Here is a 71,092-nt window from a genome sequence, read left to right on the forward strand (position 1 = left end):
ATATCATGATGTTCTGTTTGATAAATTCTGTTGCTTTTTCAATAATATTGTTGATTTCAGGTGTGGCTTTATTTGCTCATTTCTTAATCTGTCGCTTTGCTTTGTTCACATCTTTTTCAACTCTTTTCCAGTCCAACCTGAACAGAACCACTATGGCTGGTGATCTGCAGATGAAAGCCACTAACTGTAGCAGTTGCTGCAAGTTTTCTAACTTTCTGGAACAAAAATCCAGCACACCAGCCAGTTACTTCAACTATTACAATCTGGGTAGCTATAGAATATTTTTTTTACCATAGGTCTGAAACTGTGGCCAAGCACTCAATTCCACCAGTGGTGTCTTCCTGCATGCTCAGTTAAATAAAACACTTATCATCACACTTTCATAGTCTTGGAGATGCAGCAGCCAGCTCTAACACAAAACTTTTTTTTTTTTGCAGGTCAGTATTCTTTTTTTAAATTATCTTTATTTAAACACCGTGATTACAAACATGATTGCAGTTGTATGATTACAGTCATGTAAAGAACACCCCCCTTCACCAGTGCAAGATTCCCACCAATTTCCCAGATCTCCCTCCTCTCCACCCCACCCACACCTGTACTCGAGACAGGTTTTCTACTTCCCTCAATCATTCACATTGTTATGCTAGTTCTCAGTGTAGTTATTTCTCTAACTGCACTCATCACTCTATGTGGTGAACTTCATGTCATGAGCTGCACCTACCAGCCTTCATCTCTCTTGTCTCTGAGATACTGCTAAAAATGTCTTTCATTTTTCTTAAAACCCATAGATGAGTGAAACTATTCTGTGTCTTTCTCTCTCCCTCTGACTTATTTCACTCAGCATAATAGATTCCATGTACATCCATGTATAGGAAAATTTCATAACTTCATCTCTCCTGACGGCTGCAATGAATATAGGTGTGAGGAAGGGATTTTTGTATTGTATTTTTGCATTCCTCGGGTATATTCCTAGGAGTGGTATAGCTGGATCGTATGGGAGCTCAATTTCCAGTTTCTAGAGGAATCTCCATATCATTTTCCATAAAGGTTGGACTAGACAGCATTCCCACCGGCAGTGAAAAAAGAGTTCCTTTCTCTTCACATCCCCACCAGCACTGTTTGTTTTCCTTCTTTGTGATGTGTGCCAATCTCAGTGGCGTGAGGTGATACCTCATAGTAGTTTTGATTTGCATCTCCCTGACGATTAGTGATGTTGAGCATCTTTTCAAGTGCCTTTTGGCCATTTGCATTTCTTCTTTTACAAAGTGTCTGTTCATTTCTTCTCCCCATTTTTTGATGGGGTTAGATGTTTTTTTCTTGTATAGTTCTGTCAATACCTTGTATATTTTGGATATTAGTCCTTTATCTGATAGATATTGGGTGAATAATTTCTCCCACTCAGTGGGTGGCTTTTGTATTCTGGGCATTATCTCCTTTGAGGTGCAGAAGCTTCTCAGCTTAATATAGTCCCATCTGCTTATCTCTGCTTCCACTTGTTTGGAGAGTGCTGTTTCCTCCTTAAAGATGCCTTTAGTCTCAATGTCATGAAGTGTTTTACCTACATGTTGTTTTAGTTATAGTTTCAGATCTGATATCAAGGTCTTTAATCCATTTGGATTTTACCTTCGTACATGGTGTTAACTGGGGGTCTGAGTTCACTTTTTTTGCAAGTGGCTAAACAATTGTGCCAACACCACTTGTTGAAGAGGCTTTCCTTGCTCCATTTATCAAAAACTAGGTGATTATATGTCTGGGGAACATTCTCTGAGTACTCAAGCCTACTTCACTGATCTGAGGTTCTGTCTTTATTCCAAAACCATGCTGTTTTGATAACTATTGCTTTGTAATACAGCTTAAAATTGAGGAAAGCATGGGCCTGGAGAGATAGCACAGTGGTGTTTGCCTTGCAACCTAAGGTGGTTGGTTTGAATCCCGGTGTCCCATATGGTCTCCTGTGCCTGCCAGGAGCTATTTCTGAGCAGACAGCCAGGAGTAACCCCTGAGCACCACTGGGTGTGGCCCAAAAACCAAAAAAAAAAAAAAAAATGGGGAAAGCAATGCCTCCCATATTCCTTTTCCCAAGGATTGCTTTAACTATTTGAGAGTGTTTATTGTTCCAAATGAATTTTAGAAGTGTTTGATCCACTTCTTTGAAGAATGTCATGGGTATCTTTAGAGGAATCACGTTAAATCTGTACAATGCTTTTGGAAGTATTGCCATTTTAATGATGTTGATCCTGCGAATCCATGAGCAGGGTATGTGTTTCTATTTCTGCGTGTCCTCTCTTATTTCTTGGAGCAGTGTTTTATAGTTTCCTTTGTATAGATCCTTCACATCTTTAGTCAGGTTGACTCCAAGATAACACAAAACTTTTTAAACAACACAGAAGTGGATGCTCTACACAAGCTGTGGGGAAAATACTACACTATTTCTTTACAAATGCTCCAGGAATGTCCAAGTCCTGGGTACAATAGCTCCCACCTCCCCAGGTTTCTGGTCAAGCACTGAAATTTGGGTGCCTCAGTCTGTACACCCCTCAGCCGGTGTCCAGAACCAAGAACTGGTCCTAACAGAAGGAAGAGAGCAGGAGCCAGCTTGCTCTGAGCACTCACTCTGTGCACTCACACCCACTGGCTGCCAGTGCACTGCATGGGCTACACTCACTCCCAGCCTCCCTGGACATCACTCATCGCTCACTAGCAATCACAAAATCACACATTCCCACACACGTCACACCTCTCTGATATGTACAATCACTCACACACACTCACACAGAAACTTACATCCACACCTTCTCACACAGACATGTGAAGTAAAATAATAATCCTCATAGTCCCCCTTCATACATGGGTGGCTGCATCTTCAGTACCTCACATGTTACAGATGAAGAAAGCAAAGCATCTCTCTGACCCTACGAATGGCCCCGAGCTCTGTGGCCCAGTGCCCCCCCCCAGGTGATTAAACATGACAAAAGACTTGAGGTGCCACAGCCTTGTCTCACCTGAAAGTCCTTGTGCAAGCAAGGGTGGGCCAGGGAGCCTGAGTACATGAGCCCCCACCCCTCTCCCCATCAGCCAAGCTCTCAAAGCCATTTCCCAGTCACAGAGGTTGCTGCTAATGCAAAGTCCTTGGTCACCATGGAGACCAAGCCAGGAGCCTGGCTGTGACACTCAGGGACATCGGGTCCAGAGGGCGCCACAGGAACACCACGTTCTGCCGGGAAGCAGCTGGAGGCTGATGGAGCAGCGAAATTCTGGAAAGTCTGGAGATGTGGATTGTTGCTGAGAGGAGAGTTTCAGGGCACCAGCCCCAGCTGCTCTAGGGTCTCCCCATAGGTCAGGGTGAGGAGGTCGGTGCTGAGGCCAAGGTTGTCTGGGTCTATAGAATGTCTAGGGGAGTCCATCATGGTCTCTAGCTGCAGGGCCCTGCGGAGTCCCTGAGTTTCAGCCTCCTCCCCTCTCCCCGGGAGGATAGAGGATCAGACCAGGGGGCAGTGAAAACTCAGGTGGGTCTTTTCTGAACAAAGCAGGCACAGCTAAGGTTCAGCACTGCAGAACTGGGAGTCTCAAAGAGGAGAACAAGCCCGTGGGTGCTCTCTGATGCTCCCCAATGGGGGCAGCAAGGAGGAAGGCCATTAGGAAAAACTAGCCTAGACAGGCAGAGCCTTCTGAGAGTTTTCCAGATACCTTACTAACAGCTAAGCAGGCAGCAGTGGACAGGCTCCTGCCATGATGTCTTCTGCCCTATGGACCATGATGCTGACTTCCTGCAGCTAATATCCGCTCCCGGTTTCGTTCCAAGAGTTCTAACATATTCTTCATATCGTGGTCAGCCTCAAGCACCTGAGAATCAAATCCATGGGTCAGAGGGCTGTACTTGACCTTGTACCCTTCACAGAAACCTTCAAAGATTGGGGGGGTGGGCAAGGGCGAGGCAGAGAAATCCAGGTCCCAGGCAGAGAGAAAGATTGTCACAGTTAATGGCCCCCAGTTGAGTCTAAGCAGATGGAACCATCTGGATTCTACCTTATTGGAGAAGTTAGGGGCTGCCCCTGCAGTGAATGACCCCCTATTTCTGTCCTGTCATCTTTTGCTAGCCAATGACTTTGCTTTTTATATTTTATTGTTTGTGTGCCACACTTAGTGATACTCTGGGTAACTTCTGACTCTGCATTCAGAAACCACTCCTGGCAGAGCACAGAAGACCATATGAGATGCCAGGGATTGAACCCGGGTTGTTATGTGCAAAGCAAGCACCTGACACACTGTTGTCAGAATCCTCCTTTTGATGATTTAACAAGGGTGACTCCAATGGTGCTCAGGGGGGCTTCTGATACCAGGGTTTGAACTCAGGACTCTATAGGAAAGATCCACCACCTGAGTTCTCTCCCAGGCCCTGGCTTGACCTCCTGCAGGATCCACTGTAGCAGCATCTCACTTTCCAGCAACTTTGCTGCCCAGAAGCAGCCCAGGGCAGAGACTAGACAGTCCAAAGGCATGTGGAAGCCCATTCGGACATGTATACACTTCCAGGTCTCTGGTTGCCTCTCTCTGTGCCAAAGTCATTAGTGGGGGGTGGCAGTGGGGAAGCTGGAGAAGTCAGGTAGCACAGAAAGAGGAGGCACAGTAGAGTTCACAAGAGTGGGTGGAGAGGACAGCTGTGGAGCAACTGAGCATAGAGTTCATCCTACATACTTTGGCCCCTACAAACAGCCCCAATAACTAGAGACAACCGTGGTGGTGAACTCACCTATGCAGCGAGACCTGTGCTGAACAGCAACACCCATGGCAGTTCCAGGCAGAAACAGGGTCTTGGCCACCCACCAGCCCCAGGAGCCAAAACTCTCCCTGAACTTCCTACCAGAGCCCTCACTGCCTCCATCAGAACTTCCTGTGGTGTCCACATTTCCTCTCCAGCCCAGAAATGGGAACTGGGAGACAAAAGTTCCTCCCAGGCTCTTGTATCCCCCTTCTAAGTCCAGAGTGTGGAAGAACTTGCCTTTCAGAACCTCTTCCCTTGCCACTCCTCCCCCTAGAAACTTCTCTCCTGCCCTAACAAGGGCACTTACCAGAACAGGGGCCGGCACTGGAAATGGGCCTCCCTTCACCAGCCACTCCTCATAGAGGTGGTGAATAGCATCCAGGTATTCCTTTGGGAAAAACACACACACACACACACAGACACACATGCACTATCAGAGCAAGTCTCTTCCTCTGGGGGCTACAGGGGTGTCAGCAACCAGAGATAGTGGCTCAGGCAAGTCTCAACAGGTGCACCCAGGGACCAGTACCCTCCCACACTTATCTTCCTATGCACCCACCCTGCTCTCTCTCATGCTAACCTTTTGCCAGGAGCAGAGCCACCAATTCCCTATAATGGGCCCATGGCTATTCCAGGGAGGCATTCCAGCCCTGGTGCCATTGACTGTCCCTCTGTCCTGCCCACCATAGCCCTCAGTGCCTTCAACCATCAGATGTGACCCAGAGGAGGGCGTAAAGATCAGCAGGCCCAGGAAAAGGGGACCCAAACCTAGTGATACCTGTATGAGGGTCAAAATGGGGGCACAGCCCAAGAGCCCCTACATCCTCTGCTGGGACAGAATCCCAGGGTCACTCACCAGTGGAATGATCTTCTCCTCCTCTCTGCATCTCATCTTTAACCTCTGGTAACAGGTCTCAGGAGTGGTCTGGAGATAAACTGCAGGGTAAAGAAAATAGTGGAACTCACTTGCAGAGTATTATCATAGCATGAGAATAATACCCAAAAATAATAGAGACAAAGGCCAAGATGGACTGGTCCATGGTAGGAAGATTGCCACAAGTGGGGTGGTGGTGGTAAGAGAGTGTTAGTGAAGTTAGGACAGAGAAGGATCCACGATAACAACAGTAACTGGGTGCTGAAAGGAGGTAACATGATATGTATCATACATATCATACTTCAGGACAGCACTGCAAACCACAGTGCCTTAAAAGGAAAAGAAGATAAAAGAGAGAAAGAGAAAGAGAGATTTCTCCCATAGATGCAGGCTTAGGGGAGTGGCAAGAGAGAAACTGGGGACATTGGTGGCAGGAATGAACAATGGTGAAATGATGGGTTTGAACTACTGCAATGACTAAACTTCAATCACTTTGTAATAGTATATCTCATGGTGATTCAATCTTTATAAAAAGTAGATCTAAGCAAATAAAAAAGATTTTCTTTTTTTTTTTTTTTTTTTGGTTTTTGGGCCACACCCGGTAACGCTCAGGGGTTACTCCTGGCTATGTGCTCAGAAGTTGCTCCTGGCTTGGGGGACCATATGGGACACCGGGGGATCGAACCGCGGTCCGTCCAAGGCTAGCGCAGGCAAGGCAGGCACCTTACCTTTAGCGCCACCGCCCGGCCCCAAAAAAGATTTTCTTTGATTTGAACAAAACAATACCAGTAGGGCTAGAGTGCTGGCCCAATGACTGAGCATGTGCTTTGTAGGTAGAAGGCTTACCTAACACCACCTGGTCCTCCCTCAAGCAACACTCAAAGGGAGGGAGCCAAGACCAGTCCCCCACACGGGGTGTGGCCCCATAAAAAAAAAAAAAAAGAAGGGGAGAAGGTGCTGTATTGGTGCTATCTTGAGGTTTCATCCTCGGCATGGCCAAAAAGTTAAAAAGAACAGTTCTATTTGCTCTGCTCAGGGCCCGAAAGCGACTCAGGAGAGGTGAAGGCAGTCATGAGGGATTGGTAAGTAGGAGAAATTCCTGCAGCAGTTCTGAGCCCAGACAGGGACAGCGAAAGCCTTGTTCAACCTGTGCAGCCTGCAGGGCCTCCAACCCTGACCCCATCTGTCTTTTTCTGTCTATATCACCTGTCCTGGGGGCTCTGTGACACTAAAGGGGGCCTGGAACCCAGCTGAGACCAGAGAACTGGGTGAGCTCCCTCCTCCTCTCTGGGCACAGAGAATCAGGGGACAGTAGCTGAAGACACCCCAGATTTCTATCTTCCTCAGGGAGGAGGATCAGCACTGCCAGGTGCCCTGCACCCCTTTGCAGGAGGGGAAGCTAAGCTGGCCCAGAGGAAGGCAGGAGAGGAACCTTACCAATAAGATCCATAGCCACGTCCATGTGTACCGTGATCCAGTCAAACCATTCTGACAGAACCACATAGTCCACTTCAGGCATCTTCCCACTGCAATGAGAGTTGAAAGGGATGACTTAGCCTGAAGAGCTCCTCGTTATCAACAAAAACCACCCAGAAATGGCTTCATTCAAAGGGTACTTCTGGGGGCAGAAAGATGGGTCAAAGGGCTGGAGCATGCACTTGGCATATGGAGACCTCAAATTTGATCTCCACATGGCTCCCCAAGCACTGAGCCAGGTTAGATAAATCCCTGCCCCCAGTACTGCTTGGAGACCCCATACAAAAAGAGTATTTCCAGTGCCAGAGAGTCAGCCTATGTGGTAGAACATATGCCCAGTATGTGCAAGACCCTAGCTTCAATCCCCAGCATTACATGTCTCCCCAGTAAAACTGGTGGCTCCAGAGACCCTGAAATCCACCAAGATAGAACCCTTAAACATCAGGTCTGCATAGACAGGTCAAGCATCACTGGGATTGGTCCACCCTTTGGGGGTGACCCCTGCTGAAAGGACATTATGCCACCATGTCCAGCATAATGTGATGCTGAAGGCATGGTGGATGCTGGCCAAATAGTCTTGACCTCCACACCTGGGGATGGAGCTCAAGGCAAAGGTAGTGAGTGTCCCTGCGTGACCTGGGCAGTGGGGTGGGTAGGTGAACGTGTGCAGATTTGCGCATTAAGCAGAGAAAGGGGCCTTGAAGCCTGTCTCAAGAACCAGTACAGCAAACCAATTGCACCTCTTGCCATTAATTCAGTAGAACTGATCATGATGCTCACGACAGCCCTATTAAAAATAATGAAGAGCTAAATCTCAGAACATCTATATCACAGAAACCCACGCAGCAACTGAAAGATGAAGCTGTAAAATAATACTAATGACGTGGAAGATGCGCATAACCTAATGTTCTGAGCAGACAGCAGAATACAGCGCTGAGCATATTTACAGCTCAGGCATAGTCTCAGGAGTACTCACCCATTCATTTCTGAAAAAGAGACTGGGAAAAAAAAAAAACACCACAATGTCAATAGTGCTTTGTCTGAGTCATAAGACTACAGGGGACTTTTTAAAAATTCATACCTCTCTGCCTTTTCCAAAACTTAACAACATATTAGTCATTAATCCAGAATTGGGAAGCATTATACCTTTTCAAGTGCTAATAAAGAAGAGAAGGCAGGAGGGAAAGAGGGTGAAGGAAGGAGGGAGGGGAGAGAGAAAGATTGAGAATGAAAGAGAGAGAGAGAGAGAGAGCAGAGAGAACAGAGAATTACCTCTGACAGTTCTAAGTAAACAGGAGGGGATAGGAATGAGGAGAAGGAACAGTGACACCACCCCCACCCCAGGCTCCTGAGGGAATTCAGTCTTTGAACATCCTCTGTTCATATTAGATCCCTCCTGAGATTCCATTTCAGATCCCACCTCAGATTCCTCCTCACATATTCTCTCTGATATTTCCCCAGAACTCCCCAGAGTCTTCCTTAGACCCCTCATCAAGCCTCCTGTCAGACCCTTCCTCAAGCTCCCCTCAGACACACCCTGAGGCTTCCTTTAATTCAAAGGATGGCTTCAACTGCTGACTAAATGGGAAGATGGCTTGGCCTGGAGCTGGTCCCCTGCTGGCCCATGGTACTGATTCTCATGATGGGAATGTCCTTGAGGGGAGAAAAGAGGTTGATGACACAGGAGCTCTGGGAAATGGGGCATACATAGCCCTATCCAACAGCCCCAACACAGAAACCTCCTCCCTTCCTCACTAATCTAGTGAGAAGCAGGGATGTGTTGGGGCCTAGCACCCACCAAACTTGGAAGGCAGCTACCAGCATTTGAGTGTCTCCAGGCATCATTCCCCAGCACAGGGTGGAACAGATTAACCTGAGAGGCTCCCCAGAGAAGGGAGATTGGTTTGAGAGGATGGACATGCCATCATGCTACAGATGTGACTCAAGTACCAGGCTGGTGAGGGATGAGGTCAGGTGGGTACCCAAATCCCATCACTCCCCTTCTTCCCACTGTCACCTTAAGAGGGCCCCATCACTACTTCAGGTCCTTCCCTGGGCCTTTATTTAAGGATCATCTAACCAGGCCAAACTTCAGGGCAAGCAGCCCAAAGTCAGGACAACTATCTCCTCTGGCCACAATGAGTTGGGAGATATCCCCTGACCAATGGGGATCCCACCTACACTGGTGAGATGTCCTGGGGCTTAGAGGAAAGCCACCAGCTAGACACTAACTTTCTTATCAGCAAGTGAGAAGCCCAGTGCAAGTCCAGCATTTTGTCACCATGAGGAAATCATTTTTTGTAGGGTGGAGGGGAGGCTCTCAAGTGCTCAGGGAGCCTGGGTGGGTCAATGCTTGAGCTGGTGCACTGATCTTCCTTGAGAGAAACACTCATCAGTGCTGGGGGATGGTGGGGGAAGGTCAAGCAATGCCAGGACTATGGCCATCTTTCTGCCCAAAGAAACCATCCTGAGAGACTGAATAAGACAGAGCAGCAAAATGAAGAGAAAGTGAGCAAAAGCTCTCTCTGGAAATCCATGCTTGAGCAGCCCAAGCTGTGCTGAGCCAGATGTCAGGCGGCTACAGTGTCTGCCATTCAATAAACCAAACCGCCCTCCCACGCGCCCTCTGGGAATATGGATCTGCAGAAACAAGTGGTCGATCAGCCCCTCACCTCCAGCCAGACACAAGGAGGGGCTGGTTCCTGTGTGGTGGCTGGAGTCTAGAGAGGGAGGGAGAGCTGCCCAACAGTGCAGGATGGAGGAATGTCAGCTTGCTCTCCGGAGGTCAGTCGCTGTATTGTCAAGCCTCAAAGGACAGTGAGAAGCCCCATGCTGTCTGCCTGGTTCGCCTAGAAGCAGGCTTGCCTGAGCTTCTGCTGCTGGACTCTCCATTCTGCAGCCCTGAGTCTTGTCCGCTTCCTCAAAATGATTGCCACCAGAGCTGGGAAGATGGTTCGAGGCTCAGGAAAGACCCCCACTCACCCACCCACCTGCTCTCTCTCCACTGCATCACTTACCAACCCCAATCCCAGTCTGTCCATGGAGGGAGGGGGAGTTTGCTTTGCCCACTGTCTTTGTGGCCTTGGCCCAAGAACAGCTGATGACTCAGACATGGGGCTCGACCAAGTGGAGGTGGTACCCCAGCCGGGGGCCAGTTGGGGTACAGTGCTAATCACTATCTCTGGCCTGGCTCGGTGAGTCAGCACCGGCCCCCAGCTACCTTCCCTATGTCCCCTATCTGCTGCTCTTAGAAAATACCCAGAGGTGGTAAAGCTGCAAAAGCTTCGCGCATCCCATGACCAGCCCACGGTGTCCAAGCCACACAATTGCTGCATGGCTTCTGGCAACCTCCGGCTTTCTCTTCCTGCCGTGCTCACACCTCACAGGCTATGGACTCTTCAGCCATTGGCACATCTCCTCAAACCCCTGGTGCCATAATGGCTCTAACATTCTGCCCACCCCAAACCCACCAGATGGGGTGAGATAGGTCTCTCCCTAGGGGTTGTTTCTTACTTTACTTGTTTTAGGCTCCTGAGGTGAAGAGATTAGAGAACTCAGAATTCTGACGTGGGCTTGGCTGAGCTGGCTAGAGCCTGAAACTGCAGAAGCGAAGCTGTGCTTTGGTTATACCCCCTTGTGCCTGGCCTTCCCCCAAGATTTCAAGCCTTCTTCAAAAGTGAAGAGGACCCATGCTAGGGTTCCAGAGCATCAGGACTTGGGGGATACCCGAGCTCCAGGCAGGAGCTGACACCCCACATTTCATCCTATGGGAGGCTCCCAGGACCCAGTTGGACCCCAACAGTGGGGACAAAACCTTGAAGAGTGCAATCAACTCATTTCTGGGCTATCTGGCTCAAAAGACAGTGAGTGGGATCAGGGCCCAGAAACCTCTAGAAAATGTCCCCCTGCACTGTGCTAGCCAGCCCTGAAAAGAGACTGTGTTAGAGCAGGAATAGAGGTGCAAGAAGGCCCCTTTGTCCTTCCTTCCACCAGATATTTCTTGCTTGGACTGAGCACTTTTCTATGGATGTTTAAAGAAAAATCTATGTAAGCTAGGGCTACCCCTCTCCAACCTGAGAATGAACCCAGAGATCTTAAAGCAACAATGACACAGCAACACCCCCAAACCAAAACCTCAAGTCACAAATAGGCCCTGCAGAAAGGTCAGGTGATCCCTCAAGAAAGCACTTCCTTGGGTGCTGCCTAGCCCAAAGCAGGCCCAGCCGAGTCCCTGTCTCTGATGCCAGAGCTCTATGGACTCCTGGTATCTCCTGGTGAAAGGCTGCAAGGGCTTCTGGGGAAACGCCAATCAGTGGGCAGCCTACAGGTATGTGTGCATGTGTGTTGTGTACAAGCATGTACATGGACTTACAGAAGTGTGTATACTCATGACTCACAAGAGGAGGGTGGGTGTTTGTGTGAGAGAGAGAGAAATAAATGAGAAAAGCCTGTGTGTTTATGTAAATTCATGACAAGAAATCAACGAGAAAAGCCTGTGTGTGTATGTAAATTCATGACTCATAGGTGTGTGTGTGTGTGTGTGTGTGTGTGTGTGTGTGTGTTTTCACAGAAGCCTTTTTAGGTGTAAGTGTGTGTGTGTATGTGTGTGTGTTTTCACAGAAGCCTTTTTAGGTGTAGGTGTGTGTGTGTGTGTGTTTTCACAGAAGCCTTTTTAGGTGTAAGTGTGTGTGTACGTGTGTGTGTTTTCACAGAAGCCTTTTTAGGTGTAGGTGTGTGTGTGTGTGTGTGTGTGTGTGTGTGTGTGTGTGTGTGTGTGTGTGTGTGTGTGTTTTCACAGAAGCCTTTTTAGAGGCTTCCTCCAAGGCTGGGCAAGAGCCTGGAGTAAGTCTTGGGCTGGAGCTGAGACCCCAGTGGGAGTCCCGCTGCCCAGCAGCTAAGGAGAATCGTCACTCCACAGCAAATGAGTGCTGGGCCCAATCTAGACATGATCTCTGCACTCAGGTGCCAAGGGCCAGCTGCAGAATACACTACAACTGATCTGCGAAATAAACACACATTGAGTTGAACCACATGAAACTGGCAATTTTTTAACCATCTAAATTGGTCAGATAGTAACTGTTTAATCTGATTCAACCCTACTAGAAACTCTCTCGGGCCAGGAGTGTAGCTCTGGGGTACAGCCAAGTGCTTGTACATGTGAGGCCCTTGATACATACTGTGACACAAAAAGAATTCAAGAGAAGGGGCCGGAGAGATAGCATGGAGGTAAGGCGTTTGCCTTTCATGCAGGAGGTCATCTGTTCGAATCCCGGAGTCCCATGTGGTCCCCCGTGCCTGCCAGGAGCAATTTCTGAGCCTGGAGCCAGGAATAACCCTTGAGCACTGCCGGGTGTGACCCAAAAACCACAAAAAAAAAAAAAGAAAAGAATTCAAGAGAAATGGAACCTGACTCCTCTAGACGGAGAAATTTAGGAGAGGGAATGGCATTCAGGAAGGCAGTTGCAGACCACAGGGACCCTCAGAGAGAGCATGGAAGGCCACCACAATAAGCACCAGGTTTGTGAGATCAGAGCAGAGAGATCTGCGGGGCCTCAGAGGGGATGGACAGGCACAGTGGGGTGAGGACGACCAGACACACAGCAACCATGAAGGAGGTAGGCTGTAGTTCATTTCCCAGAGACCCAAAATACTCAGCAGCAGAGAGGCAGCCTGAAGGACTGTGTTTCTGAGACCTCTTCAGCAGTGTTGGGAATGTGGGGACAGGACAAAGTTCCAAGTGCAGACTACAACGGAACTGTGCCTGCCCCATGCTAGGCCCATGGGCTCGACCTAGAGCTTCATGCTTGCCTGTTCCCACACCCAACTATGTGCCCACCTTTTGGTACGGGTGGGTTTGGGGACAAGTGGTGGCTGTGGGATGTCAGTGAGTATGAGGGAGATGATCAAAGGTATGCGGAGGTGCTGGCACTTCTGTCTTCCCCATGAGCAGAGAGACCCAGGCCGGCTGGTCCCAAAACGCAGTAGGGAGAGAGCTAAGTCACTCAGTCAAACAGGCTGGGAGTTACCCTAGTCCAGCCAGAGCCCCAGTCATTATCAACAAGCCAGTCAAGGGAAGCAGAATGGCTGGATGGCAAGATAATGAACAATCTGGGCAGAAAGTCACCTCGGATTGGTGAAAACCTGCCATGGCAGTAACTGACGGAACCCACTAGGGCTAAAGCCATCTGTCCTGCATAACGCTGGCCCCAGGTTTGATCCCCAGCATTCCATTTGGTCACCTGAACCCTCCCAAGAAGGATCTCAGTAAAGAATCAGGAGTATGCCCTAAGCACCATTAGATGTGGCCCCAAAACAGAAAAAGAAATATTTAGGGCCTAGAGTACAGGATTGAGGCACTTTCCTTGCATCCTGCTGACCCCATATAGAATCCCCAACCCCACATATGGTCCTTCGAACACTGCAAAGAGTCTCTTCAGAGCACAGAGCAAGAATTAGTCCCTGAGCCTAAAAGCAAAACAAAACAAACCTCCAAAGCAAAAATTACAAATGGTTTAATAAATTTGCAGTACCTTCTATATAGGTTTTCAACAAAAACGTATTTTGCGCTGTGAATTGACCGCTCCATCAGCCGCACAGGTGACATCTAAAGGAAAAGAAAACTGCTTCACTAACTCAGTGGGTATCCTGGCTTTGGTCTATGCTGGATGTCAGCATGGAGAGGCCATGGGGGAAAGAGGCTGTGGCAGACAGCAGAGAACTGGGCCTAGGCCCCTGCTCCAAGAAAGCTGGATGGGTCCATCTCTTCTCTGCCAGAACAGGAGTGGCTCGGCAGGCATGTGAGTATGGAGAATGCTAGAAACAGGACCCAGCACAATCCGGCAAAGCACTGTTCCCTGCAAAGCATGGTGACAACTCTGGAGCTAAATAGGTGCTTAAATGCCCCTGCAGCTAGGGTCAAATTCCTAGAGGGGCCAGTGTGGTGTTACTCTTCCATTGGTACCCGAATACCTGACTTTCTGGAACTCACAGAAATGATGTTCACAGGCTCTTCAAAGCAGGTATGTTCTTCAAGCGGCCCTGAACACTGAGAAGAACTCAGGCAGAGGTGGTCTGTCTGTCTGTCTGTCTCTGTCTCTGTCTCTCTCTCCTCCCCCCCCCCCCCATAGGGCAAAGTGTTTACCTTACACATGGTCAACTGGGTTCAATCCCTAGCATCCTTTCTGGCCTACCAGGAGTAATTTCTGAGTGCAGAGTCAGGAGTGACTCCTGAGCACTGCAGGGTGTATTCAACATTCCCCCCCAAAAAAAAAGAATTCCTGACTCCCTGTTTATTTACTGTTTCCTGTCTCTCTTCCTCTGCCTATATGGTAAGGCTTTCCTTCTTTCAACAGAACAGACACAACCCAATACATCCAGATGTACAACTGGTCCTCTAAAGACATTTGTTTGGTTACAACAAAATGCTGAGAGAAAAAGAAGCTAGCTGGCATGCAATTAAATAACAGTATCAGGGACCTGGTTCCTGGACTTAAGCAAGGACATGTTAAGCTACAGGAGGGCACCATCCTGCTCCCTCTGATCTGCACTGTTTAGGCAGGCACTGGGGATACAGAAATCCATTTGATTCTGCATTCCCATTTTTAAGAGAAGTGTGGCAAAACTTTAGCTGCAGTGCCCAGTCCAGCAGAGCTGCTTTGTTAGTGGTACTGCTGTAGGTGTCTGTGACTCCTTAAATGAGAGACTCCCAAGGGGATCTTGGGGCTATGCTTGCAATTTGGATCACAGGGGCCAGACAGAATTTGCTCAGCCAGCCTTTCTTCTTAAGCCTCACAGACCTTAGTCATCTGCCAGAAAATACAAGGACTGAGCAGCCATGTTCTTGGATCTGTCCTAACACCTGATTGGCCCTGGACAGAACACGTGACCCAAATCAATCAATCAGAGTCTTTATCTCAAGAATCAGCCCTCAATGCTCAGTCCCGGATGATGGATGCGCAGTTCTCTTTCACTGGAATAAACCAAGCATGCGTTGCAATCACGTGGAAAGCTTGATATAAACAGATTATTAGGCCTTATCGCCACCTCAAGTTCTTGACTCAGCAGGTCAGGTGAGAACCAGAAAATGTATATTTCTTTTTTATTCTGTGATTTTTTTTTAAATAAAAACATCTTAATTGAATAACCATGAGATACAGTTATAAAGTTCTTCAAGATTTGGGTTTCAGTCATACAGTGTTCCAACAACCACATTTCTAACAAGGTCCCTGATCTTGGGGGCACATTTTGGGAAGAAACGAGTTAAAAGAGGAACAGCCCTCACAAAGTCACATCCTAACTTATTGGCTAGCAGAGGCTGGTGAATAAGATCCTCAGAGACAGAAATATGGACCTTGGCCTGGAGCTGCAGGGCCCTTGACCCCCCCAAGAGCACTCCCTCCCTGGTACCATCCACCCCTCCCTTAAAGGAAATGTGAAGGCTGGCACGGGGTACTTGACAGATACCTGAGGCTGAATGTGCTGCTCCAGCATGGTGAGCTGCACGTAGGTCTGCAGCGTGAGGCCCCAGCGACAGGCATCCTGGTACATTAGACCCTGCAGAAGCACAAAGCAGGCCATTCACCCACTGTCTGGGACCCCACACCCCAATGGCTTCATCTATTGGCTATCTCGTGAAACCTCTAAGGGGCTGGGCTGGGGGGTCAGGGCTGGGGGTGGAGGTTACAGATCAGCCCAACGTGACTGCAGGCCTCACTGCGCAATTCCCAGGAACACTAGCGGTGGCAAAGCACGTGCCCCAGGGCACAGCCAGACACTGGGTCAATGTTCTCTGTGCGCCCCCTGCAGTCTGTTCTCGGCCTTGCAGTCAAAGAGAGCAGTTAAACCTAAGCCAGCTCTTGTCAGAGCCCCCAAGGCTTCCCATTCAGCTGTTTGCCTGGGCATCACCAGGGCCTTCATTTGAAAAGCCAAATTTCCAGGAGCTACCCTGCTGACTCCTCTCTTGGTAGGTCTCTGCTCAAATGCTACCTACAAGAGACTTTCTCTGAGTGGATTCAGCCCCAAGATATAGAAAACATGAGGCTCCTTAGTCCCCTGCTCTTCATCTTTGCTCCTCTGCTGCCTATCAGGTAGCTAAAGAAACCCAGGGGAAAAGGGATGAAGGGAAAAAGTCACAGATATCCTAAATTCGAAGGAAGCAAGTCTCAGCAAGTTTAGCAGACACACTCCAAAATACAGGCACCAAAGCAACAAAATCCAGTTCAAAGGACTTAGGTCTTTAAAAAAATAATGCCTTTGTAAGGAGGAAGTGACTTGAGGGCCACATCTGGCTGTGCCCAGGGATTACTCCTGGCTCTGTTTTCAGGGATCACTTTTGACAGGACTTGGAGGACCAGATGTGGTGTTGTGGATTAAATTTGGACAGATGGCATGCCAGGCAAGCATACCTTATCTGCTGGACTATATATATCCAGCTTTAAAAGGTACTTTGTTGAGAGGTAGAGAGGGTGGAGGCATGCAGAGCTGTTCTTAGGGTTCACTAATTCCTAATTCTGTGCTCAGGAATCATTCCTAGCTATGCTCGGGGGACCATAGGGATGCCCCAGATCAAATGGCTGCAAGCAAGGCAAGTGCTTTATGTGCCACATTATCTCTCTAGCTCTAAAAGGTACATTTTTACACTTTCAATGAAGCCAAATTACCAATCCTGCTCTTCTGTTCAGAGTGGAAGCCAGAAAAAAAAAAAAACTAATTCTGGAGCCAGAGAAATAAGATAATATAGTGGTTTAAGCACTTGCTCTGCTTGTGGCCTAACCAGATTTGATCTCTGTCACCCCAGAGAGTCCTGTCAAGAGTGATCCCTAAACCCTGAACACCACTAGGTATAGCCCAAACCATCCCCCAAAGTCTAATTCTATAATGCTGTACACATGTTATAAATTGATGTTAGCTCAATAAAACTGTTTTTTTAAAATAGAGACCAGGAGCCAGAAAGATAATAGTAAGTTGACTCAGGTTTAAGCCTCATCATCCCATATTATTCTCCAAGTATCACCAGCAGTAATTTCTGAGTACAGAGCCAGGAATAAGCCCTAAATAGCACCAGTTGTAGCCCCAAAACAAACCAAAAAATTGGGGGAGGCCAAAGTGATAAATAGTAGCTACAGGAGGTTCAAACACATGTTTTGGGTCTGGAGAGATAGTACAGTGGATAGGGCACTTGTTTGCCTTGCAAACAGCCAACCAGGTTTCAATCCCTGGCATCCCATATGTTCAGGGCACTGTCAGGAAAGATTCCTGAGCACAGAGTTGGGAGTAATCCATGAGCATTGCTGGTTGTGGTCCCAAAACCAATAGCAAGCAATAAAAAAAAAAAAAAAAATCCCCACATGCTCTGCATGCAACTAAGTCTCAGTTTGATACCTAGTTCCATGCTGCCCCAAACTTGTCCAGGTATAGCCCCAGAAGGCCCTGAGCACTTTGGGGATGTCTCCATGTAATTCCCCAGCACAGCAAGGTCCAGAGAGCACCATATCCTCAGTCCCAAACTAAACTGCCTGTGTGATGTGCTAAAAAATGACATGAGTGGTCCAGATTACCTGGAAATTCAGCCCCACCACATCCCAACCCCTGCAAAAGAAGTCAATTTTTTTGCAAGTAAATATCTAATCCTAGTCCTAGAGACAAAACTATCACTAGAAATCCTCTTCATGCCAAGGATGTTTAGAGTCTAGAAACTGAGGTGAAAGGTCACTTCCCCAGTCTCGAATGCCTCCAATCCTAGCTGCTGGCTAGCTAACAGCCCAGTCCAGGATTTGCCCTGGCACATGGGAATGGGTACTTCTGGGGCTCTTTTTGGACCAGAGGGAATGCTTGGCCTCCTACCCTAGTCCACAGATACAGAAGTGAAATTGTGCGTGTGTGTGTGTGTGTGTGTGTGTGTGTGTGTGTGTGTATTTTGGAGCCAAACCTGGGTGTGTGCTCAAGACTTACTTACAGATTGCTCCTGACAGGTTCAGAAGACCATAGGGGATCAAACCCAGCTGGATCATGTGCAAGGCAAGTATACTCTGGCCAACGAGTGAAATTCTTGTCACATCTCTAGGATCCTTTACTCAAAGACTTTAAGAGTGTTTTCCTGATAGAGCATATTGAGGTCCATTTGTGTTTATCAGGGGCCAGAGAGATAGGGCCCTGAGTCCACCAAAAATGATCCCTGAGCACAGAGCCAGGAGTAAATCCTGACCACCAACATATGTGGCCTTATAATAACAATTTGTGGGGGCCAGAGAAATAGCATGGAGGTAAGGCGTTTGCCTTGCAAGCAAAAGAACTGTGGTTGGAATCATGGCATCCCATATGGTCCCCTGAGCCTGCCAGGAGCGATTTCTGAGCATAGAGCCAGGAGTAAGCCCTGAGCACTGCTGGGTGTGACTCAAAAACAAACAAAAACTACATAAATAACAATTTGTGTTAATTGAACCATATTCATGTGTGAACTACTGGTGGTGTGTACCAAGGTCAATGTGGATAGCTTTCTGATCACCAAGAGAGATATTTCATTGTCTTCTACCTCTCCCAAGTACACAAACACACTTTTAAACTGAAGTTGGTGAACAGGAGCTTGGAGTTAATCACTACCGGGTGTCCAGAACGGTGCCACACACATGCCAGGCAAGTGAGAGAAGCTGGTGGAAGCAACAGTGTGTGCCTAGGATGAAGTGAACAGTGGGTAGCAGAGACTAAACTCCAACCATGGACAGAGCGCAGACAGCCACACAAGGCCACAATAACAGTGCTTCGGGAAACCAGGGGCAGCCAAATTCTGAGTCCAAAGAACAAACTTTGATGGCATTTACCAGCTGTGACCTTAGGCAACTTATTTTGGCTGCATTTTCATCCTCTGGAAAATGAAACTAAACTATCTCCTCATGATCACAACCAATTCCTTTTTATCAAGTTCCCCCTTACAGAATCCAGAGTTCACCCCTTTCTCCAGCAGTCAGACCAAACCCCTTAACACAAAATGAAATTAAGAGGCATATAGGCAGCTCCTGGATTCTGGCAAGTGTAAAAGCACCTCACAGAAGCTAGTTACTTAGAGGAAGGTCTTGTGGGCTTGGCCTGAAGCCTGGGTCGAAGTGGCTCTCTCCCAGGAGATGCTCAGTGGGTGAGATGAGCAACAGAAAAAATACGGTCAGCCTTGTGGCAGTCAGCACATCCCAGGGGTCTCCAAGAACCTCAGCTTCAGGAAAACAATAAGGAACTGGATCAATGGTACAGCCGGGAGGACATTTGCCCTGCATGCAACCAACCTGGGTTCAATTCCCAGCATCCCATATGGTCCCCTTAGCCCAGCAGAAGTCATTCCTGAGCACAGAGTCAGGAGTAAGCTCTAAGCATCACTGGGTGTGGCCCAAAAGTGAAAACAAAAACAAAACACAAGTGTGATATCATTTTCCCTCAGTCACTCCTCCTGCAACTGGGCCCAGGATGAGGCAAACACCCAGAGACAGTTTGGGCATCGACACTGCTGTTCCCAGGTGCTTCCTGTTGTCACAGAAAACCATCTACTCACCAGAGGATTATGACCTCGGACGTTCCTCCACTTGGAGACAGGTTCCACTAACACCTGCAAGGAGAAAAATATCAACAAGAGCCTCAGTGCTAGAACCACCTGCAGAAGAAGTGATTCTTCTCTTTCACAGGTCCACCCTGTCTCTCTCCTATCCCCTAAATAGGACAGCTGTATCTCTCTGAAGATTCTTTCCCATGATCTAAAAAGACCTGAAACCTGGATGGAAACCAGAACTGACTGATTCCTCTCATCCTGAAACATACTGGAACACTCTACCCTCAACATTCTGACAACTACCCAGGAGTAAAGTGAAGAAATGCCACCAAAATCTCCAGGAAGAAAGGCAGCCTGGTCAAGATTTGCTGTGCAGGTATAGCTGTAGGTCAAAGGATACAGGGACAGAGAAAACACCAGGCCAGACTCCCACAAGCTTGCTTGAGGGGCAGGAGATTGCACAGAGGTAAAGATGCTGCCTTGCATGAGGACAACCAGGTTCCAATCTGGCACTGCAAGTCATGAGCACCACCGGGAGTGATTCCTGAGTATAAAAGCCAGGAGTAAGCCCTGAGTGCCACTGGGTTTGGCTGGAAAAACAATAAGGATGAAACAAAATTTTTTTTTTTTTTTGGTTTTTTTTTTTTTTTTTTTTTTGGTTTTTGGGCCACACCCGGTGACGCTCAGGGGTTACTCCTGGCTATGCGCTCAGAAGTCGCTCCTGGCTTGGGGGACCATATGGGACGCCGGGGGATCGAACCGCGGTCCGTCTCCTAGGCTAGCGCAGGTAAGGCAGGCACCTTACCTCGAGCGCCACCGCCCGGCCCAGAAACAAAATTTTATACTGATTTACTTTCCCAAGTCGCCTAAGTTAAACCACTAACTCAGTTGTTTTACTCTGCAGGGGTTTGAGATGGTGTCAGAAGTAGGGATTAATGGAGGATCTGGACCACCCCAAGAGTGCTCAAGGGATCAAGTGGTGCCAGGAATTAAGGAATGAGGGCTGGCCGTGTTCAGCACAAATGCTTTAAGCTCTGTGCTATCTCTCCATACCCAGGGGCAAGAAGTTCACCATCTGGGCTGGAGCCAATAATATTATGGGTAAGGTGCTTGCCTGTACACTTCGGATATGGGTTTGATCCCCAGCACCCCATAATCCCTTGAACTGTGCCAGGAATCATCCATCCTTGAGCTTAGGGCAGGAGTAAGCCCTGAAACACCGCTGAGAGTGTCCCACCAAAAAGAAAAAAGAAAAAGGAGGAAGGAAGGAAGGAAGGAAGGAAGGAAGGAAGGAAGGAAGGAAGGAAGGAAGGAAGGAAGGAAGGAAGGAAGGAAGGAAGGAAGGAAGGAAGGAAGGAAGGAAGGAGAGAAAGAAAGAAAGAAAGAAAGAAAGAAAGAAAGAAAGAAAGAAAGAAAGAAAGAAAGAAAGAAAGAAAGAAAGAAAGAAAGAAAGAAAGAAGAAAGAAGAAAGAAAGAAAGAAAGAAAGAAAGAAAGAGAAGAAAGAAAGAAAGAAAGAAAGAAAGAAAGAAAGAAAGAAAGAAAGAAAGAAAGAAAGAAAGAAAGAAAGAAAGAAAGAAAGAAAAGAAAGATAGAAAGAAAGAAAGAAAGAAAGAAAGAAAGAAAGAAAGAAAGAAAGAAAGAAAGAAAGAAAGAAAGAAAGAAAGAAAGAAAGAAAGAAAAGAAAGAAAGAAAGAAAAAGAAAGCAGCTTTTCTTGTACTCGGAGCCCCGTGACTGTGAAAATGCTGGAAAAGGAAAATGCTAGAACAGGTGGGCGGACAGAGCTGATGCAGTCTCGATGAGGACACAGCGCCCCCTAGCCGCGGCTTCCGGGACTGACTCTCCTTTTATTCAAATTCCTGCAGCTTCTCCGTGCTCCACCTCAGCCCTCCAGGCCCTGAATGGTGTTGGCACCAGCCTTGAGCGCCATCTCGCGGCCTTTGTGGGGATGTATCATTCTTCCCCTCAGATTCTGAAGAATCTTCTAGAATGATGGCCGCTTTCATCAACATCCTGCATGTGACCAACATCACCATCACGTGACTTGAGACACATGTGGGCACGGCCAGCCCTCCATCTCTTGTCTAAACCAAAACAACTTAAACTCTGACTAATCACAAAAAATGAAACACGGGTGGCACTTGCAGACACCCCACAGATGCACTTTGAATTGATTTTTGGTGTTTGCACATTCAGAAGCCTTTTTACTGGCCAATTTGTTTTACAGGGGCTAGAGGGGCAGTACAGCTGAGGGCGTTTACTTGCCTTGCTGGGGACCAGTATTTGGGTTCCACACCCAGCACTTCATATGCTTTCCAAATACCCCAGGAGTGATTCCTAGGCACAGAGCCAGGAATAAGCCCTGAGTCCCACTGCATGTGGCCCGCAAAAACAATACAGAAATTTATTTTGCAACCCCCACATTTAATTATGCAACCCTAAGGGGTCACAACCCAGTTTAAGAAGCAAGGGTTTAAAAAAATAAAAAATAAAATAAAAAAGAAGCAAGGGTCTAAATCAGGGGTCTCAAACTCAATTTACCTGGGGGCCACAGGAGGCAAAGTTGGGGTGAGGCAGGGCCACATAAGGGATTTCACAAAAAAAAGTCCTCAAACGTCATTATTAACAGTTTTAATTATTTCTTCTGAACATGAATAGAACATTGAGTGAAGATCATGAACAGTTCTTCTGAACATGGCATCTTTTGCCTATTCCTTGCTGCCAGAGACTTGACAGCGCTTCTTCTCACAAATCTGAACCACATTTGGCTTTAGAGAGGAAGCAGTTGAGACCCTCAGTATGGCTTGAAGATGATCATCATTACGTCTATACCTGTACTTTGACTTATTGAAGTTCAATGTGGAGAATAGCTTTTCACACAAATATGTGCTCCCAAAAAGGCACATGGTGCGCTTGAACATTCGGGAAAGCTCAGGGAAGCTGAGGGGCAATTCTCTTAAAAAATGCCCATGCGGGGCCGGGCGGTGGCGCTGGAGGTAAGGTGCCTGCCTTACCTGCGCTAGCCTAGGAGACGGACCGCGGTTCGATCCCCCGGCGTCCCATATGGTCCCCCAAGCCAGGAGCGACTTCTGAGCGCATAGCCAGGAGAGTAACCCCTGAGCGTTACCGGGTGTGGCCCAAAAAAAAAAAAAATGCCCATGCATGTCTGCTTTTCCACTAATCTCCCTGAACTTGGCTTTGAGATCAGAGTTGCATTGCAGGTCAATGAGGTCCATTTGAAGCACAGGAGGGGCATCTTGCACATCAAAGGAAAAGGGGTCCACAAAAATTTGGAAAGTGGCTCTGTGCTTTTTGAAGTCTACAAATCTGTGATCAAATTCCTTCTCTAGCTTAAAAATAACATCAACATATTTCTCACCACTGAACAGTATGCCTGCATCCACAAGTTCCTTTCATGCTGGTAAATGGCAAAGGTTTGTCTGAGAGAGCTGGGATTTCCATAACATAAGTTTTGTGGAGAATGCTCTCACGTTTCATAGGCAGCACTGATAAGTTGCCCCGGGCCTTGGAACATCTTGTTTAGTACATTCACCTTATGTGTGATGTCAACAAGAAAAGCTAAGTCTATGAGCCATTTGTGATCACTCAACTCAGAAACAGCATTCCCATCCTTCTCTATGAAGGCTTTCACTTCTTCTCTCAACTCAAAAAATCTTTTCAGGACATTTCCCCTGCTGAGCCAACGTACCTCGGTGAAATAGAGCACATCTCCATATTCTGACTCCATTTTCTCTAAAAAAGCACAGAACCTCCTGTGCTTTAAGCCCCTGGATCTGATTTGGTTGATGCATTTCACAACAACAGACAGTCACACGGCAGGCATTTACTGCAAAGGGCCTGCTGATGGATAATGCAGTGAAAAGCAATGGCCTTCTCTACACCCTCCTCTTCAAGTTTTTTTTTGAACAAGTGCCACCAGTCCATTTTTCCTCCCTCATCGATGGCGCTCCATCGGTTATTATTCCAACAAACCTCTTCCATGGCAAACCTGCATTCTCAATGGCATCACACAGATGCCGAAATATCTCATTAGCGGTGGTCTGGCCATTAAAATTGTGAGCAGCTCCTCTGTCAATTCAAAATTAAAATCAACATCACAGACATAAATTGTGAGCTGTGCAGTGTCTGTTATATCTGTGCCCTCATCAAGAGCAACTGAGTATGCATCAAAACATTTGGCTTTCTCACACAGTTGATGATAAATGTTACTTGACATGTCAGAAATGCGCTCTGCCACAGTGTTGGCAGAAAGGCTGATTTTGCTAAACTGACCTTTCTTTTCCAGACAGATAATACTTGCAGCCTGTAGCATGCATTTTTTAACAAACTCTCCTTCTGTGAATGGTTTCCCTGCCTTAGCAATCATCTCACTAACCATGTAACTAGCTTCGACTGATGCAACATTCTCTTTGGTTGCTTTCTTGAAGAAATCTTGTTGCCTCATTAGACATGCTTTAAGACTGGCAACCTGCTTGGCTCTCTCATTTCCTTGATATTTTGCACATTCCTCAGCATGTTTAGTTGAATAACGGCATTTCAAGTTGTATTCCTTGTGCACTGCAACTTTGCCCCTGTGTTCAACAAAGAAATACTGCATCTCCCACTTTTCCTGAAATTGTCTGTGCTCGTCATCAATCTTTCTCTTCACTGCAGGCTTTGATGAAGTCATGATGAAGATATGACAAAAATCTAATTCTGTAATAAACTTCTCTCCCTTCTCTCCCTTAAGGCCTCCGATAATGCAAGGGACAGCAGACAGGAGCAGCGGAAATGACCTCTGCGCTAGGCACAAAGTATTCGCGATTATTCGCTTACCGAATATTCGCAATAAAAAATCGAATTAGTAAGAAAAATATCGCAAAAAATCGCATTAAACATTTGCATACCCCGAACAGAACTGCTAGGGGTATGCGAATGTTTAATGCGATTTTTTTCTTACTAATACGATTTTTTATTGCGATTATTCGGTAAGCAAATAATCACGAATACTGCGATATTTGAAGGCTGGCCGCGGGCCACAAAATATTGTACAGAGGGCCGCAAACGGCCCACAGGCCGCGAGTTTGAGACCCCTGGTCTAAATCCTAGTTTTCAAAGTGGGAGAGCCTGCCCTCTGGTGGCCACTGAAACAACTGCCAGTGCAGTTGGGAGTGGGAGAGGGGAGGCATTTTGTTTGCTTGAAGAAAGGTACATTTCAGTACACCACACATACACACACCTGAGTACTTTAGTTTCTGAAAAGTTTCTGAAAAGCAGGAAAACAAGTAAGTTTGAGATTTCTGGCTAGCCCCTTAAAACCAGGACAGTCCCAGACTACAAGGGAGGTTAGCTCTATGCAGAGATGGAAGCACCAGCCCTGCTCAGGGTTACTTACTCATGGTCTGTGCTTGGGGATGGTGCACAGGGGCCCATGCAGGGCTGAGACATGAACCAGTTGGCAAGAAAAGCACTATTCAAGCCCTGTGCTCACTCTCTCTTGAGACAACACACAGCCATCTAGGACAGCTTACAAGTAGGTGCCAGAGCTCTGCAGCCCAAGGACAGCCTCCTTCCTCCCTCCATCTGTGCTGCCTCTCACCATCATCCTTCTGTCCTTCTCACTCACTCACTTCCCATCAAAGGGGAGGAGAGAACTCCTCTATCATGCAGCAATTAGGAGAGAACAGAAGTTCTCAGAGGCCAACCTCAAGGATAAGCTTCAGGAGAGCTGACTCAGCCCCCTCCCCCCCACACACCAACTCTTCTCTACAAGGCAGAGGAACACATATAGAACAAGACCTCTAACATGATTGCTTTCATTGTTACTTACTTATTTTTGGTCTCATGACCAAAAATTTAATGCCATGTGGATTTCAGGGGCTACTCCTGATAGTATCAAGGGATGGTGCAGGATGGAAATCAAACCTACTTCATGCAAAGCATGAGCAACGGCTTTTTGAGCTACTTCTCCAGCCCCTAATGTTGTTCACTTTAAGTTTGGAAGCCATACTGGGTAGTGCTCAGGGCTGACTTTAAGTTTGGAAGCCATACTGACTCTGTGCTCAGGGATCACTCCTGGTGAGGCTGAGGGGACCATATGTGGTTCTGGGTATTGAACCAGGGTCAGCAGCATGCAAGGCCAACTCCCTACCTGCTGTACTATCACTCCCGTCTTCTATGTTACTTAATTTTTGCCATGCTGTTAGACTATACCTTGATTTATCCAAACAAAGATCATCTCTGGTTTCTTTGTATCTGTTTGCTTACAACTTGATTTCACCCTGTCACTCTCAAAATAAGTGAAAGCAGAGATAAACAGAAAGGACTATCTTAAACTGAGAAGCTTCTGCACCTCAAAGAAAACAGTGACAAGGATACAAAGGACACCCACAAAATGGGAGAAACTATTCACCCAATACCCATCAGACAAGAGGCTAATATGTAAGATATACAAGGTACTGACAAAAGTTAAGAAAAAAAATCTAACCCGATCAAAAATGGGGAGAAGTGAACAGACACTTTCTCAAAGAAGAAATACAAATGGCCAAAAGGCACATAAAAAAATAAATGTTCCACATCACTAATCATCAGGGAGATGCAAATCAAAAGAATGAGGTACCATCTACCGCCAAGAGATTCTCACACACCGCAAAGAACAGAAACAATCAGTGCTGGCGGGGATGTGGAGAGAAAGGAACTCTCATTCACTGCTTGTGGGAATGCCATCTAGTCCAGCTATTATGAAAAATAGTATGGATATTCCTCAAAAAACTGGAAATCAAGCTCCCATATGATCTGATCCAGCTATTTCACTCCTAGGGATATACCTTAGGAACACAAAACACAATACAAAAATGCCTTCCTCACACCTATATTCATTGCATTGTTATTTACAATACCCAGAATCTGGAAACAACCAAGAAGCCCTTCAACAGATGAATGGCTAAAGAAAAATGTGGTACATATACACAATGGAATATTATGCAGCCATCAGGAGAGATGAAGTCATGAACTTTTCCTATTCATGGAATGACATGGAAACAATTATGCTGAGTGAAATAAGTCAGAGGGAGAGAGATAGACACAGAATAGTCTCACTCATCTATGGGATTTAAGAAAAATAAAAGACATTAAAAAAAAGACATTGTTGTAATAATACCCAGAGACAATAGAGATGAGGGCTGGAAGTGAAGCTTACCACAAAGAGTGGTGAGTGCAGTTAGAGAAATAACTACAGACAACTTTCATGACAATGTTAATGAGTGAGAGAAGTAGAATGCCTGTCTCAAATACAGGCAAGGGTTGGGGGAATCAGGGGGGGCATTGGTGGTGGGAATGTTGCACGGGTTAAGGGGGATGCTCTTTTTATGACAGAAACTCAACTACAAACATGTTTCTAATCATGGTGCTTAAATATGTTATTAAAAAATAAACTTGGTTTCACCCAAAACAAAGATAACCTGAGCTATCTGTCCTTACTCTGTCTTTACTGCCCCACCTGAGGATGGTCTCTGTACTCAATAAAAAACATAGTTCTGGCAGGCAGCTGGCATTCCATACAAGATAGAAGATTGCCAGACTAAATGTGTTTCACCCTCAGCCTGGTCTCGATTATTTCGTGCAGAGACCCTGATGCATACTCATTCACCAGGGATTAGAAATACAACGCATGGGGTGATTTTACACCATACCGTACATATACTAAATAGAAACGAAAATGGGAAAGAGAAAAAAAGAAAATGGTCATAAAAGTATAAAGTGACAGAATCTGTGGAAACAAAAAAGACACGCTGGCAGGAAGGGCTAGAGCCATAACACAATGAGTAGGACTTTTGCCTGCTACTAACCCTGGTTCAATCCCCAGCATCCCATATGGTCTCTTGAGCCTCCTAGGGGTGATTTCTGAGTGCAGAGCCAGAAATAAGCCCTGAGTATAGTTGAGTATGGCCCCAAAACCAAAAAATATTTTTTAAAAAAGTATCGACAGAAAGGGTTATTCCATTCAAGTTGGGAAGGAGGATCAGAACCTTGGTGCAGAGATAATTCTTGATCATGCACATGGTTATTTTTAGGGAGCAAACTATAAATAGACAAGAAATAATACTTGGTGATGCAGAATAACACTCCCTGCTTGGGCAAGACTCAAGTCACACTCAATAGCTTCCTTCTTTCACATGGAGATTTTTTTTAATTGTTTCAATGCTGTATTAACAGATGAAAACAAACCCAGCAAACCAGAGAATCAGCAGTGCTCAGGGATTACTCCTGGCTCTGCACTCAGAAATCACTCCTGGTAGGCTCAGGGAATCATATGGGATACTGGAAATCAAACCTAGGTCAGTCCTGGGTCAGCTGTGTGCAAGATAAATGCCCCATCGTTGTGCTATCTCTCCAGCCCCTCACATGGAGACTTTTAATGACCAGATCATGAGCTCTGGAGCCGCTCTACCTTGAAAGTCAAATGTGACTAATTCAAACTGAGGTGGACTAAAGTTTAAATGACCTATCAGAGGCAAAGGTTTCATCTGAGAAACAATACAAAATTGCTTATGATGATTTTTATATGGATGTGAGAATACTGGAACTATATTATGCTAAATGCCCTTTGGAAGCCAGAATGATAGTACAGCCAGCAAGGTGCTTGCTTTGCATGTAGTTCAGTGGGGTTCATCCTCAGCACCCCATATGGGATCCCCACATCCCATATGGTCTCTGAAACATGTCAGGAGTGATCCTTGAGTGCAGAAACAAAAGAAAGCCCTGAGCACTGCTGTGTGTTACTTCAAAACCAATAAGTAAATAAAGATAAATTTAAATGCCCTTTGCTTTTCTTTTGAGGCTACTAGACATTGTACCTTTTCTCTTCTTTTTTTTTTTGTCCCCCAATTCACAATACAGACCAGGCAAAGGGCCTGGGTTGAGGTGTATATGGGGTACCTCCTCTTTCTATACAGTCAGTATAAAGAACACAGCCTGTGGTAAGAATTGGGAGGCTTTATCTTTTCTTTTCATTTTATTTTATATATATATGATATATATTTTATATACATATAATCCTTCACCAGTGCAATATTCCCATGACCAATATCTCAAGTATCCTTCCTCCCCTAGAGTACACCGGCCTGTACTCTAGACAGGCTTTCTACTTCCCTCATTCAGCCACATTTTGTTATGATAGTTCTCAGTGTAATTATTTCTGTGACTGCACTAAACTATCCCTGTGGTGAGCCTCGTTTCAGGAGCTGGACCCTCCAGTCCTCCTCTATTTTGTCTCTGAGAATCATTACACAAATGTTTTTCATTTTTCTCAAAACTCATAGATGAGTGACACCATTCTGTGTTTATCTCTTTCCCTCTGACTTATTTCACTCAGCATAATAGATTCCATATACATCCATGTATAGGAAAATTTAATGACTTCATCTCTTCTGGTGGCTGCATAATATTCCATTGTGTATATGTACCATAGTTTCTTTAGCCATTCATCTATTGAGGGTCATCTAGGCTGTTTCCAGAGTCTGGCTATTGTAAACAACGCTGCAATGAATATAGGAGTGAGAAAGGGATTTTTGTATTGTATTTTTGTATTCCTAGGATATATCCCTAGGAATGGTATAGCTGGATCGTATGAGAGCTCAACTTCCAGCTTTTGGAAAAATCTCCATATGCTTTCCACAAAGGTTGGACCAGACAGCATCCCCACCAGCAGTGAAGAGTTCCTTTCTCTCCACATCCCCACCAGCACTGCTTGTTCTTATTCTTTCTGATGTGTGCCAATCTCTGTGGCGTGAGATGCCACATAGTTGTTTTGATTTGCATCTCCCTGATGATTACATTGTACCTTTTCTAAGGGGCTTGTAATACTGGTTCATATTATAGAATATTTCTATCAGACATGCCAGTCTACATACTCATAAATGACTCCATCCAGTTTCTGTGGATTCCCGTGTGCCCAGAGCAAGGACAAACCTCAATGCCTGCGGCGTTGGAGAAGAATTCCAGGCATGTCGTCTTCCCACTTGCAATATTGCCCTCGATACAGATCTGGCAAAAGACAAAAGCAGTTTAGAACCAAGTGCCTAGGGGACCATAAGAGAACAATTTCCAGGGCTGGAGATATAGCATGGAGGTAGGGTGTTTGCCTTGCATGCAGAAGGACGGTGGTTCGAATCCCAGCATCCCATATGGTCCCCTGAGCCTGCCAGGAGTGATATCTGAGTGTAGAGCCAGGAGTAACCCCTGAGCGCTGCTGGGTGTGACACCCCCCCCCCCAAAAAAAAGAGAACAATTTCCAAGGAAGAACTCAGGTGAAGTGACAGCGCAAGAGTTCAGGGTGAAATCTAAAATCCCTTCAAAGGACCTTCAGTCAAGGTCCCACTATTCATAATATTATAATGACACAATCCTCTCCCTTAAACATCCATCAGCCCTGCCCTCCATGACAGATCTCCCATATATCAGCCCCTTGGGACCCCAGATGGTCCCAAACTTATTTGGTCCTTTTCAGAACAAATTCACTCAGTGGTCCCTAGAAATAGACCTTCTTTAAATGCCCAGATCATATCAGCTCTGACAGCCCCCCAGGAGCATTCTAATATCCCTGTGGAGTGGGGTTGGGGAATGGTTTCACCCACTTTGGAAAACATTGCCCTCCACCGGATCTAGCTCGCCCTACTCTCCCCTCAACTCTCTTCAGTCTCTCTCTCCAGATTGGCTTTAGGTAAATACGTTCTGTCTAAAGGCTGAGACGCTGGGAAACAGGTGTGTGACATGAAGTGGTGTCACAGCTCTGAGTAGGGCAGCAAGGGAGGACTCAGTTAAGTACCTTGGTGCCAGGCAGGCTCTAAGAGAAGTAACACACTACGAGCAACTAGTTGGAGAGGGAAAAGTGGGTCACAAGCCATGGTACCAGGCTTAGCAGGTGAGCTGGGGTTCATGTCAAGGTCTATTAGGTTCTTTCTCATGACTCCAGGAGAGCTTTTGATCACAACCCACATAAAACACAGGATTCCAGGGCTGGGATAGGCTAAAAGGCACATTCATACAACAGTGTCCTTCAGGTTCATCTTAGACGTACCTCTTTCCCATCACACTCCAATGCCTCAGGGACTACCCAAACCTTCCACCATCATCAGGGTCCTAGCCTGCACTTCTTGCATACCATTCAGCCATAGAACTTAATGGTTTTCAGCCCCTATATCACTCCCCAACTATTAGGGGAGTGTCACCAGTCTGCTACAGGCTCTAAAAATCCCAGTGGTTGGGGCCAGAGAGATAGCATGGAGGTAGGGCATTTGCCTTGCATGCAGAAGGACAGTAGTTTGAATCTCAGCATCCCATATGGTCCCCTGAGCCTGCCAGGAGTGATTTCTGAGCGTAGAGTCAGGAGTAACCCCTGAGCGTTGCCAGGTGTGACCCAAAAAAAAAAAATCCCAGTGGACTTGGCCCAATAAGACCCTCCTATGACCTTTCACCTCCAGCCAGCCACAGGTCCTACCCCAGAGCTGGCATCTCAAAGTCATAGCTCTAAGCCCCAACTGTCTGTATTCTCTGATCTGCCACCATAATGTCTCTCTGTACTGGAAGGGAAGGAACCACATGTCCCTCACATCCAGGCTACCACCTGCTAAACCAAATTGAATCCAACCTTCTTCAGACAGTGCCTGTGTGTTTCAAATTCTCAAACTTTGAGTCGATATTGACCTAAAGGATGGGAATTCATGTGCAAATATGTAAGAAATTGATGAGAGGGTCTCTAGAGGGAGGGAAGGGGGTTGTAAGAGATCTCATCCTTATATTGCATATTGAACGTAAAAGTGACTTACCACTGATTTTTTCATTTTCTCATGTCCTCTGTCTTCATCTACAAAAGAGAAGAAACTGACTTTGAAACTAGGCTTGAGTTCCAGGGAAAACTTTCTCCCTTCTCCAGTACGTGAAATGGGTAGATGGGTGGGAGAGGCTCAGCGGTCCTAGTGGGGTCTACTTATTTCACTGTGACAGTGGCCTGTGGCACATCTGCATCATCATGTACCCCCAGCCCCTCCCCATGCTCTGCTTTTTACACTTGGCATATTTCCAAGACACAGTAAGGCTTCTCGTGGGGTTAGACGTCAGTTAACTTAGGAGAGAGAGCACTGCGTCGGGTGCAGCAGGAGTCACAGAGCAAAGGGGCGGTGGGCGTGCATTTTAGAGTCCCCTCTAGGCCCTGGGAGCCCACCCACCCACAGGAGGTTCTAAAGAGGTTCTTCTTTAACATTTCAAGCCAAAGTGGCTTCCAGAAAGAGGTGACCACGAGCCACTGCACCCCAGGAGTCCCCAGTGTGCTCTGGGGGCGAGTTAAATGCAACGTCCACGTTTAGCCCCGTCCCCCGACCCAAGCAAGAATCAAGGCCAGGAATGGGGCGAGAGGTGGAGCCGGACCCGCCTGCAGTCATGGGGGTTCTTGCAATCCCTTTCCCGTGTCAGAGATCGGAACGCCTGCGAGGGACCCCAAAAGGCCGCTCTGCCGTCTCCGCACTACAGGTTGCGGGAGGTGCGCTCGCAGGCACAGGGGGGTGCGGGCAGGACGGAGACCGAGAGCCGCGTTACCCCGAGGCCTGGCCCGGCGCGGCCCCCCCTGCGGCGGCCCCGGGCCTGGTGCGGGGCCCCCTGACCCCATACGGGCCAGGGCCCGGGTTGCCCGGCTCCAAATTGGCCGCAGCAGCATGGCGGGCGACTGCGGGCGGTCCCGCGGCTCCGGCTTCCTTCCTGCACCGCCGCCGAGCAGAGCCACGGTTCTTAAAGAGACAGACCCGCCTCTTTTCCGCTTCCGCGAACCGACGGCCACCGAGATGCGGAGTGCGCCGCTGGGGGCCGGAAACATCGCTGCGATACGACGGACCAGGGATCGATTCCCGGCATTTCATAGGGTCCCCCACTGAGACTGAGATTTCTGAGTGCAGACCCTAAGCCCCGCCGGGTATGGCAGAAAGGAAGAAAGAAAGAAGGAAAAGAAAGAGAAGGAAGGAAGGAAGGAAGGAAGGAAGGAAGGAAGGAAGGAAGGAAGGAAGGAAGGAAGGAAGGAAGGGAGGGAGGGAGGGAGGGAGGGAGGGAGGGAGGGAGGGAGGGAAAAAATGAAAGAAAGAAAGAAAGAAAGAAAGAAAGAAAGAAAGAAAGAAAGAAAGAAAGAAAGAAAGAAAGAAAGAAAGAAAGAAAGAAAGAAAGAAAGAAAGAAAGAGGAAGGAAAGAGGGAGGGAGGATGGAAAGAGGGAGGGAGGAAAGAAGGAAGGAAAGAGGGAGAAGGAAGGAAAGAGGAAGGGAGGAAGGAAAGAGGGAAAGAGGAAGGAAAGAAGGAAGGGAGGGAAGGAAGGAAGGAAGGAAGAAGGAAGGAAGGAAGGAAGGAAGGAAGGAAGGAAGGAAGGAAGGAAGGAAGGAAGGAAGGAAGGAAGGAAGGAAGGAAGGAAGGAAGGAAGGAAGGAAGGAAGGAAGGAAGGAAGAAAAAAGGAAAAAAGCGCCTCAGTGGGCCTGGCCCTTGGTAAGACCACAGATGGTTTAACTGAGATTAGGACTGGACTGAGATTAGTAATACCAGGGCTTCACATTTACTTAACAGAGCTCTTCTTCTCTGCCACTTGCACATAAGTTCATGCCATTAATTCCAACCCCCAACACACATCTTTACCCCCTTTCTCACTTAGGTTGAAAATGACTAGACATTGGAGAGCCCTAATATGGCTCAGTGGTCTAGCTTTTATCTCGTTTGTATGAGACCCTGGATTCCATCCCTAGCACAGGAAAATAAAAAGGTGGGGTGTGGGAGAGTGATAGCACTATAGCATGCAGGAAATAAGGATTTGAGGCCCCTTACCTCACCCCTCCATGATGGCATGGTCCCCTAGCACCAGGAGGAATCCCATCTCATGTGACTCCTAAAACAAAAATCTGTCCAAATGATCATGGAGTGGAGTTAATAGCTTGAATTCTATTGCTTCACAGCCTGCTCTCTTTATCTGGTCTTTTAATGTTTTCATGGCCTGGACTCTAAATGTTCTATATTCCTCAGTACATAATCCACACAGCCATTATTCCAACTGAAGGGACTAGCGGAAGGGAGAAAGCCTATGAACGCCATCCATAGTCATAAAAATGCAGCCCAAATGCGATGTGTTTGGAGTGTGACGGTGTTGCCAGTGGTGGTTCCCAGTGGCTTATGTGAACTGCGAGGATAAACCTAAAGAAGGAACTTATACTGCACTCCATCCACATCTGTCACTCAGGAAGTGCCTGAGAGATTTAGGACTGATGAAAGTCTGCTATGACGAACCCCTGCATGGACACGTCTCATCAGCCCCACAAGGCAACTGTCAAACTGCGCCTGAATCCACTTTTTCTACTCCATGTGGGAGATGATCCCTGATGTCCAGGAGCCATGAACTCAGGCTGGAGTGAGGAATTGCTCTTTGCAGGAAAGAGAAATCAGTCCTAATTTTACCCAGGCATTTTGGGTCAAATGTCTTGCCAGAGTGATTGTACAGATAGGGTGCTTTCCTTGCATACACCTAACCCAGGTACAATTCCCAGTGTCCCACATGGTCCTCTAAACCAGTGGTCGGCACTGGTGGCTCTTTACACTTTTAATTTGGCTCTTCTGTGTGGCGGGTGGCCGCTCCAGGAATCAGGACTCTGCTCCTAGCCTCTGTCAGTGCCTGCCCTGTGTGGCTCTCAGAATAAATTTCAATCGTGGTTTTGGCGAGATCTGGCTCAGTTGAAAAAAAAAGGTTGCCGACCACTGCCCTAAACACTACCAAGAGTGATTCCTGAGTGCAAAGCCAAGAGCAAGCCCTGAGCACCACTGAATGTGCCTTCAAAACAAAAATAATTTCAGGAAGTGTTAAGTGAAGTAGTACAGCTTTTATTTAGAGATTTTGTGGAAGGAGAGAGATAAAGACAGAGTCAGAGAAACACATTTAAAAGGCAGAGAGATATGGGATGCACACTAGGAACTTAGATAGAGGAAAATCAACACAGGTGGTGAGAATGGCCCTAATTCACTGTCACTGTATGCCTGAAATACAACCACGAAGGACTTGTAATTCACAATAGTCTCAATTAAAATTCTATTTTATTTTATTTTGATTTTGATTTTTGGGTCACACCCCACACCCGCAGTGCTCAGGGATTACTCCTGGCTCTGCACTCAGGAATCACTCCTGCAAGGCACAGAGGACCATATGGGATGCGAACCACCTTCCCTCCTGAATCAGCTGCATGCAAGGCAAAAGCCCTGCCACTGTGCTATCTCTCCTGCTCCTCAATAACAATGTTATATAAATAAAAGGCAGAGAGAACTGAGCACACATCTCAGGTGGAGATACCGGCCACCTCCCAGGAATTATCAAAACTTAGATTAACGAAGGCCAATTTGAGATTATTGTTCTATCTCTCCATGGTGTTAGTGTCTAAGAATGTACTGGGCTGCAATTGGTGCGAAATGAGCCTTCTATGTTACTGTTTAAGCTCACTGAGCTTCTTAATAACTTTCCCAGCAGGTTTTCTGTGATACCACTGAGCTGATACGATGATAAAATGTGAAGGTGTGCAGCAGCTCTGAAATAACTTTGGTGGCTTGATAAAATGAAGGCTTAACTGGGCTGCTTCTGTCTGAAGGTGGGTGTGGTGCTTGGCTGCTGTGGGTTAGGCAGAAAGGAGAATCTGTCCCCACCCATTCTGAGAGTGTTCAGTGGCTATCTGGACCAGATTATCTGGGAGTATAAGCGTCCAATGAAAATTATATCAGTAGTATCTGCATGATCATACAAGATGTTGGCATTGTTCTTACATACTACTGGTGTGGGTTCAATCACTTGCATCTTGTACGGTCACTTTAGCATGGTAGTTGTGATACTGAGTGCACATCCAGGAATCATCTTTGAGAACCACAAGGTGTGATCCCACCTGGAAATAAATATTTTAAACAGGAGATAATTCTCTCATGGGATGTGAGAAGGCATTGATTAGTTTTGAATGTACATATTGGGGGGCAAAGCAATAGCACAGCACCTCAGGCATTTACCTTGTCTACTAAGAGTAATTTTCAGCACAGAGGCAGGTGTATAACCTAAGTGCTGTCAGATGTGTCCCCAAACAGAAAAAAAAATGCATATTATGGATAAGCCTTTAAAAAAAAAAAAAAAAGGGCAGAGTAGAGTGTTTTTTTTTTGGGGGGGGGTTGTTTGGTTTTTTGGTTGGTTAGTTTTTGGGTTTGGGGTCACACCCGGTGGCACTCAGGGGTTACTTCTAGCTCTGTGCACTCCTGGCAGGCTTGGGGGACCATATGGGATGCCAGGATTCAAACCAGAGTCCATCCTGTGTTGGCTGCATCCAAGGCAGAGTAGTTTTTATTGAAAGAAATTTAGAGGGCGCGGCGGTGGCGCTAAAGGTAAGGTGCCTGCCTTGCCTGCGCTAGCCTTGGACGGACCGCGGTTCCATCCCCCGGTGTCCCATATGGTCCCCCAAGCCAGGAGCGACTTCTGAGCACATAGCCAGGAGTAACCCCTGAGTGTTACCGGGTGTGGCCCAAAAACCAAAAAAAAAAAAAAAAAAAAAAAAGAAATTTAGAGATAATGGGTAGAGAAAGGAACAGAGAAATACATGTTTAAGAGAGAACATGGCCTTCTCCAGGGTAGGAAAAGCCAAAAGTTTTAAACTTTGGATGGTCTCCTTACAAAGGTCCTTCCCTTTGTTCCTGCTGCAGTTTCCGAGGATGTCCACTGGCTCGAGTTAAAGGAGCCAAGTCTTGGTTTCTGTGTCCACAAAGTGGGTGAGGAAACAATGCTTTTAGCTGCACAGCGCTAACGAAGAGTAACTTCTTCAAATTCCTTCTCTTGTTTTTTGGGTTTGTTTGGTTTTGGTTTTTGGTTTTGGGCCACACCCGGTGACACTCAGGGGTTACTCCTGGCTATGCGCTCAGAAATAGCTCTGGCTTGGGGGGGGGTTCAAAACGCAGTTCATCCTGGGTCAGCCACGTGCACAGCAAACGCCCTATTGATGCCTTATCTCTCCGGCCTCAACTTCTCTTGGTTTTATTACTTCCCAAGGACTCATTGCTAAGACTTCCTCACCTTCAGCTTGAGTGCTTTAGAGGCGCTTGAGGCCTAGAATATTCTCTGTCTCTGTCTGTCTGTCTGTCTCTGATGCATAGTGTTACTAGTCCCTTCTTGAGCCCCTAGAGTGAAGAAAATCATTTGCAAGATTACACCTCTACATGTGTAAACAAAAAAACCTCAGCCCTGGTACTTCCTATTGGGTATGTCACAAACCTACAAGGCAGATGTACCCTCCATAAGCAAACTTCAGGATTAAGTTCAGCATCATGTGAATGACCTGCTCATCAAATTCAATTGTAAAATGGACTAGAGCTGAAATGGTAAGGATCCTGGGGTCTTAACGAACAGGGGCGACATCCAAGTGCTTCAAAATCGAAACAAAATCATGTGTAGAATAAAGTTGAGCACAAAGGAGATGAGTTTGCAGAGCTTACGCCAGGCCCTCTTCTGCTGTGAAAAATCCCAGGCTATATACTTTCCAAATGCCTCAGTCCCCAGGAGAGGACGTGAAGTGACCGAGCTGACCAACAGCCACTTCACCAAAAACAAAAATATATAGCTCCACTTGCATTTCCTCATTTCTAGAATGGTTCCTGTCTGAGATAAAAAATCTCAAGTTCAAATAAACATTCTTGTGCAAGCCGGATGTTAGCAATTGCCCCAAGCCCCCAAAGATAAATGGTTTGTTGCTCTAACAATTACTTTATAGCTCATATTTGTTACTAGAACAATTACAGCAAAACCCACACCAGAGTGAGGGCTGGGTGAAATTGAGTTGGTTTCTTCCTCCAGGGGGCTCATAAATTAAACTCTAAAAAAATAAACTATTTTTTTTCTTTTCTTCCAGACAGTCGTGTTCCTATGTTTTGGTTGGCACACATCAAAGCAGCCAGGCCTAGTTCCCATCCCTGAATAGGTTGCAAGATGGGAGCTAGATAGTACAGAGGTCAAGTCACTTGCTGGTTGGATCCCCAGCACCCCACATGGTCCTCAGAGCCAATCCTGGTGTGATCCCTGAGCACAGAAATAGGAGTAAATCCTGAGCACCACCAGGTGTAAAAAGTTGTAATATGACTGTAACCATAGCTTCATAGAAAAACTGAGTCGAAGTTATATATCTGAAGGGCCACTATTCCATGGCCCTTTAGGAACCAAAACCTAAACAGCTATCAGCTAGGGGCAGAGAAATAATACAAAGAATATACAGCATTATGCTGCCTTGCAAGCAGCCAACTGTGTGGCACCACCTCAGCACCCCATATGGCTCCTCCCTGCAGCAGCCAGGGGTCAGTCACCCCAAGTACAGAGCCAGAAATAGCCCCCTAAGTCCTGCTGGGTCTGTGTGGCCCTCAAACTTAAAATAAATAACAAACTAAGAAGATGAAGGGAGTGATGGTGGCTACTCTGGCTTCAGGGAAATCCTAACTAAATAGGTGGCATTTAAGATGTGTCCCAAATGGTCTGGAGTAAGAGGAGTCCTTCCTCCCTTTCCCCCTGTGAGGAGCGCTTCCTAGCAGAGAAGCGTCTCTAGGGCTGTGGGCCTGCTGTGGCCATCTCAGCCAACTCCCAGGACCTTCTCCGACGGCGCGAACGCAAAGCGCCTGCGCGCACCTGGGCTCCGAAGGCCGCGCATGCGCATGCGAGGCCGGGAAGCGGTAGTGGGCGGGGCGGGGCGGGGCGCGGGCGCGGCTGATTTGTAACTTGCGTGCGGCTCCTGGGATCCGCGCCAAAGGGGAAGCGCAGAGGCCGGTGCGAAGGCACCGCCCGCGCCGTTGGCGGGGCCCCCCGAAAGCCCAGTCTGGGAAGGCACGATGCGTCCCTTCTGTTTCAGCGTGAAGGGACATGTGAAGATGCTGCGGCTGGTAAGGGGCGGCGATCACTCTTGAAAGCGGGAACTTCCTCTTGCAGTCGCCTTGTCAAAGCCTGGAGGCCGGGCATGCAGCTCTTTTTCTGTTTTGGGGGTCACACCGGGCGGCGCTCAGAAATCGCCCCCTTAACGGCTTGGAGGACCATATGGGATGCCAGGATTCGAACCACCATCTGTCCTGGGTTGGCTGGGTGCAAGGCCAACGCCCTACCACTGTGCTATCTCTCCAGCCCCATTCAGCTCTTAACCCGAGGGGAAGGAGGGAAAGAGGTTCCCTGCACACCCAAAAAGTAACATCTCTTTGAGAAACGCCTGCACCAGACTTTGTGTTGTGGGACCATTCAGAGGCCAATGAGATTAACACCAAAATTAAGACTAATAAAGTTGGGGTGGCTGCCTTGTGCTTTTCAAGGCAGGAAACAGCTAGATGGGACCCAGCTGGAAGCAGATTAGGCCTGTTTTGGGGTATCATACATAGCAGGAGAGGGGGACCCTTGTACTCCATAAAAAGGAACCCGTCTCTGCAGAAAAATGAATCATCATTTGGGGTGAAGTAAAAAATCGTCCTAGGAGACCAGAGAGGCTGGACGAGAAAAAAGGAGGAAAGGACAGTCATTTTCTTTTCTTATTTGGGTTTTAGGGCCATATGTGGTAGTGCTTAAGGCTTACTGCTGGGTTTGCACTCAGGGATCACTCCTAGCAGTGCTGGGAATGGAACCCAACATTCCCACCTCCATCAGCTTCTTGCAGGGCAAGCACTCTACCCACTGTACTATCTCACCAACCCAGTAATTTTTTTTATTTATACATGGGGGAAGCATCTACTTCTATTTGGAAAGTCCCCTAAATGCAATGAAAAGGCTGAGCATTGCCCAGACAGCAAAGGTACCTCACAGAGGAGCAATTTAGGGGTGTCTGTTGTATAGGCCAGTCCACTTTCAAGCTGGAGAACAAATCACACCCAAGGTTCTTTCCTCACTCTAACAATGAAATTGGAGAAATAACTAGCATAATACGATGTTGCATTAAATAATTAACGATGGGGCTGGATGGCGGTGGATTTCTCTCTGTGCCATCCCAGTCCACGTGGCTCTGCAACCTCCATGCAGTTGGCGAGTCCCAGGCCCAGGTGAAATCACTCACTCACAGTCAGGCGTCAGGAAGCAACAACTTTATTCAAGCCCTAGCCACCACGTGTGTGTGGCCTATTCATAACCTTTCAAGCACAGCAATATTTTGCTAGCCCTGCATCTTATTTCCTGTTAGCCATCTTCCCTTTGGGCTCCATGCTGGTCAAAGACCAGAACACAGAAACCCAGAAGCCAGAGCGCACAGCAGCGCAGAAAGGGCAAAGAGCCAAAAAAAGGGCCGAATTCCCTTGGTCCAAGCCTTATTTAACATTTCCAAGACCCCTCCCAGGAATGGGAGGGTCTCGCAGGTAAGGTTACACCTACTATCCGGTTCCCAAGACCCCTCCCAGAAATGGGTGGGTTTCAGGGTCTTAAAAAGGTACACCCACAATACATGACAAAAGACAGAACAGTATATTTGGTTGGAGTAAATGAAGGGCTGATATCTTTTGCAAGGTACTACTGACAGAAAGTGTTGGAACACTGAAAGGATTTGCTGAGAAAGGTTTCATTTGCGATATCTTTATTTTGGGGGAGGAGGGCCACATCCAGCAGTGCTGAGGGGTTAGTCCTGGCTTTTCACTCAGAAATCACTCTTGGCAAGCTCAGGGGATCATATGGGATGCAGGGGATCAAACCCAGGTCCATCCTGGGTCTGCTGCATGCAAGGCAAATGCCCTACCACTGTGCTATCTCTCAGGCCCCCCAATTGTGATATCTTAATTCTCACAATAATTTGATTTCCTAGGGTCTGCGTGACAATAGAGAAGGCAGTGCGTTAATTTTGCACACAGCCTATCCGGGTTCAATGTCTGTCATCACATGATCCTCAGAGCACTGTCAGGAGTACTTTCCTGATTGCAAAGCCAGAAGTAACCTTAAGCATCACTTGATGTGGCCCAAAACAAAATTAATTTGAGGGGCCAGCACAATAGTGCAGCGATAGGGCGTTTGCCTTGTACATGGCTGACTCAGGATGAACCTCGGTTCAGTTCACGGCATCCCATATGGTCCCCAAAGCCAGGAGTGTTTTCTGAGTGCAAAGCCAAGAGTAACCCCTGAGCATCACTGGGTGTGGCCCAAAAAAAACCAATAAATAAATAAATAGAGTGTTTAATGCATGCCCAGATCTGAGATCAAAGCAAGAAAACAATACAAACATTTCTGGCTCAGACTTTTGCAGGCAGAGAAAAGAGCTATAATTTGCGAGAAGAGGGGTACACAGCCTGGGACATCTAGCCAAGGATAAAATACAGAGCAGTCAAGTCAGGAAATTTCGTAAAGGACTGCAAGGTTTCAAGGCCAGTCACCAGAGTAAAATCATGGGACCTAAACACAGTTTGCTTTATTCGGGCAGCTATTTCCAGATTGCCACCTTTTTTTCATTCAGCAAATACTTGCTTAAAAATTAGCCACATGCCAGATAGTATTCCAGAGTTTTGAGAGAGAGTAACAGGAAAAAAAAAAAAAAAAAACAAGACACATGCACTGCTGGAGTTGACATGTTGGAGTAGGAAGATAGGGGATACAGTCAATACAACCTTTATGATGGAATCACCTCCACAGTGTAGAAGGCAGCAAGTGCTGCCATGAGAAAAGAATTGCCAGGTCAGGGAGGATAAGGAAGAAAGAGGGTTGAGGTTAGGTTTTCTTCAGATGCCAATGAAGCAATAGTCAAGTGAGATAGCTATGAGAATATTTAAAGGAGGAAATGTTTAAGACAGAGAACATAAAGTACAGTGCCCTCTGGCAGGAGTGTATCTGAAAGGTTTCCTATCAAAGAAACTAATGTGTTCATTACGGAGGACAGGTTGGGATATATAGAAAAGTTTGAGCAAATTAATTACTCAGTGAGCTGCTTCGCTTAAAAAAAAAAAATTCACCAGGAAGTGTGGAGCTGTAGAACAGTGGGGAAAGTGCTTGCCTTGCATGTGACTGACCCAGGTTCAAGCCCTGGCACTGCATAGGGCCCCTTGAGCCCACTGGGAAGACTCCTTGGGTGTAATGCCAGGAGTAATCCCTGAGCACTGCTGGGTGTGGTCTCCAAACCCGAAAGTAATAGATTTAAATAGGATTTTAAAATACTCAAAAGTGGCACCTGGCTCTCTAAAGTCTATTTTCTTCACTTGTGGGTCACAACCCCAGTAGGGGTGTCACAACAAAACAATGTGGATGTTGTAAAATGTCTTTAAAAGTTGTTTTAAAATAAATTCCTGGGATAGCACAGTGGTAGGGCATTTGTCTTAGATGCGGCCGAACCAAGATTGACATCTGTTCAATCCCCAGCGTCCCATATGATCCCTTGAGCCTGCCAGGGGTGATTTCTGAGCACAGAGCCAGGAGTAACCCTGAGTGCTGGGATATAGCCCAAAAACCAAAAAATAAATAAATAATAAAACTAATTGCTTTATTATCCATAAATCTTTGGTTTGTAAACCCATGTAAGAATTTCCCAGATGAGAAAGATAATGAGAGGACAAAGTTTACAAAGTCCTGCTGTGCACGAAGCATGCCCAGACATTCTGATCCTTAGATGCTTGTGTATAGAGGCAGAAACTCACTTATTTTGTTACTTTGCAGCTTAAACTTATATTTAGTAATTAATTAAATCTTTTAATCTTTCTTTGTAGGCACTGACTGTGATATCCATGACCTTCTTTATCCTGGCAAAAGCCCCTGAACCATACATTGTTGTTACTGGATTTGAAGCTGTGGCTGTTTTATTTTTCATAATTTTATATGTGTTCAGACTTGACAACTTAATGGACTGTTTGTTTTGGCCTTTGCTTGTAAGTATTTAGTTTTATCATTAAATTAACTGCTTTTTCCTGCCATAGGGATACTTTTAAACGAACTTTGGTTTCTTAAACTTTTAAGATCATCCATCTCCAATAGGCTTCTAAGGGGAGAAATCGATCCTTGGTAATATGCTTGAAACAAGGCAGCCATTGGCCATAAATTTTCCTCCTATCAGGATGTATCAGTAGATGTCGCTGATCTTTCTATTAGGAGAACTCATCTCAGTCTAGATCATGTAAAATTATTTTTTATTTAGTTTTGGGCTTGGGGCACACCTCATATTTCTTGGGGCTTACATTCCTGCTCTTAGCTCAGCAATCACTCCTGGCAGGGAACAGGATACCAAATTGGGTACCAGGGATCAAATCCTAGTTGGCAAGGCAAGCATACTACCTGCTGTACTACTGATCTGGCCCCTAAAATTTAATATCAAGGTTAATAGCTATAGAGATAATTCAGACATGCTGAGTACATGCTTTACCTGCAGGAACTCCAGGTTTGATCCCTGGTTCCACATAGTCCTCTGAGCCTTGCATACCCAGAGTGTGGCTCAGAAAACAATAAAAACAAAATCTGTTAATAAAATGATAGAGTATTCTTTTTTTTTTTTCTGGTTTTTGGGCCACACCCGGTAGCGCTCAGGGGTTACTCCTGGCTATTCGCTCAGAAGTTGCTCCTGGCTTGGGGGACCATATGGGACGCCGGGGGATCGAACTGCGGTCCGTCCAAGGCTAGCGCAGGCAAGGCAGGCACCTTGCCTCTGGTGCCACCGCCCAGCCCGATAGAGTATTCTTTATCTCCATTTTTCCCTCAACATTTTTAATGTATTTACTTATTTGTGTATTTAAATGCATGTAGATGTGTCCTCAGATTGGATAGAGATGGAGTCAATACGCAGTGTCTCTATCTTGCACAGCCCTGATCTCTAATGAAAAATCAGGAAACTGAATAAAGCACAATATCTCTTGCTCTTTGTTTGTTTCATTTGGCAGGGGCTGGCTACACTTGGCAATGCTGAGATACAAAGCACAATATTTTTGTCTTAAATATCTGTAATAAACAATACTAAATCATTTTAACTTTATCTGGAAAACTATTTATTAGCAGACAGACTTCATTTGTCATACTCACAGCATTAGGAATAACTGCTCAAATAGAACTGTTACAATGTCTGGAAACTCAAAATAGACAAGTTGAATGAAGGTATCTTATTAGCAGAGGTATACAAGGCCCTTCAGTGTGGACGCTAAGCTGATCATAGGGGAAAATGAAGCAACTTCACTTAAACTCTTTCTCCTTTAACCTCCGGCATCCTTTTTCCTCCCCACTCACCTTCTGCAGCCTTCCACTCACAGCCATTGGTGGACTGGTTGCTCTACTTTTCTTCCTCTTCTGTAATCTTCTTGTCTTCTTGTGTTCCAACATGCTGGTATCCAAGCCAAGACCTCTAGTAAGAGAAGAGGATTTTAGTGTGACTCTCAAACCATAAACATATCTTCTAGACTGCCATTGAAGGCCAATGAGGAGTATTTCAGGCTAATCTCCAAAGGGGGAAAAAACCTGGAAAGTGGGTCTCCTATAAATTCCTACTCCATTAAAGGGGTGTTTAAGGGGTTTATCAGTACAGGACCCTGTTTAGAGGCAGAAGGAGCTGAGCTAAATTACTTGGAAGGGTTTCTTCAAGGACATGATGTATGTGGTCTATATCCTCTATATTATATTTTAAAAGTTGTGTAGTTGCTCTTTATAGTCTGCTTTTTTCCAAGGTTAATAAAACAACACATTTTAGGATTGATTTTGTTCCATACGGTAATAATTCTCTGGATTTTCTTAAGTGTTCACTCAATAAACTTGAAATCTTCAGCTTAAAAAAATAAAAGTGAGGGGCCAGCGAGATAGCATGGAAGTAAGGCATTTGCCTTCCATGCAGAAGGATGGTGGTTCGAATCCCGGCATCCCATATGGTCCCTCATGCCTGCCAGGGGCGATTTCTGAGCATAGAGCCAGGAGTAACCCCTGATCGCTGCCGGGTGTGACCCAAAGACAAAAAAAAAAAAAAAAAAAAAGAAAGAAAAAAGAAAAAGAAAAGTGAGAAGAGACCTCTCTCTCTGTAGCATACAGGAAATCTATCTCTCCAGGGGTCACTCTTGACTAATATGCTTGTTTTGCAGAAATGAACTAATATGATCAATTTAGTTATTACACTGTGATGAAATCCAGATTCTTACTACTCTGGATCTAAGGAAATACTTTATCCAAAAAATGTTAAGGATGGTTTCTGGAAAGGATTCTTAAGTAGGACAGAATATACATCTTGCATGCAAGTAGCTTTTGATGGAGGCAGGAAGCAAGACAAATGAGCATTCCTGTGTAGTAAGTTCCTTACTCGAGATGGGGTGGAGGTGAGCAACTAGGGAAAAGAACCAAATATCTTCATCCTGAGGCCCAGAGGATGGAAAGCAATGACACTGAGCATTCTAGGTAAACGCAGTGTATGCAAGAGTCTCAAGGAAGAAAGTATGATCCCTATGAGCCTGCAGGTAGTTATGAGTGACTGGAGCATTGAATTGTGAAGAACAGGGGCAACAATGGAAGCCTGGCAGGCAGTAAGGAAGAAGTCAGTACATGCAAGGATATTTTGGTCAACAGAATGTTTATAATAAAATATATATTATTAATGTATATTATATATAACATAAATATATAAATATAATATAAATCAATATATATGCATAAACTAAAAACTCACTTTACATTTTATTCATAAGTTCCAAACTTTATTTTGGAAAGGTTTTTTTCCTTTTTTGGGTTTTTGGGGCTACACCAGGCAATACTCAGGGGTTATTCCTGGCTCTGCACCCAGAATCACTTCTGGCAGGTCCATCCTGGGTCACTGTGTGCAAGGCAAACGCCCTACTACTGTGTTATCACTCCAGCCCTATTTTTCATTTTTAGTTCTTTGCTGAGAAACATGCCAAGATTTTTGTGTATGCTCTGGGTTTTATCCCAAAGACCATTGGAAGTTTTGAATGGTTTTAAGTAGAAGAGCTGGTGTGATCAGCTTAACATTTTTGGGGTTTGGTTTGGGCCACGCCTGACAGTGATCAGGACTGTGTTCAAGAATCATTCTGAAACTACTTTGGACCATATTTGCAACGGATCAAATCAGGATCAGCCATATGCAAAGCTAGCAAGCACCTTAACCCCCTATACTATTTCTCTGGTCTTCAGTATACAACTTAGATCACTGGTGGTGTTGACAGTAATGGCTTGAACAAAATTAAAGGTAAGTCTCAAAGATCACTGTGAAAAGTTTGTTGTCATAATTCAGGCATGAAAATATTAGACTTAAGTTATAACAGTAGCTGGAGAGAAAGGGGGTGGTATGAGGCAGAACCAATAAATTTGAGTAACAAAGGAGGAACAAGGATGCCTTTCACTTAACTGTCCTGAAAGGCTAATGAGATAGGAACAACAGTCTTAAGCAGGGGTCAGGGAGGGGTGTATGTAATACAGTGCTGGGCTGGGTTTTCTCTACTAATGAGGTAGAAATTAAATGTTCAGAAAAGATCTGAATTTTATTATTGCATTTGGCTCTTTGTGACCCGGAAAATTGGCTCTAGGACTGGCCTAACTGACTGAAAGGGAGTGTAAAATAGGCCAAAAGTAAAACTTGAAATACCAACAGAAGACAGAATGATGAGGCCAGAGAGATAGCATGAAGGTAAGGCGTTTGCCTTTCATGTAGAAGGTTGGTGGTTTGAATCCCAGCATATGATCCCCTGAGCCTGCCAGGAGCGATTTCTGAGCATAGAGCCAGGAGAACCCCTGAGCTCTGCTGGGTGTGACCCAAAAACCAAAAAAAAAAAAAAAAAAAAAAAAAAAGATCCTGTTCACAAAAGCAAGGATGATCATGTTAAGAATGAAGAAGTGGGACTAGGAATGTGGCTGAGAGATGGAGCACTTGCTTTACATACATGAAGTCCTGATTTTGATTTCTTGTGCCACATGGTCCCCCAGATACACTCGGGAGTGAGCACTGCCATGATATGACCCCTCCCCTCAAAAAGTGTGTATTTAAGACACAGTGGGTAAGGTGCTTGTCTTTCACATGGCCTATCCAGGTTCAATCTCCAGCAACCTGTATAGGCCCTGAGCCTGACCTTAAGAAAATCCTGGGAACTGCTAGTGTGGCCCAAACCCCTTCACCCATTAAAAAGAAAATGGATGCATTTATCCTTACACAGAGGAGAAATTCAAGAGGAAAAAAGGTGACAAGTCATGTCCATAAAGAGAAAAATAAGTCATAGATACAGATGTTCACTATGAATAGAGGCCTCTTGTGACCTTGACTGGTTGTTTGCCTTGAGTGGGCCAGTCACGCTGTGGGCAGAGTTAAACTATGGGGAAAAGAGGATTGTAACTTCTATGACTGAGTTTGAGGGGACAGAAGAAAATGGGGTCCCTACAGAGCCGCAGGAAAGAATGAAGGAGTCATAGCAGGTTGGGACACAAAGGTGTCTGAAGCTTCCAGTTTAGGAAATCTTCTCTGATGGCCATGATCTGCACTGCTCAGGGACAGGGCTGACTCAGCTCCCCTGGGCTTTGTCACAGGTCTCAGCATTCTAGAGTTGTCATGAGACTAGACCATGAAACAGGCTTTCTCTGACGATCTCCTCCAGTCCTCTCATGATAGAAAACACAGTGAACTGACTCAGCTTCACATGGATATCTGAATACCCACTCAACCTATCTATGAAATGTCCAGATTTTATAATGAAATTTCTGTTCCACACCATGACAAATCTGTGTTTGCTTTTGAATACAAAGCTTGTTTTCAATGACCATTAAGAGTTAATGATGTGGGCCCGGAGAGATAGCACAGCGGCGTTTGCCTTGCAAGCAGCCGATCCAGGAACAAAGGTGGTTGGTTCGAATCCCCGTGTCCCACATGGTCCCCCATGCCTGCCAGGAGCTATTTCTGAGCAGACAGCCAGGAGTGACCCCTGAGCACTGCCAGGTGTGGCCCAAAGACCAAAAAAAAAAAAAAAGTTAATGATGCTCCAGAGTAGATATATTCAAACTGTCACCAAATCCCCCATAGAGCTCACTCCCTAGAACATTACTTTTTCTCAAAGCCTTTCATAGACAAAAATCATCTCATGAGGAAGAACTGGACAGGTGGAGGAGGTGGGATCTACTTACTGCCTGAAGTCGAGCAAAATTCCTACACAGAGGAGCATTAGACAAGTACAGCCAACCTCAATATAACTGCTTTAAAATAATATCTTTAAAAAGCTCTAATCCTGCTGTCTATCCCTCACTTCCTATTTACTTATTTAAAAATACTTTTCTAAGTTACTAGGTGTGATATGTCTATTAACATTTCCTATTTGCCTACAGTTAGCTACAAATAGATATAAACTATTCCAAAATAAAGATGATTTACCTTTCCCACTCTTTGTATACAACCATTCAAAATGTAAGTTATACCTTCTAAAGCCACAGTTCAGGTAGGGCATATAGCTAGCAGGGTTTAATCCCTGGCACTCCATATGGTCCCCTGCACCTGTCAGGAGTGATCCCTGAGCACCGCAAGATATGTCCCTCCCCGCAGTTTGGCTTTCTAAAAGATGAGCACCAGGGCCTGAGAGATAGTATGTTACAGATAGTACAGGTTAGGCCATTTGCTTTGTACTTGGCTTGCCTTGGTTTGGTTCTCCTCATTATATATGGCCCATTGAGCACTGCCAGAAGTGATTACTGAGTACCACAGAGTATGGTACAGAAACAAAAAAGATAAACACCAAATAAATACGTTTATTTGCAAAATCTTTAATGATTACTTGTGTATATGTGTGATCTTCATACAAAGTTGATGAGAACTGCCAGAAGTGATCCCAGAGCACATTATCTAGAGCAGCCTTGAGAACTACCACATTATGACCCCTCCCAATTCAAAAATAAGTAAATCTAATCCTTTTGTGTTTTCAGGATATTATTCACTCAGTGGTATCAGGAATATTTACGATAATCGCATCTGTGCTTGCATTGATACCAGAACATGAAACCCTTACAGTTCTGGGAGGGGTAAGTGAGAGTCTTTCTTGTTTCTTTAGTTTTCAGCTGGCTTCAGATTTCCTTGAAAAATAAACAAGAATAGAAACTACTCATTCTTAGAGTTCCTAAACCAATTTACAATATGACTGTACTTAGTGGTTCATTTTTGTCTGTGAACACATGCCTGTGAAAAAATAAGTTTCACAATAGAGCTGAAGTTAGTCAAATAGAAAGGCAATCCTTTGTATTTCTCATACAAGTGTAGGGCTAGACAAGATTTGAGGTACGCTACTAGAATCACTACTAGGACAACTTTGAGAAAGAATGTTATGAATGTTTCATAACTCTCCCACTAAAAGAATAGGGTAGAGTTGGGAGAGCTAGTACAGTAGGCAAGACACTTGTCCTGCTTGTGACTGCATCAACTGCAATCCTGGTTCAGATCTCTGGCACCACATCTGATCACTCCTGAACATACAGGCAGGAATAGCCCTTGGGTACTGCCATATGACTGAGAACCCTCCTCCCCAACTCAAAAGGGAGAAAAGACCTTGATACCCTCTTTGGGGATACAATAATTTTCAAATTTTTCTTATCACTTCACATCTTTATTTTTTAATTTTTTGTCTTCTCTTTTTCTTTTTAATTTTATTTCTATTTTTTTATCTTTGCTCTCATTTAGATTAGAAATAATGTATTTTAGTCAACTGTGTCAACTTTGTGATGCATGTTCTTAAATTTTAAAAAAGAGAATATATATATTTACTAGTTTAGTTGAGGTGAAACAGATGGTTACTTATTTTTGTGAGAGCATACCAGATGGTGCTCATGCAGGGTTTATTCCTGGCTCTGTGCTCAGGAATCATTCCTGATAGGGATCAGGGGAGCACCTGGGGCACCAGAGAGTGAACCTAGGTAAGCTGCGTGCAAGGCAAGCGCCTTTCCCTCAGGTCCCCTCAGTTATTTCTTGTTCATATTCTGCTTCAGATAGAATATAATGTATGTCTCATGCTAGGAAATGGTGATAGGAAGTCTTCTAACTAAAGCAATACTTTTGAACATTGCTTGAAGAGGAAAAAAATTAGGTTAATCAGACTATCTTGGAAGAATAGAATAATACTAAAAACTATTTTTATTTTATTATAAAAAGAATGTTAAGGTTCCATCTGAGATACCTTACTGGGAATTCCAAATCATTTTGTGGAGCTAAGGATAACTCAAAGGTCCGGAGCACATACTTTGTAAGCAGGAGGCCTAGATAGGCTCCCCAGCACCACAGATTGCTGGGAGCAACCCTGAGCAACACCAGATTTGGTCCAAAACCCACCTATCTCCCAAAATAAAATCATTTGACCTGGAGAAATGAATCAAAAAGTTCTTAAATAAATCTCTATTTACTTCCTGGTATTCTTATTATGAAAACATACTACTTACAGAAGATACCACTTTCAGTCATATAGGTCAGTCAGGACAGAATCCATAGTTTTCATGGCCCTTAATAAATCCTTGGTAATACGAAGGATAGAAACTCTTCTAGAAATAAGGTAGTGTAATAGCAATTTCTCCCATGTATCTTTTTTTTTTTTTTTTTGGTTTTCAGTTTTTTTCTTTTTTTTTTTTTGTTTTTGTTTTTGTTTTTGTTTTGTTGTTGTTTTCGGGTCACACCGGCAGCACTCAGGGATCACTCCTGGCTCTATGCTCAGAAATCGCACCTGGCAGCCTTGGGGGACCATATAGGATGCCAGGATTCGAACCACCATTCTGCATGAAAGGCAAATGCCTTACCTCCATGCTATCTCTCCGGCCCCATGGTTTTCATTTCTTTATATTAGGGGATTTCAAGCAGTGCTGGGGGGGGCTAGAGCGATGCTCAGCCACTCAGGCATGGCAGGGTGGTGCTGCTCCAGCCCTGTGTTTTGGGGTCACACCTAGTGATGCTGAGGTGAAACTCCGAGCCAGGGGGAGGCTGGCATCCCATAAAACACCTCCTGTCCCTCCCACCCCCAATTCTTACTTAGCTGCTGCTTCAACTGCTGAGTGGCCTGGGGACCCCTTAATGCCAGAAGGCTTTAGGTTTGATATTGTTTTGGGATTCTAATCAGCAATGCTCAGGGGCTTCTTTGAGATCAGTGCTCATGAGTGGCCTTTAGCCACTCTGCTCTGAGCATGAGGATGTACCAAGGCTGAGGAAGGGACTTGCTTGAGGGAAGTGACATAGCTCAGGGTGAGGGGCCTGGGGTAGGGGCTCAGGATTGTCCTGAGAGGTGACCTAGGACCTCTAATACCTAGTATGTTGGGTCTAGTACCCACAGCTGCCCCCAAGCAAGGCCCAGGAAGACACTGTCGCCTGAGCACTGCTCATCGGGTCTGGCCCCACCCCGCAGGCACCCCTCCTTACATAGAGGTGAAGACTGATCCCAGAGCAGGCAGTGTAGGCACCCTCCCTGCATCCCAGGTGGCTTGAAGCTGACCTTTCTCTTCATCAAAGGCCTCAAAGGGGTGCACTAGGGCCTCCTGCGCTGTGGGGAAGTGCTGAGAGTAACAGTCCCTTGGACTTTGTCACCTGGGGGGTTCACGTGCTGAGGGGGGGCTCTCTGAAGACCCCAAAATCCTGTGCCTCCCATGCATCTTTAAGGATCTTACCCCTATATTTTGAAAAAAGACATAGGATTTATTTCCCTAAGGCCTAGAGTTAGGTTCCTTGCAAAAAGTAAAGAAATAAATGGGGGCCTGAGAGATAGTACAGGAGGGAAGATGTTTGCTTCTCAATCCCAGGCACCACATATGATACACTGAGTACTGATAGGGAGCACAGATGAGGATGGTAGGGTGCAGCCCCCAAACCAAAATAAACAGATTAAAATGTAAAGTCCTGTGTGGATGAGGGAGTAGTGGCCCCAGCAGTGACTCTTGGCTCTGTTTGCAGGTGTTTGGGTGTATGGCCGCATTATTCTGTGCGGCAGATGCGGCCTTTATCTACCAGAAACTGCGACTGAACCCAACTGGTCCTTAACATGAAACGAATCATGACAATTGATGAGTTTTGTGCTCTTCTATCCCGTTTTGTTTGATGCTGTCTATGAAGTATCATTATTGTCACCCCTGCTTTCTGCTGCATTTCTCATTTTCATCTCAGTCAGGTTGTTGGAGGAAGAGATTTAGGAGCTCTGGACCCGGGTGGGGGGGCGGGGGGGCATTGCCAGCTCCCTCCCTGGGCTGGGCTTTCCCCTTCACAGTCTGGAAGGCCCAGATAAAGGCGCCAGAGTCACCTGGAGGAATCCCTGTGCCGCCCTCTCTGGCAGGCAGGTTGGAGGTTGGAGGGCTATGGAGACACGGGATCCCCAAGCAGGGCAGCGAGTGGGGTGGCAACAGGGGTACTGCGGGGCTTGGTCTGTCCTGCTCTGAGAGTGGGGTGCGCATGAGAGGCGGGACCAGCAGCCGTTGGGCGGGGGGCACTGGCTCAAGCGCTGGGTCCCAGGGCTGCAGGCTGTTGCTGCAAGCTGTGCTCCAACTCCAACTCTGGGAGCCCACCATGAATGCTCCCAAGGGGGCTGTCACTGCCACGCAGGATGCATCCCGGCATTTCCCCGGCTAATCCAACACCCAAGAATGCACTCAAGCCGGCACCTAAACCCCAATCAATCTCCCAGCCCAACCACATGTTGAGCCAAAGATGAAGGATTTAAGGAACCAAGGAGCGGCCCCAAGTGGAGGAGAATCCATTACCAAGTAACTGCAAATGTTTCTTCTCACCACCCACTAGAGTGCTGAGGATCTTAAGGATGGTGAGCAGAGAGCCGGGATCCTGGGGAACTTGGCTTCTGAAAAGCTGCTGATTTCCCCCAACTTCTCTAGCCTCTCCTTTCCTTCCCCACTGCCCATGGCCTTGCAACTACTAAAGCTCACCCTGTTAGTATCCGCCACTCTCTATGGCTCAGGTTTCCCCTTAGTAAGGAAATTTGGGAAGCAATGAAGATTCAGAGCAGAAACATGGAGATGAGCAAATAACAAGAATAGATAAAAATAGATCAAACCTAAGTTTTATTACATGATAGAAATTGTATATTTTAAAGTATATGAATCACCAGTCTGGTGATTTACTCTGGGAAAAGAAAGAGAATAAACATTTACACTTAGAAACTTAGAGGAACGTAATCACAAGCTCTGATGAAGTCTGAAAGAGCCCACAAGAGCACTTTGTCAATAAGTAAATGTGCATAATTGAGTGAAGTGGTTGATTTAATAGGAAAATACAAAGAAACAAACCTGATCCTAGACTAAAGAACCTAAATAGAACAATACACACAGAGAACAAAATAGAATTTACCAATATCTTCTAAAAACTGTCTGCAGGCAAAGATATTTTCACTGGTTACCTTTACTCATTTATTTATTTATTTGGGGGGGTTTGGGCCACACCCAGTGGTCCTTAGGAGTTACTCCTGGCTTTGCACTCAGAAATCACTTCTGGCAGACTTGAGGGACCATATAGGATACCAGGGATCGAATTCAGGTCCGTCCTGCGTCAGCCACATGCAAGGCAAACACCCTACCGCTATGCTATCTCTCAGGCTCCTATTTATTTATTTTTTGGTGCTAGAATGGAATCCAAGGCGTTATATATAAAGTCAGTATAAGGTAAAGTACAGAAAAATAAAACTAAAGATTTTATTAATCAAAACAATAATAATTCATTGCTGGGGTGCCAGTAAAATAATAGTATAACAGGTAAGGTGTTTGCCTTGTATATGATCAATCCAAGTTTTGTCTCAAGCATCCCATATGGTTCCCTGAATAATGCAGGAATGATTCCTGAATGCAGCACTAGGAGTAACTTTTGAGCACTTCCAGGTGTGACCCCCAAACTAAAATAATAATTCATTACTATATAGTAAAGCAGTCATCAAAATTTTTTGAAAATATATGAGGCTAGAGAGATGGTACAATGGGTAGGGAGCTTGCTATGTATCAGGTTGACTCAGGATGGATCCCCAAGCATGCCATATGATCTCCATAGCCTGCCACGGGTGATTTTTAAGTGTAGAGCCAGGAATAAGCCTGAGCACCTTTGGGTGTAGTCAGTAAACCAAAGAAAAAACATTTTGAAAATATATGAATAAAGGGTTTGGAGCGATAGCATGGAGGTAGGGTGTTTGCCTTGCATGCAGAAGGTCTGTGGTTTGAATCCTGACATCCTATATGGTCCCCTGAGTGTGCCAGGAGCGATTTCTGAGTGTAGAGCCAGGAGCAACCCCTGAGCACTGCCGTGTGTGACCCAAAAAAACCCAAATGAATAAAAAAAAAAGAAAAGAAAATATATGTACATCCATGTATAGGAAAATTTCATGACTCCATCTCTCCTGACAGCTGCATTATATTCCATTGTGTATATGTACCACAGTTTCTTTAGCCATTTGTCTGTTGAAGGGTATCTTGGTTGTTTCCAGAGTCTTGCTATGGTAAATAGTGCTGCAATGAATATAGGTTTAAGGAAGGGATTTTTGTATTGTATTTTTGTGTTCCTAGAGTATATTCCTAGGAGTGGTATAGCTGAATTGTATGGGAGCTCGATTTCCAGTTTTTGGAGGAATCTCCATATCGCTTTCCATAAAGGTTGAACTAGACAGCATTCCCACCAGCAGTGGATAAGAGTTCCTTTCTCTCCACTCCCCGCCAACACTGCTTGTTCTCATTCTTTGTGATGTGTGCCAATCTCTGGGGTGTGAGGTGGTACCTCATAGTTGTTTTGATTTGCATCTCCCTGATGATTAGTGATGTGGAGCATTTTTTCATGTGTCTTTTGGCCATTTGTATTTCTTCTTTGTCAAAGTGTCTGTCCATTTCTTCTCCCCAGTTTTTGATGGGATTAGATGTTTTTTTCTTGTAAAGTTCTGTCAGTGCCTTGTATATTTTGGAGATTAGCCCCTTATCTGATGGGCATTGGGTGAATAGTTTCTCCCACTCAGTGGGTGGCTCTTGTATCCTGGGCGCTATTTCCTTTGAGATGCAGAAGCTTCTCAGCTTAATATATTCCCATCTGTTAATCTCTGCTTTCACTTGCTTGGAGAGTACAGTTACCTCCTTCAAGAAGCCTGTAGTATCAATGTCCTAGAGTGTTTTGCCTACATGTTGTTCTATATATCTTATGGTTTCAGGCCTGATATCGAGGTCTTTAATCCATTTGGATTTTACCTTCGTACATGATGTTAGCTGGGGGTCTAAGTTCAATTTTTTGCAAGTGGCTAGCCAGTTATGCCAACACCATTTGTTGAAGAGGTTTTCTTTGCTCCATTCAGGATTTCTTTCTCCTTTATCAAAAATTAGGTGATTGTATGTCTGGGGAACATTCTCAGAGTATTCAAGCCTATTCCACAGATCTGAGGTCCTGTCTTTATTCCAATACCATGCTGTTTTGATAACTATCGCTTTGTAGTAAAGTTTAAAGTTGGGGAATCTTTTATGCTGAGTGAAATAAGTCAGAGAGAGAGAAAAAAACACAGAATGGTCTCACTCATCTATGGGTTTTAAGAAAAATGAAAGACATTCTTGCAATAATAATTTTCAGACACAAAAGAGAGAAGGGCTGGAAGTTACAGCTCACCTCATGAATCTCACCACAAACAGGGATGAGTTTTGTTAGAGAAATAACTACATTTTGAACTATCCTAATAATGAGAATGTATGAAGGAAATAGAAAGCCTGTCTAGAGTACAGGCCGGGGTTGGGTGGGGAGGAGGGAGACTTGGGACATTGGTGATGGGAATGTTGCCCTGGTGATGGGTGGTGTTCTTTATATGACTGAAACCCAAACAACACAATCATGTATGTAATCGAGGTGTTTAAATTAAAAATATATTAAAGGGGGCCGGGCGGTGGCGCAAGAGGTAAGGTGCCTGCCTTGCCTGCGCTAGCCTTGGACGGACCGAGGTTCGATCCCCCGGTGTCCCATATGGTCCCCCAAGCCAGGAGCAACTTCTGAGCACATAGCCAGGAGTAACCCCTGAGCGTTACTGGGTGTGGCCCAAAAAACCAAAAAAAAAAAAAAAAAAAGACATCAAATGCCATCTATAACAATCTCACAACCTGTATAATACTTAAGAGTGAAAAACTGGAAGAATTCCCTCTGAAGAATATCCATCATCTCTACTTTTATTCAATAGGATAAAAGAAGACCTAGCTACATCATTCATACAGGAAAAAGAAATCAAAAGGATTCAAACAGGAAAAGAAGTCACATTATCACTATTTGTAGATGACATAATATACATAGAAGATCCTAACTGGTTCTCATAAAACTCCTAGAAACAATAAATCAATCCAGAAAGGTGGCAAGCTACAAAGTCAACACAACAAGTACAACAAGTACACAGCAATTGATTATATTCTTTTTTTTAAAAAGAAAAAAATCTTTATTTTATTTATTGATTGGTTTTTTGGAGCCACACCTGGCAGCAATGCTCGGGTTACTCCTGGCTCTGCACTCAGAAATTGCCTCAGCAGGCTGGGGGATCACAGGGGATGCCAGGAATAGAACCGGGCCCCTCCTGGATCAGCAGCATGCAATGCAAGCGCCCTACAGCTATGTTATCTCTCTGGCCTCAATTGACTGTGTTCTTATATGCAAGTAGTAAATCATAAGAGAAGGTGATCTGAAACACTATCCCATTCATAATAGTGTCCAAAATAATCAAGTACCTACGAATCAACAAAAAATGGTGGGAGATATATGTCAGTTAATTAAGAAATACACAGAAGACCTTAGGAAATGGGAAAATATTCCATGCTCAAGGATTGGAAAAATATTGTCAAAATTATCATCCTTCCTAAGCTACTTTGTAGATTCAATGTAATCCCTATCTAATTTCAAATTACATTCTTTAGAGATGTAAAATGGTGCATAATAAAATTTGTATGTAACAATAAAAGACTGCAAATAGCCAAAACCATACTGAAAAAATAAGAAAGCTGGAGCCATTTTATTACCTAACTTGGAACTATGCTATAAAGCCAAAGAGATCAAAACAGCATGGAATTAGAAGGATAGACTCTCTGACCAGTGAGTCAGAATAGACATTCAAGGATAAACCTCCACAGAAATGGTCAGCTAATTTTTGACAAAGGAGCTAAGAGCATGAAATGGAGTTAATACAGCCTCTTAACAAATAGTGTTAAAAAAAAAAACTGGATGATAACCACATGTAAAAAGTCAAAGCTAGATTTGTATTTCACCTCACACCTTATGCAAAAGTTCATTCAAAGTGAGTCAAAGACTTTGAGATTATACCAGGATTTATGAAGTACATTGACAAAAATATAGGCAGGACAGTCCAAAATTTGGAGCTCAAAAAGTTTTGTAATGCTAAGATGCCATTAGTACATGCAACAGAATAGATAGATTAGATAGATAGATGATAGATAGATAGATAGATAGATAGATAGATAGATAGATAGATAGATAGATAGATAGGTAGGTAGGTAGGTAGGTAGGTAGGTAGGTAGGTAGATAGATAGATAGATAGAGATAGATAGATAGATAACAAAATTTAAAAAAGGCAAATGGAACTACATCAAAATAAAATGTTTCTGCAAGGTAAAATAAAAAGGCAAAAGATGGGGGCCAGAGAGATAGCATGGAGGTAGGGCATTTGCCTTGAGTGCAGAAGGACAGTGGTTCAAATCCCGGCATCCCATATGGTCCCCCGAGCCTGTCAGGAGCAATTTCTGAGCATAGAGCCAGGAGTAACCCCTAAGCACTGCCGAGTGTGACACCCCCCCCCAAAAAAAAAGGGCAAAAGAAACATGGGTTAAAAATAATGACACCTGGGGCCGGAGAGATAGAACAGCGGTAAGACGATTGATTGCCTTAGATGCAGAAGAACGGTGGTTCGAATCCTGGCATCCCATATGGTCCCCTGTACCTGCCAGGGGCGATTTCTGAGCATAGAGCCAGGAGTAACCCCTGAGCGCTGCCGGTGTGACCCAAAAACCAAAAAAACAAAAAACAAAACAAAATAATGACACCTAACAGAATGAGAAAATAAATATTTGAACTCCACAAATCAAATTTAACTCCACAGTCAAAGGGTACATGGATCTCAAAGTTGAAAACCCTGGGACACCCTCATAAGGGGATGGGCTGAGTCTCCAACCTGCTGATGTCCGAGTAGCACACCCACACTCACAATCAACACCATGCCAATGGCCCAACTTGGCTCCTTCAGGATTAATCTCTGCAAGTACCAAATCAACAAAACCACCAGGTATGCCAGTTTGGCAGCTGAAAACTCTTAAGTGGGGTCTTCTCTGAGTGGGGATGAGCAGCCTTACACCACCCCTCTGTACTTCCAGAAGCCCCCACATCCACATCCACATCCCACAGCCCCTGCTATGTAAACACCTAGGCTCAGTTCTAACCATACCAGGGTTCCTAGAGCAAGTGAATGACTCCAAATTCCTCAATGCTGACAGCACAGTAGAAACACACCAAATAAAATGTGAAAGTAGCATAGAAGCCACCTAAGCTCAACAAATAAAATGAATAACACACAAGGTTCAACTAGCAGCAAACAACTTAGAAAATCTTCAGACAATGACTTGATGACCCTATTGTGAGATATAACAGTTTTAACCAATTCTCTTTTATTGAAAAAAATTTTAATAATTCCATTACCATTTAGTTGTAACTAGAAAAATAAAGTAAATTATGTTGTGCCTGCCAAGAGGGTAGGCTTGTGGGTAGATGGGAAATTGAGTGGTGGGACAATCACACTGGTGGTGTGCCAGGTGTTGAAACATGGAATGCCAAAAACAACTGTAATTTGTAAATAATGGTGTTTAAATAAAGTAATAAAGATTTAAAAGAATATTCACAAAGATCAACAACAAAAATCTAATATCCCTATCAAAAGATGGGCAGAAAAAATAAACAGACATTTTTCCAAGGATGACAGATGGAGAGTGAGTAGGTACATGGAACAATACTCACCATCACTTATTAGAGAAATCCAAATCAAGATGACAATAAGATATCAACTCACACCAAGTGTGAATTGCAAGTCTCAAAATATACTGGGAACAATCTGTGTTGGCAGGGATGTTGTGAAAAAGGAATGGTCAGCCACTGTTGGTGTGAATATTATCCGTTTCAACTCATGTAAAATAGCATACAGATTTATATATATATATATTCTTGTTATTTATATATAAGACAGCTAATTGAGCTGACCCTAAAATTCCACTTCTGGGTAGCTATGTCAAGGAAGAAAAAGCATTCATTCAAAGGACATATGCACACCATTATTCACTGCAGCACCCACTACAATAGTTAAGACAAAGAATCAATCCAAGGGGCCCGGGTGGTGGCACAAGTGGTAAGGCATTTGCCTTGCATACGCTAACCTAGGATAGACCATGGTTCGATCCCACAGCATACTGTATGGTCCCCCAAGCCAGAAGCAATTTCTGAGCACATAGCCAGGAGTAACCCCTAAGCATCACCAGGTGTGGCCCAAAAACAAACAAACAAACAAACAAAAAAGAATCAATCCAGATTAGTGGACTATGAAGATGTGATATACTCAATGGAACACTTTGTAACTGCAAAGAATGAAGTCATGCAGTTCACAGAAACCTGAATGGAACTGGAAGATATCATGTTACATGAAGTAAGTCAGAAGAAAAAAAGACAAACAGAAGATCTCGTTCTCCTGTGGTATAAAGAATAACTGGACATGGAAATGTCCAGGTAGATAATCAGATCACATTTGACTCCTGGATATAGGAAGGAGTACAGAGAAGGGGAGAAATTCAGGGCGGTAGAAGGAAGTGGATGGGAAGTAAAAGGGTTCAGGGCCAAGAACCTTGCACATTGGTGTGATAGAGGAGTGGTATAGCTCTCTATCCAAATCACAGAGTCTACAACACTAAAAACATACGATTCAAACTACAACAACCAAACCTTAAAATGTGCTGTCAGGGGCCAGAGCAATAGTACAGTGGGTAGGGCATTTGCTTCCCATGTGGCCAATTTGGGTTAGATCCTGGCATCCCATTTGATCCCCAGGCCTGCCAGGAATAAACCCCTGAGCACTGCCAGGTGTGGCCCAAAAACAAAAACAAAAATGTGCTGTCAATGATGCAGGTAGATGGAAAGAAATGTGATGACAATGGTAGAGGAAAAGTCACACAAAGGTGGGATTGATGCTAAGGCATTATACATCTAAAACTCACCTATGAACAACTTTGTAAGTCACAGTGTCTTAACAAATATATTTTTCCTGTATTTTTGTCAGGCTACACATGGCACTGGGGCCTTACACATACAAGGCAAGTACTCTATCTTGTCATATCCATAGCCCTTTAATAAAGGTCTAAATGAAAAGCTGGGAACTTTTCTGTTTCTAAAAGGTATTCTATAATGAATCCATCCTATTTCCACAGACACAACTATGGCCAGGACCTTAAAAAAATCATATGAAGCTATGCCTCTGGAAGAGATAAGTCTTAAATAGGCAAGAGGGACACTTAATCAAAAGGTAAGTTTTTAAAAGTTTGAGTCAGAGATTAGGAGAGTGATTAAGGTACTTTCCTTATATCCCACTGGTCTGGGTTCAAATCTCCAGCACTACTAGTAACTTCCTGAACACTTCTTCACCTGGGCCCCCCAAGACACACACACACACACACACACACACACACACACACACACACACACGCAACAAATTAAAACAAAATAAAAAAAGGAGATAGGTGGAGGCCATGACTGACAGCGAGCAGGCTCTAAGAGTGCGGCATCCGGCCTCCCCTCTTGACCCAGACTTGACAGCCCAGGTCTCAACTCTAACCTCCTTTGGCACCATTTTCCAAGCTCTGCGCCTTGCCAGCTTCCCTGGAGGCTCCAGTACAGTACTTGGCATTCTAATCTGTCCCTTCGGGGCTTCCTTCCTTCTACTTTCAGGCCCTTCTACTTCCTTCCCTGAAACCTCCAAGGCCCAGGGATCTGCTGGGACCTTTCCTTGTACCTGGGAATGAGAAGGATCATCCCAGACAGCAAACCCACCATTCCCAAACCCTTTTTCTTATAGCAGACAGACAGAGGGGAAGATCAAGAGGACCCAAGGGCACCAGCAGCTGGGTCTTGAGGGCAAGGGGAAGCCTTTGTGATAGGGGCTACACCATGAGCCAACCTGGCCTGGCCCAGTCTTGTGTTCAACAGATTTTATGTCTTGTAGCAGTGGTCCTGTGTCTTCTGGATGCCTTGATGGAACTCAACAACGTGAAGAAGAAAATTAAAAAGTTCCTGTGCTTAGAAGAAAATCCTAGGAAGCTTTCCACCTCCCTGGTTTCCAGTGTGTCTAAGGCAGGGGTCTCAAACTCGCGGCCCGCGGCCTTCAAATATCGCAGTATTTGCGATTATTCGCTTACCAAATAATCGCAATAAAAATTGCATTAGTAAGAAAAAAATCGCATTAAACATTCGCATACCCCGAGCAGTTTCGTTCAGGGTATGCAAATGTTTAATGAGATATTTTGCGATTTTTTTTCTTACTAATGCGATTTTTTATTGCAAATATTCGGTAAGCGAAATCCCTTATGCGGCCCTGCCTCACCCCGACTTTGCCTCCTGCGGCCCCCAGGTAAATTGAGTTTGAGACCCCTGGTCTAGAGTGTCCATGGCGGCCCTCTCGGGGGCTTCCTTGGGGCCTCCTTCGGAGACTCCTTCGCTGGCCCTCTAGGTTAAGAAAGTCCCACAGTGAGCTTGACTGAATGAGTCAGATTTCCACCTCTGTCATCCACGGCCACCGACCCACGACCCAGGTGTGAACATAAAATCTGCTCTTCCCAGTCAGAACGCCTCTGCCTCCAAGTATTCTCCAAGGCCAGCTTTTGCTGGACCCTTTGGGTTATAATAGGGAGCAGGTCTGGAGATGGCCTGGGTTAGGGGAAGGGGCTGAGAGATACTGGGGAAGAGATCGGGGCTGGGGCCAGAGGGTGGAGCAACAACCAGGGGACGTGACGTGGACGTAGGCGTGGTCGTGGACCGGGACAAGGGGCGGGGCTAGGGTCTGGGGGCGTGGCAAGTGGCCCAGACCCGTGCGAGGGCCTAGAGAAGGTGCTAAAAGGACCGACCGGTGCTGGTGCTGAGAATTGCAGCTCGTGCATGCTCCGGCTGGAACACCAGCAGGCCGGCATTGTCATTCACTGGTCCCGACCGTTGGCAGCAGTGACCTGGAAGCAGGTCGTGGACACCAAGCTCTGTGGATGGCCAGGCCTGTCGGGGCTGCAGAAGAGACTAGGAAGCCCTTGAGAAAGTCCCATCCCCAGTGCCGAGATGGCCCCAAAAAAGCCCAAGGCGGCAAAACCCAAGGCAGCTGGGAAAAAGGGCAAGGCAGCGGCTAAGAAGCCCAAGGAACAGCCAGCGGAGGCGAAGCCCAAGGAACAGCCAGCAGAGGCAAAGCCCAAGGAACAGCCAGCGGAGGCCAAGGAACAGCCAGCGGAGGTCAAGGAACAGCCAGCGGAGGCGAAGCCCAAGGAACAACCAGCAGAGGCCAAGGAACAGCCAGCGGAGGCGAAGGAGAAGGAAAAGGAGAAGGAGAAGGAGAAGGAGAAGGAGCAAGCACCTGAGGAAAAAAAGCCCGAAGCACCTAAGAAGCCCGGTGAGCAGCCCCGCGATGAAGTGGGCACAAGAAAGGGGTTTGAGCGCTACAGGTGGGAATTGAAGGACAGCAACAAAGAGATCTGGAGTATGGGGCATGCCCAACTCAAGCTTCTGAGCATGGTGAGTTGGTTTGGTCTAGGGCACAGCAAGGGTTGGGAGTCTGGGGGTGCCCAGGGAAGGAGGATCCCAGGGAAAGGGAGGCTCTTGGGAGGTGCAAAAGCAGCTCTGTAGCGGGGAGAGCGCTTGGCTTTGGCCCAGAGGTATGTACCCCACAGTTCTGCTTGATGGTTGCCTATTTGGAGTTCAACAAGGTCATCCTACACCCGGTCATCATGGACGGCATACTGATGGAAGTATCGCTCTTCAGCTTCTTCGTTGTCGTCTACACCATAGCCCTCAATAGATACATTACCTGCGTTATGTGGCCTGTTTCGGTAAGTGAGGGTGAGTGGTGGCTGCGGCCCAGGTGAATTCACTCCTGTTTGGGTATCTGGAGACTTCTGACACTAACCTCCCATATTTGTGTCCAGGGGCCCAGCACTAATTAATACCATCAGCATGAGCTGGGCAGTGGCAAAAAAACATCTGAAAATGCTTAGCTTGGGATGGGGCCTCCTCCCTACATAAGGGTCAGAGGAAAAAGGTTGGACACTCCTTGCAGGTAGGAAGGAATAGTAACCAGCTTTGCCTCCAGCCCTTGATTCTGCCTCACTTGGCTGGGGGAGATAACCTCACAATTCCAAGAAAAGATTTCCCATAAATCAGTGAAATGAAATTTCCTTTTAATCATTCCTAAAACAGCCTTGGCTAATGAGACTATATCTCTGTTAAAGATGCTCAGCCCAGGGGCCGGAACAAGTGGTGCAGCGGTAGTGTATTTGCCTTGCATGTGGCTGACCTAGGACGGACCGAGGCTCTATCCCCCGGCGTCCCATCTGGTCTCCCAAAACAGGAGCGATTTCTGAGCACATAGCCAGGAGTAACCCTGGAGCGTCACCGGGTATGGTCCCCCAAAAAGAAGATGCTCAGCCCAAGTCAGTGATCTTTTCTGGAACGGGACTTAGGTTGCACAAAGTTGCACAACCATTCCCAGCTTGTTTCCCCACCTGTAACACCAGTTTAATCATCATCTCACCAAGTGGATTATTTGGAGGGTATAGAGGGGGCAGTTTGGGTCATAGCCTGTGGTGCTCAGGGCTTATTCCTGCTCTGTGTTCAGGGATCTCACTTCTGGTGGTACTGGGATACACTGGGAATGATCTCTCCAGAATTTTTCTGAGGATTCATTGGAACATATGATACTACCCAAGAGACTCATAGTATATTTACCTGCCCATAACTGGTACCACCCTAAAACAGGCACTCCTACCTCCCCAAGGCCCCCCCATATTCTCTGTTCCTGTACACTGCTCACTAATTCTGTTCAATTGGCAAATACTTGCCTCCAGGTAGTTCAGCTAGCAAGTGGCTTGAAAAGAAATCAAATCCAGCTGTCAGTTCTCTGAGTTCCTAGTTACTCTCCTTTCTGCCTTGTGTAAAGTATGTGGATCTAGAGAGCCAGAGGTCTCTCTTCATGGGGCAGTACAGGGAGAAAGAAAAAGAGCATTAATAAAACTGAGGTCAGGACAAGTTCTCAACCAAGGAGCCTGAGAAGATCCACCAATAAGGAAAATCCAGTGAACATACAACGTGGTCCAACTACACTAGCCTCAAACCCCACAGGAAACTGTGGTGCTTAATCTGAGAGATAGACAAATCTGACAAAAAGAAGCAGCCAGAGTGGAAGACAGTGAAAGAAGGCGCTGGGGGCAGAGGACCTTGTCACATGCTCCCAAGTCCAGAAGTGATGCCCGAGTTTCAGGCAGAGTGAGCATTGATAACTGAGAAGCTCGCAGAAAGCCAGCATTCTGCAAAGGTGCTTGCTTGGAGAGAAAACAGAGAGTAAGGACCTCCACCATCCAAAGGAACAATTCATCTCTGCCAGAGCTTAGAGAGGAAAATCCCCAGGTGAGGAATACCGGTCAGTTTTACATGGCACAGGAGAATACAAAGGAAATAAATCATGAAGTGTCAGGTGAATTGGAGAACAAGAACTTTGAAAAATTTCTACATTCCTAGAAAATCTAGGATCCCAGGCCAGGACTAGGACTGGAAACTATTAAGAGAAGCCTTAAGAGAAGGTTGGAAACTGTTAAGAGAAGGAAACCATTAAGACCTTCAGTTGTAACTTCTGGCTGGCCTTTAGGTACTACATAGTCAGCAGATGAAGGCTAAGTTACAAATAAATAGCCTGGATTTTTGGTGCAGGAGTAGCCTCAACCCTACAGACTCTAGAAAGACTCAGAAAGAGTTATTTTTTTCCCTCTTTCCAGAAAATTATGAAAATTTATGGTAATTACTACCTGAATGTGAAGCTAATACAGAAATGTCAAAAACCAAATAGGAGAAAGAATACAGTCTCTCAAAAATAAAAGATTTTAAAATATTGAAAAGAAAAACTTGCAATGAACAACTCTGTGAAGTAGGGAGGATTTTGTTTCCTGAGAAACTGCATCCCAATACTCAAAATGCCCAACCTTTATCAAAGAATAATGTAAGTATAGTCTTTAAAATAGAAAAAAAAATCATGAGAAACTTTCTGAAGACACCCAGATATTTCACTTATTTTAAGGATTTTAAATCCACAGTCTTCAAAATAAAAATTAAGGTTTGGATAGATAGCTCACTGGGCTGAGTGCATGCTTTGCATGCAGGTTTGATTCCTAGAGCTACATGATCCCTTGAGCATTGCTGGGACTGAACCCTGTGCACAGGCTGAGACTTATAGCTCTGAGTACAACCAGATGTGGCAAAAGAAAAGATAAAACTATAAAAGTAACAAAATTATGGGGCCAGAGTGGTAGCACACCAGTAGGGCATTTGCCTTGCATGCAGCCAACCCAGGAGGGACGCAGGAGGGATCCCCAGCATTCCACATGATTCCTCTGAGCCAGGAGCGATTTCTGAGCTCAGAGCCAGGAGTAACCTCTGGGCACTGCTAGGTGTGGCCCAAAAACCAAAAACCAAAAAAAAAATTAAAGGCTCTGAAAACACCAATATTCCAACTTAAGTAGTTTCTGAGAAGATTGTTAAGATATTCCAATATGTTTGCTACTTGTCAAGCCTGTCAATTAAGTTTTTTTAAACTTGATTGATTGATTGATTCATTGATTTATTGATTGGCTCCTGGGCCACACCCAGTAGAGCTCATGGGTCATCCTGGCTCTGCACTCAGAAATCACCGCTGGCAGGCTAGGGGACCATATGGGATGACAGGAATCGAACTGGGTCCCTCCCGGGTTGGCCGCATGCAAAGCAAACGTCCCATTGCTGTGCTATCTCTCTGGCCCCTTTCAATTAAGTTTATTTGGAGACTGTATACAGCTTTAAAACTGCTTTTCAAAGTGATTCATTTTACATATTTTTGCAGCTTTCATGTTGTAATCTAGTATCTTGCACATGCCAGGCATGTGGTCTACAACTGAGCTACATTCCCCATCCACCATCTTTCTAAGGGGAAAATCATTTTTACCATTTTATAAACCATACAAACTACTTGGTAACACTCAGTGCTAAATTTCAGAAAGACCTTTTCAAGATATAAAAAAAAGGGAGGGGGGGGCCGGGTAGGTGGCGCTGGAGGTAAGGTGTCTGCCTTGCAAGCGCTAGCCAAGGAAGGACCTCGGTTCGATCCCCCGGCGTCCCATATGGTCCCCCCATGCCAGGGGCGATTTCTGAGCACATAGCCAGGAGTAACCCCTGAGCGTCAAACGGGTGTGGCCCAAAAACCAAAAAAAAAAAAAAAAAAAAAGGGAGGGGGATTTCTTATCTTAATAACGGGCTGGAGAGAGAGTGCATCAAATAAAGTACTTTCCTTGCATGCAGTCAGTGTGGATTAAAATGCCAACAAAATATTTAGTCCCCCAAGCTCCAGCAGGAGTGATTCTTGAGCACAGACTCAAGAGTGATCCCAGAGTACTTCCGAGTGAGGCCCAACACCCCCCTCCTTTGCCTACACACAAAACACACATATCTAGAGCAGGGATGTGATTCAGTGAGAGAGCACTTTCCTTGCTGTGTGAGGCCCTGGGCTTGATTCCCAGCAACACTTGGTCCCTTGAGTACTACTTTGACTCCTGAGCATCAAGTGAGGAGAAGTTCCTGAACATAGGCAGGTGAGCCTCAAAACTGAATGAATAATTCATTCATAATGAATAGATTCTCACAAATCTACATACAATTTTACATTTTATGGTAAAACTTTTGAGGAATTCCCTACTATTTCACTTCTATTCAATACTGCGCTGGAGAGCTTCATGCAGTGTGGCTGTGGGAACATTTGGATGTTGTCGGTGACAAAAACAACAGCAAGACTGAAGCCATGGAGATGACAGGGAAAGCTTATGATGAAGAAGGTGCGTGGTCTTGCAAGGAGAGGGATTTGGTGGAGAGGGCTAAGATGAAATGAGAGGAGAAGGCAGGGAGTGTAGAGGCAGCTGCCAAACTACCCATGGGGCCTAGAATCTAACAGATCATCCTGCCAGTAACCAAAAGAGAAGGTGCAGAGAGGGAGTGACTCTGGCTGGTACTCAAAGGGGACATCATTGGATTACCACATTGTGTGTGTGCTTAAATGAGGACTGCAAAAAAGAAAAAGAAAAAAGAAAAGAAAAAACCACTGAGGAAGGGCACTCAGGTGATAGAGCCACATACTGAATACACGTGGGAGGTGCTGAATTCAATCCCTGGCACTTCTAATCCCCCAAACAAACTGCTGAGTGTGACCCGAGTGGCCGTGGAGACCCCTGAGACTTCCCAGGTTTGAACACTGCTCCATCAGGCCTGTATTGATGCACTGTGTGTGACTTGGTATGGACCTCTGGCTCTCTTCTCTGTAAGCACCAGTGGGTGTGTCTCATACTCACTTTCATGTGAGTATTCAGAAAATGGGTGCTCCAGCAGCAGGTAGCAGAAAGAGCCCATAATGGCAGGAAGCAGCCCAGGTTCCAGTGCTCTGCCAGAAATCACAGGTATGTCCACTGTATCTATGGATCTACAAATATATAATTTAAGTTTGTTAACATTAGCAGTACTTGGAAAACCCTCCTGGAGGTGCTTATGAGACAATGGTGCCTTGGGTCAAACCTTGCGCTCCCCACCGCAAAGTCAATGCTCTAGCCTTTTGAACAACTTCCCTATCAACATAGCAGGTTTTAAATCAGGCATGTTTGAAAAGTATTCCCTTTGGAGGACTTGTGCCAATCAAGGATAGACTGAGGCCTTAGTTCTGATTAAAACTGATACTTGGGGTCCAGAGAAATGACGCAAGAGACGGAAGTACATGCTTTGCATTCAGGAGGCCATGGTGATCTCTGGTATCACATGATTCATTGAACACTGCTAGAAAGGATCCCAAGTCCAGAGCCAAAAGTTGTAGCATTGAGCACCTCCATGATGACCTAAAAACCTAAAGCCAAAGCAACAGCAATAACAAAATCTTGAGTCTTCTCTCTCCCTTGCAGGACCTTCTCAATAATTCATTCGCTATTGTTTTCCTGGTGGGAATATTGATTTTAGCTGTGGAAGAGGGAAAGCCCATGCCAGAAACCTATTTAGCATCTGTGGTGAGTTTCTTGGGTGGGTTTCATACTTGGAAGTCATCTCTTTTGGGAAGTTGGGAATTTTTCCTTATGAAAGAAAAGGCTTCTTTACTTTGCCAAAATCTTAAGATCAAGCCAAGTTTAACTGTAAATGGGTAAAAGAACTCAGTGACTCACACATAATGTCCTAGATTTGATCTCTAGCGAGTGCACATGTGTTGTGTGCATTCAAGCACAAGCATGCAGGCTCACACGCACACACACATACACACACACACACACAATATTGAAGGGAAGGGCACAATCCAGATCTAATGTCATTAAGTCAGGTAATTTGGGGGTGTTCAAAGGTTACAAGAAGACAATAGAGCTAGTTTGGGTGAAGAGAAAAATTAACAGGGATCTATGTGTTTTTCAGATCCTTGTTGCCTTGGCTATATTTTTAACTGCTGTTGATATGGGTGTTCTATTCAAACACTTCAAAAGAAAGAGAATGAAAAGTAATATCCTGGTACCTCCAAAAAGATTAGAAAAACCAGACGTAAAAGGCAAGAAGTAACTGAAAAAAGACTTTTTTCAGAAATTGAAATGATTTTACAACAACATATTTCTACAGTCCCTCTGGTCTTCTTTCTAGAATGACTTTCTTTTACAGTTTAATGGTTACCTTTAATCACCACCTGAGGGAAAACATGAATTTATAAGCTAAAATTGATGTAGACATTTTGTTGTCATTGTTTTAACAAAAACTTCTGAAAGCTTTGGTGTATGGGGTAAGGTTGCAGGGTGACATGCTGATGTAAACATGGGCTGCAAAGGACAGAGAGTTTGGGGGATCAAAAATGTGGGTGACAGCAGCTATTAATATCAACTTGCGGGCCCGGACAGATAGCACAGCGGCGTTTGCCTTGCAAGCAGCCGATCCAGGACCAAAAGGTGGTTGGTTCGAATCCCGGTGTCCCATATGGTCCCCCGTGCCTGCCAGGAGCTATTTCTGAGCAGACAGCCAGGAGTAACCCCTGAGCACCGCCAGGTGTGGCCCAAAAAACAAAAAAAAAAAAAAAAATCGACTTGCTAAAGAACCCAGAGGAAACCAAAGATGACCCCATACGTTTTTTTGTGGATGGGGCTGGGATGGATCCCAAGTCCTCTCTCCTAAGCCAGGTAGGTGGTCCATCACTAAACTATATCCCCAAGTTGGCTTTCTTTATTTGTCACTAATATTGTAGGGACCTTATCTGGCATTACTGGGGTGGCAGTACTGAGAGGCACTAGGTTCACACTGACTAGTGCTTGGGGTGCTGTGGCACTGGAGATAGAGCAGGGTCTGGCCCTCTCTACATTACTTGTATGTTCCATGTATGGGAAAATATCTAAGTTGTCCCTTTGGAAGAAGATGGTTGTGGCCTTCAAACACTCACCTGGCAGCTGTGCCAGGTGATCGATCGCTCTCTCCTCAGAGCTCAGGACTTCCAAGAATCAGGGTAAAGCTTGCATAGGATAAAGGTATATGGGAGGATACTGAGAATTGTTACCTCAGAACTTGTCTCAGATGAGCTACCAGTCACAAATCTTGCTGGAAAGGATGGATGTGTGAGTGATGGTGTGTATGGTATGTTGTGTGGTGTGATGGTGTGTGTGTGTTCAGTAGTAATTTTCAAATTGAAAAGAAGGTGAAGGTAGAGGGGTGCTTTGGGGCAGTAAATGGAATCCCAAGCTGGAAGAAAATGTGTGTATTGTAACTGCCAAGCTGGAAAGTGTGTGGACATATATGTTTGTGTATGTGTGAGTTGTTTATGTTGTATATGTGTGTGTGTTCCCGGTAACTGACAACCACAAGCCAGCTTATTTTAAAGTCTTTGTCTGTAATTTTGTGGAAAAACATGAGGATGAAGTGTATAGTTCACTTCCACTTGGGAAAGACTCTCAACTCCTAAAAGGAGGAGAATGAACAGAGGCAAGAAAGATGGCAGCATGGCAGCAACTAAGAGTGGCATAGACTTAGATAGACCTCATGTCTACCCCAGTGCCTCTCCCTCATGTGACCTCTGGTGCCAGCACACAGTCCAGGAAGGTTAAGGCATTTGTACAGCAAGTGTGGAAGCAAGAGGAGGTAACAATTCAGAGAAAAAATTCAAAACTCACTAGCATCACTATGATCTGTAGCTCCTCCATGAAACATTTGGCTCAGTAGTGGTGAGGTAGAATGAAAAAGACTACAGCTAGAAAAAGAGCCTGAGAAAATACTAGCATTACATATAGCTAGCCCTAGTTTAGTACCCAAGACTACATAAGGTACCCTGAGCTAGCCAGAAGTCACTCCTGAGCACAGAAGCAGAAATAGCCCCAGTGTACCACACATCATTGTAATAGCTCAACAACTGATCCCCGCCAAGAGCTTGAAGGCGGTAAATGGTCAAAAAGATAAATTCATCATTTTTTCAAAAATAAAATATTCCTAATTACTATGATAAAAATAAGAATGTTACATCACATTTAAAGAGAAACCAGACCTAAGAGTATATCAAATTGAGTTTCTGTGAAATTCTAGAACAAGGGAATCATGAAATATAAGCAATTCTCAGGTCCTGGAGAGATAGCTATATGGGTAGAACAAATGTTAGGTACATTGAAAGCCAAGATTCAATTCCTGAGCCCACCCACAGCTCAATAAAAAACTCAGCTAGGAACTTTGGTTTGTTTTTTGTTTTATGCTTTGGGGGAGGGGGTCACACCCAGCAGTGCTTACTTCTAGTTCTGAATCAAAGGGTCACTACTGGCAAACTTGGGAACCATATGAGGTGCCAAGGATCAAACCTGGATCAGCTGGGATACAAAGCACGCTGTACTATCACTCCAGTCTCTAGGAATTTTGCTTAGGTACATTCCCCACCCTAAATGTTGTATTAATATAAAATATAAAGTCCTAGGTTGAGGGAGACCTTTCTTGACACGATGCCTTTAGCCGCTTGGCTGACAGGTCTAAATGTTGCAGGATAATGGCAGAGAGATTCACAAGCAATCAGTTAAAGTTTCAGGAGTCATTCAGCTTTATTTCACGGCCTAGTCGCCATGTGCGTTTTCCTCACATGGCTTCTATGCTAAGCCTTTTTCAAGCAGCTTCCTTTCTTCTGCTCCTCTTGCTTTCTGCCTCTGACTCCTCCCTTCTCCCCAACCAAACTTTCTTTTTTCAAGATACCCCGCCCAGGTATG

At 45.4% G+C, this 71,092-nt stretch overlaps 2 protein-coding genes and 1 pseudogene across 6 annotated transcripts; 1 reads left to right on the forward strand and 2 right to left on the reverse strand.

Annotated features, from left to right (window-relative positions):
* Positions 1 to 2,951: 2,951 nt before the first annotated feature.
* On the reverse strand, positions 2,952 to 32,502 carry TK2 (thymidine kinase 2). Of its 5 annotated transcripts, none has more exons than XR_007502265.1 (12): positions 32,232 to 32,368; positions 31,466 to 31,503; positions 29,610 to 29,684; positions 19,648 to 19,701; positions 15,576 to 15,665; positions 13,643 to 13,716; positions 7,074 to 7,162; positions 5,924 to 5,965; positions 5,619 to 5,698; positions 5,070 to 5,150; positions 3,688 to 3,843; positions 2,952 to 3,263 (listed from the first exon to the last, which is right to left on the reverse strand). XR_007502265.1 is itself a non-coding variant. In XM_049786444.1 (11 exons), the coding sequence occupies exons 2-11, from the start codon at positions 31,478 to 31,480 to the stop codon at positions 3,745 to 3,747; spliced, it is 699 nt and encodes a 232-aa protein (XP_049642401.1). In that variant the 5' UTR covers positions 31,481 to 31,503; positions 32,435 to 32,502; the 3' UTR covers positions 2,952 to 3,744. The 5 variants fall into 5 exon arrangements, 3 of the variants coding, with proteins under 3 accessions (XP_049642401.1, XP_049642399.1, XP_049642400.1); XR_007502264.1 differs by having other exon boundaries at positions 2,952 to 3,282; XM_049786444.1 differs by lacking the exon at positions 32,232 to 32,368 and adding an exon at positions 32,435 to 32,502 and having other exon boundaries at positions 2,952 to 3,843.
* On the reverse strand, positions 28,514 to 28,635 carry LOC126028781 (uncharacterized; annotated as a pseudogene).
* Positions 32,503 to 38,538: 6,036 nt separating the features above from the next.
* Positions 38,539 to 51,596, forward strand: LOC126028431 (chemokine-like factor). The gene is made up of 4 exons (XM_049787415.1): positions 38,539 to 38,589; positions 42,355 to 42,513; positions 48,518 to 48,613; positions 51,510 to 51,596. Exons 1-4 carry the CDS (start codon positions 38,539 to 38,541, stop codon positions 51,594 to 51,596), a joined length of 393 nt encoding a protein of 130 aa, XP_049643372.1.
* The last annotated feature ends 19,496 nt before the right edge of the window (positions 51,597 to 71,092 follow it).

This window comes from Suncus etruscus, chromosome 14 (genome assembly GCF_024139225.1).
Source record: "Suncus etruscus isolate mSunEtr1 chromosome 14, mSunEtr1.pri.cur, whole genome shotgun sequence".
NCBI classification, from domain to species: Eukaryota; Metazoa; Chordata; class Mammalia; order Eulipotyphla; family Soricidae; genus Suncus; species Suncus etruscus.

Bases quoted from the DNA above. Each gene is read 5' to 3' on its own strand.
- TK2 (XM_049786442.1), bottom strand. From the start codon at position 32,349: ATGCTGCTGCGGCCAATTTGGAGCCGGGCAACCCGGGCCCTGGCCCGT. The intron at 31,504-32,231 runs GTAACGCGGCTC...TCTCTTTTGTAG, and splicing joins GCGCCGGGCCAGGCCTCGGG to ATGAAGACAGAGGACATGAG. The intron at 19,702-29,609 runs GTTTGTCCTTGC...TTCTCCTTGCAG, and splicing joins CCAACGCCGCAGGCATTGAG to GTGTTAGTGGAACCTGTCTC.
- LOC126028431 (XM_049787415.1), top strand. From the start codon at position 38,539: ATGCGTCCCTTCTGTTTCAGCGTGAAGGGACATGTGAAGATGCTGCGG. The intron at 38,590-42,354 runs GTAAGGGGCGGC...CTTTCTTTGTAG, and splicing joins ATGTGAAGATGCTGCGGCTG to GCACTGACTGTGATATCCAT. The intron at 42,514-48,517 runs GTAAGTATTTAG...TTGTGTTTTCAG, and splicing joins GTTTGTTTTGGCCTTTGCTT to GATATTATTCACTCAGTGGT.